The 70381-nt window shown below is 37.2% G+C and overlaps 8 protein-coding genes across 16 annotated transcripts; 4 read left to right on the top strand and 4 right to left on the bottom strand.

The window, feature by feature from the left end:
- The first annotated feature begins 12568 nt into the window (after positions 1-12568).
- LOC121791638 (rRNA 2'-O-methyltransferase fibrillarin-like) lies at positions 12569-12961 on the top strand. Its single transcript, XM_042189515.1, has one exon. The coding sequence runs from the start codon at positions 12569-12571 to the stop codon at positions 12959-12961; it is 393 nt and encodes a 130-aa protein (XP_042045449.1).
- An 18081-nt stretch (positions 12962-31042) lies between these two features.
- LOC121791634 (floricaula protein-like) lies at positions 31043-33163 on the bottom strand. The gene is made up of 3 exons (XM_042189505.1): positions 32715-33163; positions 32175-32470; positions 31043-31576 (listed from the first exon to the last, which is right to left on the bottom strand). Exons 1-3 carry the CDS (start codon positions 33061-33063, stop codon positions 31211-31213), a joined length of 1011 nt encoding a protein of 336 aa, XP_042045439.1. The 5' UTR covers positions 33064-33163; the 3' UTR covers positions 31043-31210.
- A 4467-nt stretch (positions 33164-37630) lies between these two features.
- Positions 37631-42341, top strand: LOC121791636 (pentatricopeptide repeat-containing protein At5g50990-like). Of its 8 annotated transcripts, XM_042189514.1 has the most exons (5): positions 37631-37825; positions 38626-40941; positions 41080-41107; positions 41190-41376; positions 41609-42341. In XM_042189514.1, exons 1-2 carry the CDS (start codon positions 37705-37707, stop codon positions 40140-40142), a joined length of 1638 nt encoding a protein of 545 aa, XP_042045448.1. In that variant the 5' UTR covers positions 37631-37704; the 3' UTR covers positions 40143-40941; positions 41080-41107; positions 41190-41376; positions 41609-42341. The 8 variants fall into 8 exon arrangements, with proteins under 8 accessions (XP_042045448.1, XP_042045442.1, XP_042045445.1 ...); XM_042189508.1 differs by having other exon boundaries at positions 41080-41376; XM_042189511.1 differs by having other exon boundaries at positions 38626-41107.
- LOC121791630 (phosphatidylinositol transfer protein 3-like) lies at positions 41177-44339 on the bottom strand. The gene is made up of 6 exons (XM_042189500.1): positions 44202-44339; positions 41937-42231; positions 41836-41872; positions 41592-41715; positions 41387-41497; positions 41177-41302 (listed from the first exon to the last, which is right to left on the bottom strand). The coding sequence occupies exons 1-6, from the start codon at positions 44337-44339 to the stop codon at positions 41186-41188; spliced, it is 822 nt and encodes a 273-aa protein (XP_042045434.1). The 3' UTR covers positions 41177-41185.
- Positions 44340-49650: 5311 nt separating this feature from the next.
- LOC121791635 (probable beta-1,4-xylosyltransferase IRX10L) lies at positions 49651-53377 on the top strand. The gene is made up of 4 exons (XM_042189506.1): positions 49651-49930; positions 51502-51890; positions 52037-52278; positions 52636-53377. Exons 1-4 carry the CDS (start codon positions 49825-49827, stop codon positions 53147-53149), a joined length of 1251 nt encoding a protein of 416 aa, XP_042045440.1. The 5' UTR covers positions 49651-49824; the 3' UTR covers positions 53150-53377.
- A 365-nt stretch (positions 53378-53742) lies between these two features.
- On the top strand, positions 53743-54702 carry LOC121791632. Its single transcript, XM_042189503.1, has 4 exons — positions 53743-54064; positions 54155-54213; positions 54335-54452; positions 54512-54702. The coding sequence occupies exons 1-4, from the start codon at positions 53745-53747 to the stop codon at positions 54588-54590; spliced, it is 576 nt and encodes a 191-aa protein (XP_042045437.1). The 5' UTR covers positions 53743-53744; the 3' UTR covers positions 54591-54702.
- Positions 54703-54871: 169 nt separating this feature from the next.
- LOC121791631 (chromophore lyase CRL, chloroplastic-like) lies at positions 54872-59329 on the bottom strand. Of its 2 annotated transcripts, none has more exons than XM_042189502.1 (9): positions 59052-59329; positions 58929-58963; positions 58558-58618; positions 58433-58468; positions 58178-58228; positions 57981-58073; positions 55442-55546; positions 55243-55335; positions 54872-55148 (listed from the first exon to the last, which is right to left on the bottom strand). In XM_042189502.1, the coding sequence occupies exons 1-9, from the start codon at positions 59274-59276 to the stop codon at positions 55011-55013; spliced, it is 837 nt and encodes a 278-aa protein (XP_042045436.1). In that variant the 5' UTR covers positions 59277-59329; the 3' UTR covers positions 54872-55010. The 2 variants fall into 2 exon arrangements, with proteins under 2 accessions (XP_042045436.1, XP_042045435.1); XM_042189501.1 differs by having other exon boundaries at positions 58929-58978; positions 59052-59328.
- Positions 59330-64132: 4803 nt separating this feature from the next.
- LOC121791633 (succinate dehydrogenase assembly factor 2, mitochondrial-like) lies at positions 64133-66711 on the bottom strand. The gene is made up of 5 exons (XM_042189504.1): positions 66565-66711; positions 66367-66468; positions 66126-66252; positions 64504-64572; positions 64133-64401 (listed from the first exon to the last, which is right to left on the bottom strand). The coding sequence occupies exons 1-5, from the start codon at positions 66651-66653 to the stop codon at positions 64255-64257; spliced, it is 534 nt and encodes a 177-aa protein (XP_042045438.1). The 5' UTR covers positions 66654-66711; the 3' UTR covers positions 64133-64254.
- Between the last annotated feature and the right edge of the window lie 3670 nt (positions 66712-70381).

Here is a 70381-nt window from a genome sequence, read left to right as displayed (position 1 = left end):
AGCGTCGATCTACATTTTACGTAGATAAATGTAGTATATTCACTTTCTCTAATCCGATTTTCGGTGAGTGAGAAATAGTGGATTAAAGTTGGGCATAATTAGCTTTTAATTAAAGCTTTAAGTTAGAGCTTAGGGAATAATTAACTAGTATTAATTATCCCACATTGGATAAGTAACACGTCTTTTAATGTGTTTAAATTAAGTGACTTTATGTTACTTGATAATTATAGTGGATCAAGATGGGTGAAAGAGCGCACACGCGCGCACACGCGCGCGCAGCCGCCGCCCGCCCGCCCAGGCCCGATCTCGATCTTGGACTTGGACTTGGACTTGGACTTGGACTTGGAAATTGGTCTTTGGGTGGTCTTTGGGCTTGGTTCTGGACCATTACTATTATTTTTAGACCACCGCCGAGTAAGCAATCCAAGTGGCTTGACACATTGTCAAGCGTGGCACAGTCAAAGCCTACACGGCTACCATGTGAGCAATCCAACCATGTTGTTGGCTCCTTCGGGGGCAACGGAATTGGTTCCTTCTATGGACCAAGTGGGGCACCCTTGGCACCAAGAATGATGCCACCTGCCGAGAAGCCACCAAAGTTTGGAGGATCTGACTTCAAGCGGTGGTACCAAAAGATGTTGTTCTACTTGACAACATTGGGCGTCGCCAACTTCCTCACGGAAAACGAGCCGCCCGCGCCAAGCGACCAAGAGGCTAGGCTCGAAGTTATGGCGGACTATGAAGCTTGGAGAAAAGGGGATTATCTATATAAAAATTTTATTTTAAGTGTATTAGATGATAGCCTCTACAATGTATACTCCAATGTAACCACATCTAAACAAATGTGGGAAAGCCTAGAAAATAAGTATAGCATAGATAATGTTGCAGGTACTGAACAAGTTGTAGCATCCAAGTTTATGGACTACAAGATGGTCGACTCTCGACCTATCATGGAGCAAGTCCAAGAGCTCCAAATGATCATCCACGCATTAGTGGCTGAAGGGATGACCTTGCCCGACAAATTCCTAAGGTGCACGATCATTGACAAGCTTCTTCCCAGTTGGAAGGACTTCAAGAGCTATCTCTAGCACAAGCGAAAGCAGATGACCCTTGAAGACTTGATTTTGAAATTGCGCATTGAGGTTTATGTGCGCAAAAGTGACCAAAAGGCTAACTGCTTCACCCCACTTGAAGCCAAAGCCAATCTGTTGGAGCGGGGCGGTCCCTCCAACAAACGCCCTCGCCCAAATCGTCCAAATGACAAAGGGAAGGGAAAGCAGCCTACGAAGAAGTTTGAAGGCGATTGCTACAAATGTGGCAAACCGGGCCACTTTGCAAAGGACTGCCGCAGCAAGAAAAAGAAGCCGGTTGCCCACGTCGTTGAGAAGGAGTTCAAGGACTGGGATGAAAACGACCTCCTTGTTGTGGTCACTAGAGAGGTTAACCTTGTTGATAACAAGGGTGGCTGGTACATCAACACTGGCGCTACTGCTCATGTCTGCTCAGATAGGAGCAAGTTTGTCTCCTACACTGCTGTTGAAGGGAGGAAGATCAACATGGGGAATCAAGCATCGTCTGAAATCCTCGGCGTTGGCAACGTGATTCTCATGATGACGTCTGGCGTCACTATCACTTTGAAGGATGTGCTGCATGTCCCAGACATCCGCAATAACTTAGTGTCAGGATCAATACTAGTTAATAAGGGGTTTAAACTTGTATTTGAGTCTGATAGGTTTGCATTGTACAAGTTTGGAAAATCCCTCGGAAAATGTTATGTTACCGATGGGCTTTTCAAGCTTAGTGTAGCAACTCGCAGTGTTGCAAAGCCATTGGCTAATAATAATAAAGCATCTACTTCCTCTTATTTGACTGAGTGTTCAAATTTATGGCATTGTAGATTGGGACATGTAAATTCAAAAGTCATCAAAATATTAGTAAATTTAGATTTACTAAAGGCTAATGAAGTGGATACTCAAGATAAATGTGAAATTTGTCTTGAAGCAAAAATGACTAAGTTTCCGTTTCACTCGGTGGAACGAAGCACAAAACCCCTTGAATTATTTCACACGGACGTATGTGATTTAAAGATGGTGCAAACTAGAGGTGGTAAAAAGTACTTTATCACTTTCATAGATGATTGCATAAGGTATTGCTACATTTACCTTTTAAGAAGTAAAGATGAAGCAATAGAAGCGTTCAAAAATTATAAGAACGAAGTTGAGAATCAACTTGGTTGTAAAATCAAAACGATTCGAAGCGATAGAGGAGACGAATATGTAGCCCCGTTTGAGGAATTATGCAACGCAAGTGGTATAATCCACCAAACGACTGCACTATATTCACTACAATCTAATGGTGTTGCAGAACGCAAGAATCGAACTCTAAAAGAGATGATGAATGCACTGCTTCTGACTTCAGGATTACTACATAACATGTGGGGGGAAGCTGTTTTGACAGCCAACTATATCTTGAATAAAATCCCTCTCAAAGGCAAGGATGTTACTCCTTATGAGTTGTGGAAGGGAAGGAAGCTATCCTACAAATACCTCAAAGTGTGGGGGTGTTTGGCAAAGGTGATGGTTCATCCGCCCAAAGAAGTTACAATCGGACCTAAAACAGTTGATTGTATCTTCATTGGATATGCACTTAACAGTAGTGCATATCGTTTTGTTGTTCACAAGTATGAAATATCGACTATAACAGTAGGGACAACAATTGAGTCAAGGAATGCCGTATTTCTCGAAAATACATTTCCTTACAAAGACAAAGAAAAAGTCGTAACCAATTCTGAGACATGAATTGAAGAAGAAGCCACTAGTTCTAAACTAGTGGAGATTGAAGCCACCAGTTCTAAATCAGCGGATGAGGAACCTGAATCGCGCAAGCGTGCAAGGCCCGATCCAAAAGATACAGTACTAAGACGTGGTAATAGAGTCAGAACACCAAAAACTTTTGATCCTGACTACATTGCTTTTATGTTAGATGAAGAACCGACATCTATAAAAGTAGCCTTCGATGGCCTAGACGGGTTGCATTGGAGAGAAGCTGTTCAAAGCGAAATTGATTCAATTTGGCTAAACCACACTTGGGTGTTGGTAGATCTACCTGAAGGTGCGAAACCTCTAGGTTGCAAATGGGTACTTAAAAGGAAATTTAAGGCCGATGGAACAGTGGATAAATATAAAGCCCGATTAGTAGTAAAGGGTTTTAAACAAAATGAAGGACATGACTTATTCGATACCTATTCACCTGTAACAAGGATTACATCAATCCGAGTGCTTCTCGCTATTGCTGCATTGCACAATCTTGAGATTCATCAAATGAATGTAAAGACCGCGTTTCTAAATGGTGAACTAGAAGATGAAATCTATATGGAACAACCCGAAGGGTTTGTAGTACCTGGACAAGAGAAAAAGGTATGCAAGCTCGTAAAGTCTCTATATGGATTGAAACAAGCGCCATTGCAATGACACTTGAAATTTGATAATGTGATGTTATCAAATGGGTTCAAGATCAACGAGTGCGACAAATGTATCTACATCAAGAGTACTAATAACGGTCATGTTATGGTGTGTCTATACGTTGATGATATGTTAATCTTGGGTAGCAACACGCAAGTAATTAACGATACAAAGGCCATGTTAAAGAGAAACTTTGACATGAAAGACATGGGTCTAGCCGATGTAATTTTTGGAATGAAGATTCTAAGTACGTCTGATGGAATCATCTTAACACAATCGCATTATGTTGAGAAGATATTGAATAAATTCAAAGCCTATGATGGCTGGCCGGTTAAGACTCCAATTGAACTCGACGTTCACTTGAGCAAGAACAAAGGCGAGCCCGTTGCACAAGAAGAGTATGCACGTGTCATCGGATGCATTATGTACTTAACTAATTGCACTCGACCTGACATTGCTTGTGCCGTGAACAAGTTGAGTCGTTACACGAGCAATCCAAGCAAAGAGCATTGGAGAGCTCTTGTGAGAGTTTTGAGATATTTAAAACATACTCAAAATCTTGGGTCACACTTCTCGAGATACCTCCGGTACTTGAAGGGTACTGTGATGCAAATTGGATATCCGACATTAGAGACTCACTTTAAACAAGTGGATACGTCTTTACTATTGGGGGTGGTGCTGTATCGTGGAAATCCACAAAATAGACATGTATAGCCTGATCAACCATGTAATCGGAGTTCATCGCCTTAGACAAGGCGGGTGAGGAACCCGAGTGTCTTAAGAACTTCCTTGAAGATATTCCATGTTGGTCTAAGCCAGTGCCACCAGTGCTGATTCACTGCGATAGCCAAGCAGCTATTGGAAGGGCAAACAATGGTTTCTATAATGGTAAGTCTCGACATATACGTCGACAACATAACATCGTGAGACATTTGATCACAACAGGAGTGATTACAATTGACTACGTGAAGTCAACAGATAATCTACCGGATTCGCTAACCAAAGGGTTAAACCGTGGTCAAATGAATAAGTTGCTAAAGGGAATGGGTTTGAAATCCACAAACTAAAGAATTATCATAGTGGTAACCCAACCATGATGACTGGAGATCCCAAGAACTTGGTTCAAAGGGACAACTAAGCTATGAGAGTTCATGAGAAACACTCAACTATATCCATTCCCTAGAAGAGCAATAGAGTGTTGGAGAACTTGCTTAGTGGTAAAGGCTAAGTCTATGGCTTTTAATGGTTCTTAAGGATCTCAAAGAGATGGAGTTCTCAAAGAGACCAAGTATGGCAAGGTACTTGACTAAGAATCACCTATGTAAGTGCGAAGTGTGGTCGCTTCATAAAATGCATTTATGAATCCAAAGTGGTGTCCAATACCGCAATGGACACAAAACGTGAGAACGGATGAGGTTGAGGTGTTTAAGCGTTAACACCATTGTCTCGGTGCACGCCGTGGGGATTAGTTCAAAGCATCGTGCTACTAAGCCGCCTGTGTATCCGATGGTGTTGACTATGGAGGGTTCAAAGCCAACAACTACCTATCCTTATGCTTACATACCTCTCGAGGGTTGAGCTTGTGTCTGCATGCATATGCATTTGGCTATTTTCACTCATGTGGGGGATTGTAAAAATCATGGATTAAATATGCCCGGTCAATAAATTTTGACCAAATAATAAATGTGACGAGACATTTAATTTTATGAAATTAAATGATATAGCGTCGATCTACATTTTACGTAGATAAATGTAGTATATTCACGTTCTCTAATCCGATTTCCGGTGAGTGAGAAATAGTGGATTAAAGTTGGGCATAATTAGCTTTTAAATAAAACTTTAAGTTAGAGCTTAGGGAATAATTAACTAGTGTTAATTATCACACATTGGAGAAGTAGCACATCTTTTAATGTGTTTAAATTAAGTGACTTTATTTTACTTGATAATTATAGTGGATCAAGATGGGTGAAAGAGCCCACACGCGCACACACGCGCGCGCCGCCACCCGCCCTCCCGAGCCCGAGCCCGTGCCCGTGCCCGTGCCCGTGGTCGTGGTCGTGGCCTCTGGCCCGGGCCCGATCTCGATCTCGATCGTGATCTTGGCAATTGGTCTTTGGGTGGTCTTTGGGCTTGGGTTTGGACCATTACTATTCTTTTTAGACCACCGCCGAGTCAGCAATCCAAGTGGCTTGACACATTGTCAAGCGTGGCACAGTCAAAGCCAACACGGCTGCCACGTGAGAAATCCACACGCGAAAGGCACACGCCTGCCACAAGCTCTTGTAACGGTCGGCAGTTACACTCTCGCAATGATGACGGCCATCATGGCTGTTGACCCCCCAGCAGTGGACTAAGCCTATAAATAGGCTAGCCATTCCATGCATCTCAAAAGAACATACACAAGCATTTGCATCATAAGCTCTCTCCCTCTCTGCATTGTCTTTCTGTCGAAGCTCTGCCCTCTCCTCTATCCTGTTCGTTGGAGCTCTGCTGATAGCGGTGCTGCTTCACCAGAGACGTAGCCGTTTTACCTTTGGGGACGACACGCCAAACCGAGAGCACTATCGGAGTGTATCTCGTCTTGCGTGAATAGGCCTCCTCGACTCGGCTATCAAACTTCACGGTTTAGTTGTTTCAATTTTTCAGTTTACCATTTGTATTCCTTCTTTTGGGTTGTATTACGTCCGGCTTTTATCTCTTGTACTCCAGAAACTAACAAAGTATTTTATAATTTTTTTTATTTTTAATGTTAATACCTCCAGTTAGAATATAATTATTTTTATTAATAATTTGGTTCTAAACGTGTTTTTATGATATACTATTGTCTTGGAACTTGGGAACATTTTAGTTTTTGGAGCATTTCTTAAGCGGCTCATATAAGTAATTTTTGTGTCTTATGATTCATTGTCTTGGAGCATTTTAGATTCTAATATATTGTTAATGACGTTTATGCCTAAACTCAAAGGTGTGATGCAGCCGCACAGATGCAACATATTAGTTGTACAGATCCTCATATGAATTTTGGAATTTTAGGAGTGGGCAAATCATATAAAATATATAAATAATAAAAAAGAAGATTTAAAAAAAAACATGTAGCGGGTCGGGGTACCGGCGGTGTCGGGTGCGGGATACCCGACTCGGGTATCGGGTTATACCCGACTTAGTGCGGGACGGGTATCGGGATTAACATTTTGGCCAAAATGTTACCCTATTAATTGGATTTTGGCAAATCATGTAACCTCCCGGTTGAGCTACAAACTAATCTTATTGGGCGGTGAGACAAATGAACATGAATTTTATAAAGGTCGGGAATGAGGGGATGCTTCACTTCAATTTACTAGAATTTAGGAATGAAGCTTATGCTAATTCCTCTATATACAAGGCTAGGATGAAGACTTACCATGATAAGAGGATTGAAAAAAGGAATTCTTCCGGATGATGCAATATTGCTCTTCAATCAAAAGTTGAGGTTTTTCACGGGAATACTCCAATCCAAATGGTCGGGTCCTTTCACTATAAAGAATGAGATGACCATTGGAACAATGAAGCTCATAGGACCCGATGGAAGCACGTTTACGGTTGATGGGAACAACATCAAGAGGTTCTTCACCAAGGATCAACAAGACGAGGTCTTTGCTGTGGCCTTAACCGAGTAAATTGAAGCTTGAGGAACGTCAGACAAACGACATTAAACATTTGCGCTTTGGGGGAAGCAATCCCTAATAGATACTTGTGTTATTTCATATTTAGTGTGAGTTAGAATGTGTTTTTCCTCAATTTTTTGAGTTTTGTTAGTGTTAATTGTGTTCATTTCGTTTGGCACTTGTTTGTTATGCCCAGCCGCTTTTGAGTTGGGTATGTTTTATTTTATGGTTGTTGAAACAGGAAAATAGGTCCGTGATAAGGCTCATTTAATGCATTGGCTTTTGGGTGGTTTTACACGCTTTTGGAGAGATAATGCACAAATTGTGAGTTTAAGTGTGCAGGATGGCTGTTGGATCAGTTAGACAGTGCAAACTAGCCAAGCAGATGCAGATGAGGCAAAATGGAGTGAAAATGCAGAAAAGTCGTTCAACTGATCAAGATGAGTTATTATAAGGAGCGGACATTGCAGGGAGTATGTGAGGAGAGAGAGAATTCGAAGATACCCTTTTGTTGTAAAGGTACAAATGTCAAATCATGAAAGGTATACCATAGGGATTGGAGCTTGGAGCCGTCCTATATAAAAGAATCAACATTGAAGAAGAGAAGTGGGTACACAGAGAGCTGAGTTCTTCTTTACACCGGAAAACCTTTTTCCTCACTCTATATTGCAGATATGCTCTCTGCCTCCTAGCTCGGAGGGGGGAGCACCGTAGTTCCTATTGATTTAACATCTCAGTTGTTGTTCCACCGCTCTACGGAGTGAAGATACAATCGTTTAATTTCTGTTTTGAATCACCTTAGTTTTATTTTTCCAAGTGTTTTGGTGGTTTGAACATCCTAGTTTAAGGAACTCTTCCGTATTTGCTGTTCTAGTTAAGAACTCGTTGTTCCGAAGTTGGATCTTGTTCTATTTTGAGATTACGAAAGATTTTGTTGGATTTTGTGATGTTTGGTTTCGTTTCTGTTTTGTGGGATGTTTAGTGCAATTGTTAGTTACTTGATTTCGTAAATCTAGTATATCAGCGTTTGATTTAGTAGATCTGGTTTACTCTATGTTGGAATATTAGTGCCCATTTCCTATTTTATTCATTGTCTAGTTAGTCAATTAGTTTAGATCCAGTAGTTTCCAGCTTTAATTTTGAGTTTACATTTGGTACGGAGCATGCTCTGTTTTCTTAAAGTTCGTTCATCAATGGTGTCTCAAATGCTTTGTTTTCTTAGTTACTTGAAGAAGATGAAATAGGAAATTAGTTAGAGAATCGGATCAGAGAGTTACTTTATGCTTTTGCTTTTTCAAATTTTTTTGTCCACTTAGCCAATTTAGAAAATATGGTCTTCATTTACTTTTTCACCTTGTCAGCCTATTTTAGGAAATTTACATTATGATTTGTTAGCTGCAGGTGCTCTTAGCTACTTTAGTTTAGATTTAAATTTAAATTTTCACACCCTTTTTCATACTTAGTCATTTATTCATGCTTCCGTACATTTCCAGTCTAACTGATCAATCTAGTTAGAATCTCATGTTCATCTTTCAAGTCAAGTAGATAACTCTCAACCCAATTTAGTTGTGTGGCAGCAACCAACCCTCCCAGAATGTCCCTCGCACATGCTTTAACACCTACATCATTGTGAGATTCGATACTTCCATGTGCTAATTTAGTATCTTGTGGATTAAGGTATTGAAAGTAGCCTCGGATTGCATGTCCGACGACACGTGAATAGGTCTAGAGAGTCTGCCTAGTCAATTCACGTATTTTCCATGCACATTAATGGACGTGGATTGGTCTGGCCGGTCTACTTGATCAGTCTGCGATATTATTTTAGCACGCGCATCAGAGATCACGTAACTTTCAGTCCGTTAGGGTGAAAAACTAAAGATGTGACGGAAACGACAGAAGTCTAGAGAGTTTGTCCGGGTCGGGATTTTTCAACATGGCAAAAATGCCCGACCGGGCATTCTGGCGGAAAAATTTTTGAAGATACAAAGAATTTGTCCGGGTCAAGCGTTTTGGTAGCATCACTTCAAAGACACAAAGAATTTGCCCGGGTTGAGCGTTTGTGTCGCTCGGCCGGGCATTTTGAGAGAAATTTGTTATTCTAAGACTTATCATTCTGAGCCAGAAATATTACTGTAACGCCCCAAAAATGGTCCTAGAAGAAATTTGCTATTCTAAATAAGTGATTGAAGAATCGGGGCTTGCGGTGAATGATACAATATCTAAAATAGTGATAATTAATAAATATGAATGATAATTTTCATATGTTTGTAATGATACAATATCTAAAATAGTGATAATTAATAAATATGAATGATAATTTTCATGTCTAGTGAGCAGCTTGAATTAAAGTTTATATATGAATTAGAATGAATAAAAAATTATTGTTTGAATTGTAAGTTATCGATATGACATTGTGGCAAGTTATTTCAAAGTTGTAATGAAATTATGTCCTATAGATGAAAGGAAAATGTTTACTTAGTATGTAGAAAGTTCTAGTGAAATCAAGACAAATGTGTCACATAAAATAGTGCCACTTGGCAAATGAAAATACCACATAATAATATGTGCTTTTAGGATTTATTAATTAAGATTAACAACCTTAATCCTAGTAATCCAGGTTGTTCGGTCAACTGCAAATTATTAGATGACTCGCCTTAGTAACTCTGAAGTTGTTGTTTGGATATCATACTTGTGTTTTGAATAAACTGAAGTAATGAAATCCTATCCCTGAAATTTCCTTGTTTTATCTGTTTTTTCAAATCAATTCATTCTCTACTTTAAATTGTTTTGTTTATTTAATTACTTTTCTTGTTTTAATTGTGTTTTCAAACCAAACTCAGTTTGTCCAAATAGTATTTGAACCTAAGTACTTGGTAGTCAGTCTATGAAACAATTTTACGTGTTCGATATCCGGTACTAACCTTTAGCTATATTATCTCTACATTGTATTGCAGTTTTAGTCCAATTAAAAGTGTATCAATAGGCAATAACTACAAAACATATCATCAACTATGATATGAAATGTTACCTTGCCAATAGAGAATAGTATAGGAAAGAAAAAGGAAGATGCGGATTTGATACATACATGTCAAATTTATTTTGCAGTTCATTGAAAGAACATAACAATCCATTATAGTATACAACATAAGCATTTTAGGTCGTTCATGTAGATAAACAATTGATGTACAATCAATTTAACTACTCCACAAAAGAATAATTTCAAATGCAAAAGAAATCATTTTCCATTTAAAAGTCACCCATTATAGGAGTAAAAATGCATATATACACTCTCAATCAGTCCAACCATACGGGTAAATCACAATCTCAATCTAGAAAAATAAAACCTAAAAATATCTACATACAATTGAAGAATTGATGTACAATCAATTTAACTACTCCACAAAAGAATAATTTCAAATGAAAAAGAAATCATTTTCCATTTAAAAATCAACAATTATAGGAGTAAAAATGCATACATACAATCTCAATCAGTCCAACTAGGGATGTCAATGTAACCCGAACCCGCGGGCCGACCCGAATAACCCGATAAAAATACAGGGTTAGGGTTGTAATTTCGCAGCCCGAATTTAAAATCTGGCCATTCGGGCTGACCCGTTCGGGTTGTCGGGTTAGGCGGGCTGACCCGTTTGGGTTACGGGTCGGCCCGTCGGGTTGAAGACTTCTGCATAGCGAGCAGTTTTTGTAACGGTCATAACTTTCTCTACAAAGCTCCGATTGAGGCATGCAATATATCCACGCGAAGCTCTTTCGAAGACGGAGATAATGATATGTATTAGAGGTTTATCAGACTTCAAAATCGCAAGAAACATTGACTCAAACAAGACTGCTGCACATCCACATATTTTGTATACATTTTCTAATCCATTTTCTATCATTTCTCAACAAAGATGTAAACATACCAAAATATAGAAATATAATCAAAATCATCCAAGACAACCCTCTAAAACCATGCAAAATCCAAATACGTAACCGACTATATAAGATCACGAAAAAAAATCACTATGTGGTTCATGATTCATAAATACTCGTATATAAAAGCTTTCTTTTAGTATATTTCCAATATAATAGTGCAAAGTGTTTTGACGTCGCTTCGTCATTGAATTATGCGTACTTTGATGATTCTTAAAACAAAGATAAATTATTATTTGACTTATTTACAGCTGGAATAAATTAAATTTGACCAATCATAATTCAAGAAAACTTAGAATTACTCCAATTAGCTAGCATCTTGATAATTCACTCTTTAACAATTCAAAATATTTTTGTTACATCTACGATGCACCTCTAACGTTATGAAAATTTTATTTAATTTTCTACGAATTGATTTATGTTTGAATTTTGAAACAAAGTGTTGATTTATGTTTTAAATACATAAACATAAACATACTATTGATAGATATTTTGTAAATAATTATGTAATGAATAAGTTATTTAAATTTAAATAACTTAATCTTTTTTAAAAATATTAAAGAAAATTAAAAATACGTATTTCATTGTTGAATGATTAATTAAAAATATGTATATAATTAAAGAAAATTTAAATACGTATTATTTTTTAAAAAATATTAAAAGAATTAAAAATACGCATTTGCCCGAATAACCCGGTGGGTTAGCCCGAAACCCGAAGGGTTAGGGTTAGGGTCGAACTTTTATAACCCGAAAAAATCATAACCCGAATAGCCCGACAACCCGAACGGGTTGGCCCGAACCCGAACGGGTTGGCCCGATTGACATCCCTAAGTCCAACCATACGGGTAAATCACAATCTCAATATACACAAATAAAATCTAAAAATATCTAATTTGGAGGAGTAAAAATGTAGCAACAAGGTAATAATAGGCATTTCATGAACAAGGTAATAATAGGCATTTCATGAACAAGGTAATAATAGGCATTTCATGAACATAGCCGCGCCTATAGGCGCGGCGACTATAGTGCGAACATCCGCCGCGGCGCATGCGGCGCGATTTTAAATTTTTTTTTTGTTTTTTTCCTTTATAAATACCACTCCCCACCACCTATTTTTCACCATTTTCACAAAATTCATCCACTCACTATCTACACAACCACTCTCTAAAAAATGCACCGAGGAGACGACGAATCACCCGACTCTCAGGAATCGGGATATGGCAACAATCCATCAAACCCCTCGGGCTATCCTTCGCAGCCATCGGGTTTTGGTGGATATGCTTCTCAGCCGTCGGGCTTTGGCGGATATGCGCCTCCGTCCCAGCCTTGGACTTGGAATCAATCTCCCCCACCGTGGGCATCGAGTCCACCCCTTCCTCCATCTCAGTCGTGGAGGTCTTCTCCAACTCCGCCACCTTTACAGCGAAATCTGAGTCGTTCCGCATTTGGAGATTACAGACCCAACCTAGACGCGCTTCACCAGCCAGCCAATCTCCGTTCACCGAAGCAGATCAAGACGCATTTGATACTATGATGGGTCTGCTCAGTTCTGGCATCCCAGATACGCCGGTAGCACGGGTGGAAACGCCAGTTCCGACCCGAGGAGGTAGCGGCAGTCGGGGCGGAGGCGGTAGGGGCGGAGGCGGCAGTCGTGGCACCGGCCACGTCGGTGGGCGCACTGGCAGCGGGGCTGGCATTCCGAGTGGCAAGGGCAGTGGCACTGGCGGTAGCGGTGGCTCTGGTTCTGGGTCCAACCGGGGCAAGCCATACACCAAAGACGAGAGCATTGCCGTGGCGAAGGCTTGGGATGCTATCACTTTGGACCCCGTGGTGGGCACAGATCAGGCCGTGGGGAGCTTTTGGAGGCGCGTCATGTTTGCATACGAGGAGTTCAAACCCGACGGCGCCGAGAGGCGCGACCCATAACAGCTCCGGAAAAAGTGGGGTAGGATTCTCCATGCGACCAAGCGGTTCGCGTCCATATACGAGAACAACCTTCGCCACGCTGAGAGTGGCCTCAGCACAGCAGATGTTAAGAACCTGTCTGAGGGCCAATACCACACGGAGGGCTGGCCGAAGTTCACCTTGTGGGAAGAGTATCTTGTCCTCGCGGATTGTCCGAAATTCAGGTCGATCGTGGCGCACGAGGTGGGAACAGCTCCTGGGCCAAAGCGTACAAGGCACAACCTTGCCGGCGACTACAGCAGTGGAAGCGGCTCGCAAGAGTTCGAGCAGTCCGACGAACAAGTCGAAGAGCCAGCCGATACTCACACTAGGCGACGACGGCCCATGGGACAACAGGTCTCTATCCGCAGCGCCAGAGGGGGTAGAAGTGTCTCCCGCCTATCGGCCGGCCCGTCCGGATCGCGCATCCACCAGCCCGCCCCAATCCCACAGCCCACGGTGCAACCCCACGAGGTATTGGCCAATACCATAGACGTGCAGTTGATGCAACAACTGCAAGACGTATGCAGGTCATACGCAGGGGAAACTGACCCGTACGTCAGGAACGTCTACAACAGGCTCATCACTCGGATTGAGAGTCGACTGGGGTTGGTTGATAATGCGCCTGGGGATACCGCGGCCGGCAGCAGCGAGAGAGGAGGAGGAGGAGAAGAAGAAGAGGGAGACGAGGAAGCCGACTCCGACACCGAGTAGACGGTGGCGGAGTTTTGTAGTTGTATTTTATTTTAATTATTCATTGTATAGTTTTACCGGTTTGCAATACAACGAATATTCGACCCTAATTACCTCGTTTTCTAGTTATTTACACTGCGATTATTTAAATTACATTTGATTGAAACTAAAAATATTTTAAAATGAAAATTGATTATAAAATTTGGGGGCTATTGGAGGTGTCCACTATAGTGACGGAAATAGAATTTTGGGGTTGTGGACAACAAAATTTGGGCTATGGACAAAAACTGGGGCGGGGCTATTGGGCGTGTCCGCCTTATTGTGGACACCCTAATGGCAGGAGGTTGCCCATTTAAAACTATGACAACAATTAAACAAACTCTAAAGTTCAAGGGCTGGGATCCCCTGTTGTGCATCCCTTCTGCAGGCACAGAAGGGATGCACATCAGGGGTGCACAGCAGGGGTGCCTGCTGTTTTATAAAAAAAATCATAAATCAACAAAGTCCACCTTATTTCCACTCAAAATAATACTCCACTGTCCCACAATAATTGTCATTCTTTTCCATTTCGGTCTGTCCCACAATAATTGTCACACTTCATTTTTTACCATAAATGGTAAATAGGTCTCACATTCCACTAACTCACTTCACTCACATTTTATTGTAAAAGCAATATAAAAAAATGGGTTTCATATTCCACTAACTTTTCTTTACATTTCTTAAAACTCGTGCCCACAATAAGAGTGACAATTATTATGGGACGGATGGAGTAGAAAACTAACTAAAAGAGATAAACTCGCGTAAATTGAGTGATTTTTAGCCGCGGTGACGGAACGACATTGTTGCGCGGTTGAGATGCGACGCCAGGGCTAGGGCGGCAGCATAAGGGTTAGATGGAATAGAGAAAGAACCAATTGTGTAATTGTATTTTTATTAATTTTGTAATTAAAAATTCTTAATCTATACCTATATAAAAGGGGAGTTTTGGAGATATTAACAAAAATGCCATTATGAATAATTTAATAATATTATAAATTGAACAGTTCATTTTATCGATTTTATGATAATTGAAGGGAGTATGGAAGAGGAAATATTTTAGAAAACTAATGCTAATTGCTAATACACATCTTTATATATTTGAGATGAATGTGATAACTATTAATGTAATATGAACATAGACGTGCAAAGCTATTTAAATAAAATTGTGGTTGATATATGCAATATGTGAGTGATTATCATCATCATACTTTAAAGGCTATGCTGCCGTTACTCTCACGAGGAGTATAATTCTTGAATTCTAAAAGCACTCAAAACGTTGGGCTACTAAATTGTTTAAAAGATTATTAATGGCATCTAATTATCTCACAAACCTTTCATACACATTTGCATCGTGGATCGTAACTTATGAGGTGAAAACTAAATATATACTTTTTTAAATTCAATATAATTTAAAAAAATAGAAGTGAAAAAGTTTTGGAAATGAAAAGGTTTTGTAAGCCAAATTAATTACTCATCTCAACAAAACTGACGTGAACTCACTCACTCACTCACTAAATCGAAAATAATGTACAGATTCCCTTTTACTCAAAAATAGTGAAAAAAATTCAAATTTTTGCCTATGTGCTTCGACATACATAGACAAGGCCAATGTTTCGCTTATGCATTAATCAGTCTCTTCACCTATATATATTTATTTTAGAGGTATGTTATCCTCCATTATTTTCAGATAGTGTTTCTTCTAACAAGTTAGAACTTCTTTTTTTGGAGAAAATAGTGACGGTACATTATTGGGATCCGTGAGATGTGTTCAGGGCGTGGCCATGCCATTTTAAATCAGATATTTTCCCTATTATAGGTCATTGTGGATGATTCATCTTTGGAAAATATCTTAGTCCAGGCAGAGTTTTTGGGGTATTTATAAAAATGCCATTTTAAATAAGATATTATTATTTACATAAAACTATTTTTTTGTTGGCTAAATTGTCGTAAATAGTAATCAGTTGTTTGTCTGGCCTCTGAATCGGTGGATCTATGGACTCTTCCTATAACGTTAACTGCTTCCACTACATTTCATCATATCCATCTCACATTGAATGTTATAAATGCTGCAAAACAGGGAGACTCACAATACAGATTAATTGTGAATTATTACAATTATTCACGTTAAATCACATTAAATTATGGTTAAGCAATGCAATGAATGATTTATTAGAGAGAGTCAAAGGTTATAAAACAGAGGAAATGAAGAGGTTCTAATGATGGTCATGACATTTTTGGTTGAACTATAAATATATGACATATGGGTACCAATACCATAATCCAAGTGGAGGCACATCCGAACCAAGAAATAGTCTTACTTGAAGTTCAGAAGCTTTTCGTGAAGCTGGTCTGAATGAATTTGCAAAACAGATCTTTGTCCACTTTTATAAGGTCTCAACTAAAAAGTTTGTCATCCATTTACTTGCACGGCCAATCATCCGACAGTTCGCAAAGACTCCTCCTAATTGATGTCCTAATTGATGTGCTTCGACGAGATAAATCCACGAGATGGCTTTCGAGAAGTACTAGGCCAGCCGTCGGTTCGTCGCCATATTGCTATCAAGTTTTGTCTTTAGAGAAAAGGGAAAGATAAGAAATATTTACCTTTGAATAAACGCGAAGAACTCTTTGCGCAGGGAAGAAAGAAGAGAAAGAATAAAGCGGCGCATTATTTTAGGGCATAATGAATATGTATATTTTCTTTTACAATCTACCCCGTATGTTTTATGATTAATAGGCGATCGTATATTTTCTTTTACTAAACTAATTTTTCTATGATAAATAAGCCATCGAACATTAGTTTCAATTGCTTAGTTCATTTCATTTTAATTGATTATTTTAATTATTTATTTGTTTAAAGTTATTGGATTTATCGAATAGTTAACTCATTTAATGATTTATTAACTTAATGTATTTGATTCATTTAAGTTTTTAGGTTCTTCACAATTTTATTAAATTATTTTTACCTCCAAGTAGAATAAATGATCAACAAAGTAAAATTGAACTGAGACGGATGGCGAATTTTATTGATGTTTGGCTCATTTGTTGGTCGTGATGAGTATATTTTAAAGTTAATGGTTTAGGATTTAGGTTTCAAGGTTTGGGTTTTTAGTGTATAGGGTCACTATATTGCAATGAAATGAAGCTCGACTAGGAAGTGTCTCACTAGTGCAATCTTAAATTATAGTAGCTTTTGATAAACAATATCTTAAATCTCATTAGGAGAAGTGGTAATTATACATTCTTTAGGTTTTTTTGTTTTGTGTGATGTAAATTTGCTTTATTTTTTAGTCTCACGGTCAGAGTCATTTTTCCATTTTGCAAAATTAATGTATAGCATTATTTTCCACGTATTTATATTATAGTTGAATCCTAACTTCCTTCGTTTGTTTTTACTAAGTGGGCCATATTAAAACTTAAACTAAAAACAACAATTTTTGTTGAAAAATGGAGTAATATATATAGAGAATTTAAATGATTCATTTTTCAATTTTAAATGCAAAACGGTTAATTCATATTTTCACAGAATTAAATATATCGGTTTCAAATTCGTTATTATGTATCAGTTTCAAATTGGTTATTCTTAATTATGAGTTAAATGCACATAAAAGGTTTCTATACATATATAAAGCGAGTTTTGGGCGCTTTTGAATAATTATTTTATGCCAGAGATGTAAATATAATTATATTTGTAACTCTTAGAATTGTAATATTTAATGCATTATACTAATTATCATATAATAACTATTATATATCCAATAACTAATTTAGAGGAAATAGTACTGTGCGTTAGTTGACATAGCATAATTAGCACTATTTAATTATAATTAACCATATGCATTAATTCTTTGGTTACGTTGAAATAAATATTGCATTAGAGATGAAAATAATTAGGTAGTGGAAAATGAAAAGATATAGGAAGAAGAATCTGAAAATATTATGAATAATTTTAATACTTTTTTTACCTATAAATACTACTTTCGCATTGGAATTGTACATCCAAGTTGATCATCCAATTTTCTAGAATAAACATCATCAAGACAATATTCCAGTTGCCTGAAAGAATATTTTATAGTTCAGTTGTTTAACATTTGATTTGTCTTCTCACTATTCTTATTGTAGATCAATGACGGACCAAGATGGAGTCAAAAAGCTTCATAATCTGTTGTAAACGGACGATATCTCTGTCTCTAGTCCTATTTTCTAGAATAAACAGGCAATATTCCACTTGCCTGGAAGAATATTTTATATTTTAGTTGTTTAACCTTTGATATTTTTCTTCGCTCTATTCTTATTGCAGATCAATGACGGACCAAGGTTGTGTAATATTAGGTTTTAATTTTGTAATATCATGTTCATGTCGTTATTGTGTCATGTCAAACTAAATTGAGTCATAAGGTACTTATGGTAAGTGAAGGGTTGAAAATTTTTGACATGACACGAACACCCACAAAGCTAATGCGTTAGCTTCCGGGTTGGGTTATGATTTGAGTTTAGGTTTTTTTCCTATGGTTTAGAGTTTAGAGTTATGGTTTAGGGTTTAGGGAGATATAATATAATTTTATTTTTATTTTTTAATTTAAATCGTGATAAAGCTTTAATATAAGCTTTTTCTATATTTATGCACATTTATCAATAATATCATTACATGATTATATTATTCTTATAGTATCAATTTTTTACCCAACTTATATTAAACTCACATATTCGTACTATATAACAACTTTGTTTTAATAAAATTAAAATTAAAACATTTTTATCAAATGTGATATATATTGTATATGTTTATTATTAAATACATTTACAATTTCAGACTTATATAATATAATTTTTATTTCAAGTAAGTATTTCATAATTTGATACAAATAAATTTGGCTGTTCATAATTTGATATAAATAAATTTGGCCGTGCATAGCACGGGTGTGATACTAGTTAGGGATAATATTTTAGAAGTTTTTTTAATTAATGGTGTCTTTATAATTAGAAACGCAGCCATTAATACGTTTTGGGTCTCCAATTTAAATGATTTGTTTAAACGTCAAACATCATTTTTGTCTAATACTAGTATACTACTCCTACCATATTTGTTTAAACAAATACTCCTACACTAAGTTTGGACGCGATTATATTTATGTAAAACTTAAGCCAGTTGCAAAGTTTATTTCTATTTTAGTTATCTACTAATCTCCAATAAATTGTTGATTATTCATAAAACATACTCCATTCATCCCAACTAAATTGAGTCGTATTTCTTTTCGAGTATTACTATCATCTAAAATATTCAATATAGCTATGATAATAGTAGTAAATTTTTTCGTCTAGTACCTACAATGTATAAAGGCATTAATTTGAAAACTTATTTGATTAAGTGTCTATGACACAGCATATGCGATGCAAATATACATTTAGATATACCATCTATTTAGGGCATCTACAGTGGTGCGGATGTCCCGGCGGACATCCCCGCGGACATCCCAAAAACACCTCCTGGCACGTCATAAGGACTTCCCACTGTACTGCCACGTCATAAGGACATCCAACTGCACAGTGACGGACATCCCCAAGGACATCCCGACGGACTTCCCACAATAATAAAAATTCACAAATTCACCAAATTAAACAATTTAAGGAATTAAAACATCGACACAAATACGGAGAAATTGCAACCACTTTATTTTAAAAAAACATACATAGTACAAAAAAACATACATAATTATTAAAAAAAATTACATAGTTAAAAAAAACCGTCTTCTCACTCCTCGGATTCCCCGCTGCCAGTACCCTCATCGTCCCCGCCGGTAGTCCCCTCGTCGCCACTCTCCGCCATGTCTCCCAACCCCAAATCGCGCCGCATACTGTTGATGATATCCTTCAGCGACGACCTGTAATAGCGATCGGTCGATGTCCGCCATTCAACCATTGCACGTAACAGGGTTTCATGTTGCGCGACGCAGGCGAGTGAGGGGAGCTCGGGATCGTTTTGGGTAGGAGCTGCCGATTGGGCCTCGGTGGAACCGCTGGCGCTTCCACTCGCCATCCGCGCCGCGGACTTTTGCCCCACCGGGTGACGGCGGCGGCCCGACGATGAAGGTGTCGGGAACTCTGCCTCGGCGGGGGAGAGTTCGTGGGAACCAGCATGCTACTGTACTCCCCGGAGGCGCTGATCTTCGTCCGCTTCGGCCAGCCAGATTCAACACCCACAGTAAACTTGGCCGAAGTCTGCACCACAAGATACGCCTCCCAATATTTGAATTCCCCGAAGCCCGCCGCAGCGTCTTTGAACTGATGGTGAGACAGAAGCTTCACATCCTTGGCAGACATGCCGCTGGTTGCCGAGCGGAGGTTGTTTGTGTAAATGCCGGCGAATCGGTTGAGCTGCCTCTTCAGTCGCTCCCACTGTTTCCGGCATTGCTCTCCGTTGTGAGGCTTCCCCTCTGGTGGTTTGAATTGGAGGTAGCTTTGGCTAATGCACCACCACATCCTGTCGATATACTGGTTAGCCCCGATATATGGATCCTCCACTATACTGATCCACGCCTTCGCTAGCGCGATGCACTCCTCCATGCTCCAGACGGTCCTCTTTTTCCCACTGGATCCCTCCCCCCCTCAGCGGCCCCCGCCTTACCATCGTACCCCGCCACAGGCGAGGTAGTGCCCCGTCCCATGCCCCTCCCTCTCCCTGTCCTCCCCCTTCTCTCTATCGCCGTTGGTGCGTCTGTGAGAGAATCCCGGATCGGAGATAGCCCCAACTTCTCCATCGAGAACGTCTCGATGCCAGTGAACTGTGTCTCGAGAGGAGTACTCGGGGGGTTGTCCGTCGACAGTAAATCCATATAGGGGCGATAGACATTGTCCACCGATGATTGGGGGACCCCCTACATACTCCCCCTGCAGCGACAGGCGAGCCCTGCAACATCCCCGATATCATCATCCCGGGCATCTGGGGTGGCATCATCCTCGGTATTCCGGGCATCATCCCCGGCATTTGGATCATTCCGACACTCACCCCGGGCATTTGGGGCATCATCTCATACCAAGGCGGGTACATGTTGTAGTACCCGGGCATCATCCCTGCCGTCATTTGGGGTTGGGGCATCATCCCCGCTATTCCGGACATTGTGGCGGACATTGGGGTACTTCTGCCAACTGGAAAGATCGGTCCCTGTGACTCGCTCGTGGCGGGGGAATCACTATCGTGGTGCTCCATTTATCTTCGAAAGAAAAGTGTTTAGAGAGAGAGAGATACTCGTTAATACAAGTGAGGCGAATGAAATAAAATTCAACAAGCCGTATTTATAGAATTTTTAAAAAAAATAATAAAATAATCGGGACGTCCGTGGGGTCAACGCAATGGTGGACGTCCGCAAGGACGTCGCCTCGGACGTCCCGGGAATGCCGCGGAACTCCGGTGTTCGCAGCGGATGTCCGTATCCGCGTCACCTTTGCACAATGGCGGACGTCCGCCGGGACGGGCACCATTGCGGATGCTCGTAAAGCGTCCTAAATTTAAACACTAAGAGATGCAATTAATTAATGCATGTTTAATTTAAGGATGTTTATCTCATCATCTTCAATGTTGGTTAGTTTTAAACAATTTCCAATGCAAGTGGTTGTGTCCTTATAAAATATAGTTCACCCATTTTTTAAAAATATAAACTTTTGAAACAACATAGATTTTATATTATTATAAAATTAGTAAAGTAAGAGAAAGACGCAAAGAAAAAGTATGTTAATGTAAAATGAAAGTAAGAGAAAGACGCAAAGAAAAAGTATGTTAATGAAAAATGAATCCTACCTCGTAGAGAGAGAAATTTTCTAACTAGAAAGTTCTATTTTTAAGTATATAGGCATGTAGTCGTTTACAAAATACTAATATTATTCCTTTGGATGATAATTGATTATACTAAAAATTAAACTAAAAAAATTTGTATATATATGATGCAGTCATTTTTTATAAGTAGAAAATTTACGCTATGTTATATATGGAAATGATTGCTAAATCGTTTCCAAATTGTGTAAATATTGATTATGGTAAGCTTAATTTTCCTAAATGAGCAAAGAAGGCTAATTATATAATACATTAAATTAAGTAATAATCATAAATTTATTATAAATATAAAGAGTAAAGATAAATTAACAAAAATTGTATATACAAAATGCCCTCAAATTTTAAACCGGTTTTTATTTAAACCGGTTATCCCATTAACTATTATTTCAATACTAAACTACCCTTTTATCAATTTTGTAAAGTCAAATCACAATTAAATTACAAGACTTATATGGTATGAAATTATAAACAATCATGGCAATTAAAACGTTCCATTATTTAGGCATTCATAAATAGAATTTCTTCACTTTGTAAAATTTTTATCTAACTAATATTATCATTTGAAATTTGGAAGTAATACCATTAAATTTCTTAAATTTATATCTAACTATTATGATTTTAATTTACAATATCATACTATCAAATTTCTTATACTATATCGTATCTAATTTTATTTCATAATTTTTGTGAGAAAATATAGAGGATCAAAAAGTGATTATACATCAATAAGTTATTCTATAGTAAAGAGAAATTAATAATGACGATGATGATAATAATAAATAACTGAACAAGAATAACTATTATTATTTTAAATTATGTTTATTATATACTGTAATACTAATTTCGTTTAAAGGTTTTGGGTGAAGATATAGAAATACAAGAAAATCGACTTAATTATCATCAGTTAGTTAGGTGATAATGCTAAAAAATAAGTATTATATATAAATGCATTTTCTAATTTACAATTCCAGAATTATTTGAAAATTAAATAAATGTACTCATACTATAATCATTTTATTGTTACTACTTATTATAAATCGTATCTAATTTTGTTTCATATTTTTTGCATGAAAATGTAGAATATAAAAAGATCAACTTAATGATCATTAATTAATTGGGTGGTATCACTAAGAAAATTTAAGTTTATGTACGTATAGTCATTTTTATAATTTAAATTAGAATAACTATTATCAATTTAATTGTTATAATTATTTATAATTAAACAATTAGACTCAAATAACTATTAATCAGTTCGTTTTATGAATTTTGTGTGAAGTTTTTGTGTGAAGTTGTAAAGTATACAAGGAAATCGACTTAATGAACAATAATTAGTTAGGTGATAACATTGAGAAATTAAGTATATATACATGTAGTTTATTATTTATAATTTTATGTAACACTCTCATGTTTTATTTAATATTCAATATTGAGAAATTAAGTATATATACATTGTAGTTTGTTATTTATAATTTTATGTAACACTCTCATGTTTTATTTAATATTCAATATATGGCTAAATATTGTGACAAATGGCATCCTATCAAAAATACTACATGTGAAACGTATCCCTGGATTATTCTACACATTATAAGTATATTTGTTGGAGATAAAATATATCTATTGGACTCTCCACATTTCTCGACACTTCTAGATTAGGAAATTGTTAACATATATGTAGAGGTAATCACTTTATTTAAATGGGACGGATGGAGTATAAAATATGAGAGTGTTTGAAAAGCTATTTGAGCAAGAGTGTATGTCAAGTGTATTGTGTTTACGCAAATTTTAGAAACACAGAGAATAGCACACACTGGTCAAGAAATGCTGATCAACGGATCAAGACAACTCCTAGCCAATCTAACTTGTCGCTGGATGCGCAGACAACACATAACTCGCTTCTCTTTTCAAGCCCTTAACCCACAATACTATGAACTAGTAAAGGGAAGTAAGGGTCGATCCCATAGAGATGAAGGTGTTTGACTGGGTTTGAGACATTTGTGGGCTGCTGCCACGCTTCACAGTGGGTTAAGTTACTCGATCTAAGCTGGACGACTCAACTTAAATTCTGTTGAACTGATCAACTTAAACTAAACTAGACTCAGGCTGATCAGCTAAACTCGACATCTTAACAGTACTCTGCATAAAGTAAATCGAGACCACTGACTTAGAGCGTTACACTAAATAAAGCTGAAAAGCATGAAAAGGTTGACATAGACTGCTACTCTAAAAAACCACGACCTTCTTCTTCTCCAAACAACCAAAATAAACTAGCTAAGCACCTGCGACAGATCTAAACAAAGCATCTAACGTAAAGCAGGACACAAAATAAATCTGAGCTAGATCCATGCGAACTGAACGGAAATTACAGTAAAACAAAAGTATCTATTCCAATTTTATGCAACTGATGTACGTAAAACTTATATCAACTTAAATCTAACTAAAAACTACTAAATTTGGAAAGTTAAACAATGATTAGAACATTATGACACTAGATCTAAGAAATTGGCGACAATTAAACGCAACCAAACATGATCAGAACAGTGTCCGATTCTAGAAACTTCAGATCCAACCCTAAACCCTAATCCAACCCAGCATTCACAACAAACTCCATTTAAACCACAAAAGCTCCAACAATCAAACTCAAACAGCAATCAAACTTCAGATGCGAAAGGTAAACCACAAACAAACTTGAAATATACGATCAAACTAAGAGGAAACTTAAACGTAGCAGTGGATTCAACAAAATATCTCAAAATAACCGGAAGAAAAACAGAGCAAACAAATGTATCAACCACTCGGAACTAAAACAAAACATGAGCGAACGAGTTTCTTCTTAAACTAAACTCTCTTATTCCCGGACGAGGAAAAAGCGAGTGATGCTGCGGTAGAACTTTAACTCCTGCTACTGCTTCATGCTCACTCCTAACGCTGAAGGTGATATGAAGTGATTGATGACGGATGGCGGACTGTAAGTGATAATTTCTTCCACATTTCTTCTTCTATTTATAGGACGGCTTAGGGCACCAATCCCTAGGGTAAAACCCTCATGATTTGGCATTAATGCCCTTGCGTAGGAATGCATTCTTCTTTCTCTCTCCTATGACTCATCCTTCGCTGCCTCCTGATTTCGACTTCTTTCGATCACTCGCATAGCTACCAGGTCCAGTCGCTCCGTCTGCCCTCGCCTGATCAGTTTGCTCCTGTTATGGGTAATTTCTCCGTTTTTGTCCCCACTTGATCAGGTCGCCTCATCATTTAGCCGCTTCGTTGCTTCTTAGTTCTTGCACACTTAAATATCCACTTTTTCGAACATTAACACCCTGATTAGTATAATAACCACCATAAAATCATGCTTGGAACGAGCCCTATCAGTGTTACATTTTAAAATTATTTAATAATAAATATTTGAATGAGAATGATTATTATCAATTTAATTTAATTTTTAATATTATTATATGTCATATCTAATTTCGTTTCAAGATTTTTACATGGAGATGTACAGTATACTAGGAAATTGACTTAATGATAGTTATTTAGTTAAATGATAATATTAAGTGAGTAAGTATACAATTCATGTAGTCATTTTTATAATTTATAATCAATAATTTATTAAAAAAAGTAATTGCAAGCGAATGAAAATTTTAAATTTTAATTTATTTTTTATTTGTACTATATATTGTATTTAATTTATTTTTAGATTTTGTGTGAAGATGTAGAGTATACAATGAAATCGGCTTAATAAGCATCAGTTATTTGAGTGATAGTACTAACAAATAAAGTACTCGTATATATACATGCAGTTAATTTTATAATTAACAATCTTAAGAATTAATTAAGAATAAAATAATTAGACATAGATGACTATTATCAATTTATTTTATTTTTCACTATATTATATATCATATCTAATTTTATTTCATGATTTTGGAATGAGGATGTAGAGTATAAAGTAAAATCAACTTAATGATCATTAGTTTTGGGTTATCATCGATTGACTTAATCGAATTGGCACTGAGAAATTAGGTACTACTAAATAATACATGTAGTCTTTCTTATAATTTACAATCATAAGATTTTTCAAAAAGAAAAAATAATTAGACACAATAATTATTATCAACTTATTTTATTGTATTACATATCATATCTAATTTCGTTTCACGATTTTTGCGTGAAGATGTAGAGTATACAATAAAAGCGACTTAATAATCATCAATTAGTTGGATGGTATTAGCAATGGGAAATTAAGAATATATACATTTAGTCATTTTTATAATTTACATTCTTAAGATTTATTTAAAAATAAAATAATTCGACACGAATGACTATTATCAAATTTTTTTTCACTATCATGGAGTATATCATGTTTAAGTTCATTTCATGGTTTTTGCGTGAAGAAGATGTAGAGTATACAATTAAATTGAATTAATGATCATCAATTAGTTGTATGATCACTGAGAAATTAAATATGTACGCATGTAGTCATTTTTATAATTTACAATCTTAAGATTTAATGAAAAATAAAATAATTGGACGCAAATGACTATTATCACTTTTTTCACTATTATATTTAATATTTAATTTTGTTTCATAATTTTTATGTGAAGATTATATGCAATGAAATCGACTTAATGATCATCAACTAATTAGATGACACTAATAATGAGAAATTAATTAGTAGTATATATACATGTATTCATTTTTATAATTTACAATCTTAAGGTTTATTTAAAATAAAATAACTGGACATGAATAATTATTACTCATTTTAAGTTATTTTTAACTATTATATACTCTCTATTTAGTTTTGTATCATAATTTTTTATTGAAGATATAGCGCATACAAGTAAATCGATTAATAATCATAATTAGTTAGTTGGGGATAGCACTGAGAAAAATATATATGCATGTAGTCAATTTTATAGTAATTATAATCGTAATAATTATTTAATAATAAAATAATTAATTTTTTACTAGTATTATGTAACATGTATTTAATTTTGTTTCATAAAATATATAGATAATGAGGAAACTGTTGTATAATGAATAACTAGTATCTCTCCCGTGCTATGCACGGCACATTATATTTTTTTCCAGAATATATATAATACCAAATAATTATGTAGCATAAATATTAAATGAAAAATAATTTATCATAATTAATCCATAAATAATAATGAAAATCTTTTACATATCTAATATAAAAATTGTGAACACACATCAAGAACATATAATTAAAAAATATATAATTCAATAATATAACACTATCACCAATAAATAAAAAAATACAATTAAAAACTTATGATGAAAAATTAAATGTTGAATAATATACTTTATATATATACACGACATACGCGTATACTGACATTACAAAACTAATTAATATAGCCATAAATTTAAAAACATTAATTACACTCTCAATCTACTAAATTTTGGAATATTTTCCTTATATATTTGTTAATTATATAAGTATATTATTTGATCACATTCTGAATAAGTGTTTTAATTAATTTTATACTTATTTACTAATACTACTATTAGTACAAAATATAAAGGATGAGATAAAATAAGATGAGTTCTCTTAGGATCTGAATATTTTAAATGTGATAAGATAAATTTGAAATGTATATATTCAATTCATTTATTATTTGATGCACAATTATTTTTCATATAAATAATTAATCATTTTACTGTATTTTTGCATGATATATCTTCAATTAACCTATTATTAGATGTTTTATTACTTTGAGTTATATATATATATATATTTTAACATTAGTATAGTAGTTATTAATAATATTAAACCAAAAAATAATTAATTTAAACAATCATCTTTGTCATTGTTTTTATACTGTAAAATAATTTTAAGCAATGATAAAAAAAATGTTATCGTATGAAATCTAAAATCATAAATGTATAAAAATAAAAAATGTATTATAGAAATATAAAATCAAACAACTTTCAAAATGAAAAAGATGTACAGAAATATAAGTACTAATTAACTTTATATTAAATATATAATTATTTCATTAAATTACATGACTTTTATATACTAAAATATACTACTCCATTAAACATACGATTTGGCGTATGATTTTTTATTTTTAGGATTTAAGTATGTATTATGTGTATCATTTTTATGATTTAAATTATTTCAATTAGTGTATTTATTAAATTTCATAATATAGTATGTAATTTATTTTAAGTTAAAGATGTTTAAATCAATTGGTCCATAGAATAAGTAAGATAATTTAATTAACTAACACAATTTAATAAATTAAAAAATAATTTATTTATTATCAATTTTATTTATTAACAAAATTAAAAGGTGATTGTCTAAACTATTCAATAAAATAACATAACTTAGAGTTTCCGCGGTATCGGCCTTCTTTCTCTTCCTCTTTCCGCCGGTGAGGTCGTCTTCTTGTTTTTCTTATGGAGTGGCGAGAAAAAGCCCTGGATTATCCTCCTCACTTTAGACCACAACCTCCTCACCACGTTAGGGATCTGCAGCGATCATGCCAGCGTCGAAGAGCTCCTCCACGGAGAGAGACGTCGTTTCTCAATTATCTTGACCGACAGTCAAACGCAAAATCGAGATCATTATCTCCTGCTCACCACTGATTTTGGCGTGCCCGGCTTTTGATCCCCCCATTGAAACAACACCGAGCATGGGTCGACGAATTTCAGAATTTTGATTGAAAAAATTGTCTCGTAAAGAGTATTTATAAACATTTTATTGTATACCAAGAGTCTTTTTGATTCAATGACTCTTTCACCTTCTTATTCCTATATTAATTTATATGTTATGAGTATTGATTGTAGAATAAAGATAAAATTAACGGCAGAATGAAGATGGATCGATCAAACAATATTTTTTCTATTATTGTTGTCTAGTTTATTTTACTTTATTATTCTAATGATATAAAAGAGGGAAATAAATATTCTAATGATATAAAAGAGGGAAATAAATATTCCGTAACCTTCACTTTTGAAACTGCCATAGTTAAGGCAAATGTAATTAAAAAATAGTTTTAATTATAGATTATAATTTTTAAATCTAAATTGCAGTTTTGTAAATATTCCCAAAACTCCCCTTTTATATATGTATAGATAGATAACACCATATATACTGAAAAATTGAAGCAGAGATTTAATTTCGTTGCCTACACCCTTCATGTAAATTAAGCAATTATATTAATCTCTAGATACAATGAGGAAGACATATTAATCTTTTCCTAAATCACTACATATTCAGTTTGGAAACTTATACAGTACTTTCTTAAATGGTCATGTAAGGATAAATATGTAATATATCAAATTCATAAATCATTATAAATTTATTACAATGTAAAATATCTAAAAAATATCATATTTTGTATATACAAATTTTGTTAATTTATCACTACTCAAATATAAAATACCTAAAATATTCAATTTTGTATATACAAATTTTGTTAATTTATCATGTACTCTTTTAATAAACGGAAGGAAGGAGTATTTATTGTAGTGTTAGTGGACTATATTTAAGGGATAAAGAGGGTATATTTTTGTGACAAGTATTCAGCTTTCCAGTCATTTAGAACATCCACAACGGCGGTCGTCCCGGCGGACGTCCGCCATTTGGCAACAGGGAGGCGGACGCGGACATGCGTTGCGGACACCGGAGTTCCGCGGCATTCCGGAGACGTCCGTCGTGACGTCCGCCATTGCGGTGACACGACGGATGTCTAGGCGGACGTCCCGATTTTTCATTTAAAAAAAACTCTATATATACGGCTCGTTGAACTTCATTTCATTCACACCACTTGTTTTAACAAGTTTCTCTCTCTCTACGTTTCTTTTATATATCCAGAATGGCTAGTGGTAGTGGTGTGGGTGGTAGTGGTAGAATTTCTGATGACATACGTCAGCAAATTAGAGAATAGTTACGGGCCGTTACGTCTAGGGAGATAAATCGCGCGATACAAGCGGCCTTGCAGCAGCAGCAGCCGGCGGTACCTCACCCATCCATCGTCGAACTATAGTACCCCTAGACCACATCACTGCACACTCTCGGCTATATGAGGACTACTTCACTCCGGAGCCGCAGTTTGGGGAGAACATGTTCCGGCGACGTTTTAGGATGCATCGTCCGCTATTTCTCTGTATCATGGGCGCTTTAGAGCGCCAATACTAGTATTTCAGGATGAGGGAGGATGCGGTTGGTAAACCCAGCCACACGCCCATACAGAAGTGCATTGCCGCAATCAGGCAGCAAACGGAGGTGCGGCCGACATGTTCGATGAGTACCTCCACATCGGCGAGACGACTGCCCGCGATTGTCTGAAGTATTTTTGTGAGGGCGTTAGGGAGATATTCGGGGATAGGTATCTTCGGAAGCCTACCCCCGAAGATTGTCAGGATCTGATGGATATGCACGGGAGTCAGCACGGGTTTCAGAGAATGTTGAGCAGCATAGATTGTATGCATTGGGAGTGGAAGAACTGCCCTGCCGCCTGGAAAGGGGTGTACACTACCTGTTTCAAGGGCAAGAATCCCACGATGATCCTTGAAGCGGTAGCTGACTACCGGCTGTGGATTTGACATGCGTATTTTGGAGTAGCCGGGTCGAACAACGACATCAATGTCCTCCAGTCATCGCCCCTTTTCAACGACCAGTGCATGGGTGTTGGTCCGACCGTTAGTTTCGTCGCCAACGACAACCAGCACAATATGGGCTATTATTTGGCGGATTAGACATACCCTATGTGGCCCGTCTTTGTGAAGACGATCAGATTCCCAACAGAAGAAAAGAAGATCTATTTTGCGGGTCGTCAGGAGGCAGCGCGCAAGGATGTGGAGCGGGCATTTGGTGTGCTCCAGGCTTGATGGGCGGTAGTGAAGGGTCCATCACGGCTGTGGTATATTGACAACATCGCTGATATCATGTACCCATGTATTATCATGCACAACATGATTGTCGAAGATGAAGGTCCAGCACTGACTGATTGGGCCAATGATGATGTTGATGTTGCCGGTCCAAGCCACGGCGTGGCCACCGCCAATGTACGTATGAGAATACCCCATGAAGAGGCCGATCGAGTCCATGCATTTGCCAACATGCGCCAACGACAAGCCCATATTCGACTCCAGAACGATATAATTGAAGAGCTATGGACGTGGAAGGGTCGTCGTTGATATTTATAATGTAATTTGTTTAGACTTTTTTTGTTGAAATGTACTTTTTTTATTTTTTATTTAATGAAATTATCATTGCACTTTCTCCATCCGTATTCGTGTCGAATTTTAATTCCGTAAATTGTTTAATTTGGTGAATTTGTGCATTTTTATTATTATGGATGTCCGTCGGGATATCCTTGGGGATGTCCGTCATTGTGCAGTGGGATGTCCTTATGACGTGGCAGGAGGTGTTTTTGGGAAGTCCATCTGGATGTCCGCCGAAACATCCATCCCACTGTAGATGCTCTTTGGGATATTTGTAAGTTGAATAATTAAGTGCGGCATTATAGGCATCACCGATTGCATACATATAACTGGAATGGGAGTTTGGGATTGGGAATAACTGATTAACTAATTTAAGTGGATTGCATTACTAATAATCTGCAATTTCGAAAATATGAAGCAAGCAAACCTCAGGCAGAAAATGTAGTAGTAATAAATACTACTACTAGCTAGAAGGGGAGATGATCGACTCCGGCGGCGGTGATGGAGCTGGATGCGGCGGCGCTGCTTCTCTCGGCGTGGCAGAGCTGGCGGAGCTTGGTGGGGACATACCAAATGGAGAGGCGAGGATGAGCATTGAAGATTGCGTCGATGTCCCATCCCTGCCTCGCTGCAACCGCAACCAACGGCTTGTAACACGCTTGCCTCCACGCCCCCACATTCTCCCCGCGCTCCTTGAATGCGCGACGCAGCGCATTCGACGTCTCCTCGTCCAGGCAGTGCAGCGCGTAGCAGTGGACGTAGTGCCGCATCTTCGGCTTGTTGATGTAGTTGGCTCCCGCCTTCTTCGCATACCGGAACACTTGATTTGTCACCTGCCAGTCATAAAGTTTATTTTTGTCATTTTAGTCTGTCCCTTGAAATTAGTCCACTTTTATTTATGAAACGTTTTTGACCACACATTATATTTATATTTTTATGATTTTTTTTTATGTTTAATCAGATTACATTTTCTATGTTTTCAATTATTATGACTGTATAACCCTAGGGGGGAATGGGAAGGGTTATGATTTTCAATGATAGAGAGAGAAACAGGTGTCAGTAATCTGCGTTTTATGGATTGATGTGCATTGAATTGATTCTTGTTTGGGCCCTTTTATTTTTGTTGCAGAGAGGCCCAGCAGTTTCGTACGCAACCTGTCGAGTTCTCATGTGGACACCTGCTTCTGCAACCTGACTTAATCAGCCCTTTTTCCCTAAGCCCAATCCTAAACTTATTTCTCACTTCCACAATATTATCAATTTTTTATTACTCCCAACCTTGTACTACTAATTCTTTTTCTCTAATTTAAAATACGACTCCATTCTACCTACATACCAACATTTTTAATCAAAAACCAGGCTTAATAAAATAGCAACAACAATGATAATTAATTGGAGCATGAATTGATTGAAAAGTTATTCATGAGTTACCTTGGTGGGACACTTTTCTCCTCCGTCCTTGGCTATGTTTTGGACTTGGATCAAGAAATCGCGGCATTGCTCATACAGATGGAATAAGTAATCGAGGCCGTTCTTTTTCCCACGCGCCACCTCCCCCGGCTCCGTCACGATAAAAGGGTGCTCCCTCTGCCGCTCATTCCCTCCATCGTCCCCGGTCTCATCCGCGTCGTCCTCATCCATCGACTCCATCCTCGACCTCCGCCTCTGCTTCGCCACCACCATCTCCCACACTCCGCTCCCTGCCGCCTCCTTCTCCTCCGATAAACCTACACCCCACCCAAAGCCACATATTATTTTCTTCATGCACATGCAACCATAGTCATAAAACAGATCATTATCAAGTTAAGACAAAAATGAGGGTTTTTGTTAAAACTCCTAAATATTTTCCTTTGATAATGATCCTAGCTCATCTATATAAGTATGGATAACTTTCCCCTTATAAGGCCTTTTAAGTGGCAAGTGACCCATTTCTAATATAGTTTTCAAAAAAAAAAAAAAAAAGGACCCGACCTTCTTGGGAAAGCGCGTCGAGAACGTGGGACGCGTCGGCGGAGAGGAGGTGGCGGCGGCGCTCGGCCCTGACGGCAGCACGGATGCCGTATCTCTCGCCGACGAGGAGGTCCCAGCGGAAAATTTGGCAGAGGCTGTTCATCATGTCGTCAAGCTCCTCGTCTCGCATGTCCAAGAGAGTGTTGACGGTGAAACCAAGCTCGGCTATCTTAGCAGCTGTGAAATAGCGTATCCCGTACGCTTGGAAAAGCTCCTCCAACCCGCCCAGCTCCCGCGGAGGAGGAGGAGGAGGAGGAGGGGTGAGACCGCCCCACTTGAACATACTCGCCGAGAAACCATCAGGGTCCATTTCTTGATGATATGGTGATAGCTATAGTTGGAGTTGGAGGTTTGTGGTTGGGGTGTAGGGAGAGGACACCCCTTTTAAACTTCTCTTCTTTACTTTCCCTTGAAAATCTTAGTACTACTTCATTTAAAGTGCTAACGAATGGGATTTTTTAAAAAAACTATATTAAAATATTAGAGAGCAAATTTGAGTGTGTTTTACTGACGCGCGCGGTCTTAAAATTTCGGTTAATTTATTATAACAAAAAAGCAAAGAACTAAACAACTGTTCAATATTGAGCTAAACAATTTATAATTAAAATTGAATATAATTGGACTTGTAACATTATTGGAAAAATCTGAGTTAAATTTGCAAGCATGCATTATAGTTTGGGAGCATTTGAGTTTTATTGTTTGTGGTAGTAGTAGGAATAAGTGAATAGGAAAGTGCTTTATTTCTGGGGTTTGCATGATCTGATGAAACACTGTACTGTAGCAGTGAGCACTGTTGTATTGGCTGGTTGAAAGGTGTGATTCAATGTGCATAGCCTACTGCATACTATAAGTGAAATTGTCCTTGCTGTAATTATTCTCTTCACACATAATGTACTTGATCACTCCATGCATCTTTTGTGTTGTCATTTATCTCTCTCTCTCTAGTCTCTACTAATCCTCATCGCTTTTTTTCTTGGATGCTTCCTTTAAATTTAAATCTTATATGCACGTGTAATTGATTGAAATATACATGTAACAAGTTGTTTTGCTATTGAGGATGGTCTCAACATTTCTAAATTTTACCAATGTACTATAAAGTTGCATAATATAAATCAGCAATATATGACCCCTTCACATTTAATCCACCCCCGCATTTCTTTTGTTCTAGTACGTCATAAATTGTTATCAAGACCATTAAATTTTACTAATTAATTACTAAGTACATAAAAATGAAAATAAAGATTCATTTCATAATTATATTCCTTTAACTTAATAGTAATTTGTAAATTTAATGATCTTGTTAATTAGTCGTTTAGGAGGCCTTATCCTAGAGAAAAAATATGTTGATAGCACTTGATAGTGGTGTGTGTGCTCATGCACAAAGGTTGAATATAGTAGGAGTATGTCATAAGCAGTGAAACCTAAACCCTAACATGTATAGCCAAGTACATGATTCTTTGTTAGTGGTGCAAAACACAAATCATTGGTAAAATAGACTAATCAAAATATTTCCGCAAATTAGAAGGCTTGATATATAAATAAGAAAAGTAATCAAAATATTTCGGCAAATTTACATAGATGTTTGAAAAACTTAATTACTACTCCAGTGTTCGATTTGAATTTAATAGTTTAGTTCATGCACTACACTAGGTAAGTTTTCAGTTTTCTCACAAGCACCGTTTTCACACCCATATTTCAAATGTGAATAAAAATGAAAAACAGTGAGATTGTGGCTGGCATATTGAAAGAGGAGGGATGTTAAATACAAAAGGCACATTTAAGAATTACTATTCCTTGGCAACGTGATAGCAGACAGAGTACAAAAGAAAGTCAGAATTGTTATCAGCCAACAAGACAGTGAAGAAGCCAACAACTGGCCCCCCTTCTTCTTATTCCTCCCTACAACCCATGCATCTTACCATTCTTTATTTCTTTCTATCACATATTCCTACTTCATATACTGCCGTCTCGTCTCGGATGGAAGAGATACGAGACACCCGCTTGACGCGTTGCGGGTGCTCTTATTACTCATTCTACACTACTACTATTACAAAAAATGAAAGTTATATTTGTAGTATTTAGTTTTATTTAGTTTTCATGAGAACCTACATATATCTATATTTAGTTTTCCTTTGCAGCCAATTCATAGGTAAAACATATACTCCTCCGTCCGTCCACAAAAAAATAGTCTTCGTTTGCCATTTTGAAGTGTCCACGAAAAATAGTCTTATTTTTCAACAATGAAAACTTTCTCTCATAATTTACCCAATGCTTTGCTCCTTCTCTCTTACTTTTTCTCATCCCTCTCCTATCTTATCTAATTTTTCTTCTGTTTGTCTTTCACTTTACAAATTTTTCATTAAAGCTCAGGTCATCCATAAATTGAACTATTTTTGTGTAGGGATGGAGTATATCTTTAAAGCTTGTACATGCACGATATGAATATACGTATATAAAACGCCAAAATAGATTTAACTTTTACATAAGTCTAGGCAGCAAATTTGAATCCAGCTTTTGCAGGGGAGATTATCCTTAAACAAGATGGGTCAAGCTAGGTAACATAGTTATGATAACGGTCTATTGCATCCTCTGTATTCAATTGCTGATATCTATTTTCTTCCACCTCGGACTTAACAAACGATCTGATATAGTAGTATCTAATTCAATTTTCTATTTTATCACTTATTTTAACTATTGAATTGTTGCCATCAAAATACATAGATCCTACGAATCACTACTTACGGAGTATAAATTTGTAATGAGGAGTACTATTCATTTTTGGAGAATTGGTCTCACCTTATTAAAATGAAAGAAATTTATAAAATTAGAAAATACATATTGTGGGACGTGCTAAAAAGAAAAGAGTGCATATTCTTGTAAGATAAAAGAGTACTAACTAAAGTTTTCAAATGACTATTTAGCGCAAACGGTTTGTAATATGACATGCAACCCACACTCGGCGCCTTCTTTTTCTACCATAGCTATTTATTTTATTACTTGGATTTCCATTTACTATGTTTTTCCATAACTAGTTAGATGCCTAGATAAATTCATTTGTTTATTAAACAATTTTTTCTGATTTTCATGTTTATTTTCCTATTTAGGTAAATATTTCTTTTCTTAGATTTCCATTTATGATTTTCCATCACTAGTTAGATGCTTAGTTAATTCATTTGTTTATTAATCAAATCAATTTTTTTTTCTGATTTTCATGTTTATTTTCCTATTAGGTAAATATTGTTTTTCTAGATTACAAAGGAATGTTTTTTATAAGCTAATAATAAAAAATTGAGTAATTCTTAGCCCCATAAATATGCATATACTCCCTCCGTCCCATTGAAGATGACCCACTTTTTTTTTGGTTTGTCCCAACCAAGATGACTCATTACTAAAAATGGAAATACTCTTTCTCTCTACTTTATTCCATCTCTCTTACTTTACTCTCTCCACTTAACACACAAAATAAAGTTGCATAAAATCTCGTGCCTCCCAAGGAAGGGGTCATCTTCCTTGGGACGGTTTCAGTTTGGGTAAATTCTCACGGTTTCGGTTCGAAACCGTAACCGGCGGTTACGGTTACGGTTTTAACCGACGGTTCGGTAAACCTTGGACAAGTCTACCGATACCTTACCTCATTTTCAGTAATACCGTATCGAAATTCGGTATACCGTACTTTTGCGGTATACCTAACTTTCAAAATCAATGAAAATAGAATATTTGACTTTTAGAATATTATTTATATTTTATAATTTAATAAATATATCAAACATAATTTATTTATAATTATATTTATATTTCACAATAGATTTTATAATTTAAAAATATATAAAATATATTTTATATATAATTATATTTATATTTTACCGTATATACCTTAATTTAGAGTATATATCGAATATCGGTATGTCGCGATATACCGCAGTATATGAAAATTCGTACCATTACCTTACCTAAATCTTTCGATAAAATATTATACTGTACCGAAAATTCGGTATTTTTTCAGTATGATAAGGGCGGTATTTTAGTATTTTTCCCAGTCTCTAATTTGGACCCCACTATTAAAATCATGCTTCCGTCATTTTGTTATTAAAGTTGGATATATGAACGAATAAAATTATGGTATTCAATCATATATGCCGTGGGGTGACTTTGTTCCTCTTTGCATAATAAATGCCGTTCTATTATTTACCGTACTTCATTCGTTCCAATTAAGTTGAGACATAATTTTTGGGCACAAAAATTAAAAAATTATATTAAAAGTAGGAGAGATAAATAAAGTACTCTATGAAAGATAAAGAGAGAGTAAAGTAGGTGTTAGAAGTAAGAGTAATTAAATATTTTGTTTTTAGTCAAAAAGGAAAATGACTCAACTTAGTTGGAATATCAAAAAAAACGAATACGACTAGTTCATTTTTTTGTTGAACATCAAGCTACAGGCTGCCAGCACACGAGTTTCCTGAAATTACAACATTACAATCAGATGAGTTTATTAGATTAGATCTAATTCATTTTGAGTGATTGAATGAGTTTGAGACAAGAGAAGTGGGAGCTTGGGAAGAAGAGCAACTAGTGGTGACAAATCATACGAATTGGGTTGTTATCGGTGAATCTGATAATAATAATTCAGTCCAATAAATTTTGATTGCTATAATATACTTATTTTTTGATTTCTCATTTAGGAAAAAGAAGTAGAAATTTCTAAAGTTTATGTTTTTTGTTAAAAATAAAATTTGATTGTAGAAAAAGAAAATAGCATGCTTATATTAGATGTGGGCTGGGCTTTGTTTACATATTTTGGGATCCAACTATTTCGATCCAGTAAAGAATAAAAGCTGTCTCTTCGTCTATTCGTAATTCTCTCTCCTCCAAATCTAAGTTTGAGCGTTCTTTTCTTTCTCCGATTTTCGGCGGGAAGCGGCAATCACGATTATGAATTAAATAATTCGGTAGAATGGAAGTTGTGAGGAGATCACATTCTCTAATGCGCCCATTCCGTCGGGGATATGCCGCCATTTTCAGCCCTAATTCTTACTCCATTTCCGCTTCTCCTCAAACCCTTTATCCATCCACAGGTTGTTCTCTTCCTACTTTTGTATTTCGCCTTTTGATTTTATTTTATTTTATTTTGAATTATACATACTACTTTTGCTTATTCTGATTATGTGAAAATGGTGGATATATTATTCAAATTTCATAAGTTGCATATACTAGTCGGTTGGGTGAGCCTATTCCGGATTTATCAGTAGTGAGCCTATTTGAATTGGCTAATTTCCTAGTAGAACAAAGATACTTGAACGAGACCTTTATTTTATTTTGTAGTAATTAGAATTATTGGCAGATAGCCTCTCTCTTTTTTGTTCATTTCTCCTTTTATCAAAGTAATTAAAGCTATGGACTTGAATACTAGTAATCATCCTGATTTGAGATGATCTAGCTATGTTGAAGTGGATATGCTGATCTGACTTATATACCCACCAGGAAATTTCGAGAAGTTACCTATGCAATCTTGTTGTGGTTTATGCTGAAATTTTTTAAAAACTTGAAATTTGGAAATCCGGTTTGATATTTTGTGTTTTGGTAGTGGCATGGATTTTGTAAGATGTGAACTGCAGCCCCTGTTAGTATTTGCCTACTTTAATTCACAAGAGTATAGTATTTCATTACATGTGTGTCCCATTTGGGTTGAGAGCTCAGTATAACATTCTTTGGTATGATAATAATATATATAGTGATTTTCGTTACTTATTGTAACTTGTTTCATGTATACTAGTTATCTATAATTCCATTTGCTCAACTTGAAAGAGCACAATACCTTGCAGCTTGTCTAAGCTCTGAAAGTGATTATTTTACTTTTTTCTTACAATTTCTTCAGATGATCAAACCCTTTTCTGCATTCTTGAATCATGCAAGCTTACATCCAGTATCAGAACTGCAACTACTGTGCACGGTAAAATCTTAAAACAAGGATATGAAATGTGCCCCTCACTTTTGTCCAGTTTGATTAAGGCATATGCAGCTTGTGACAAACCCAAATATGCTCACCAACTGATCACTGAAATATGTTCAAGGAGTTCTAATGTGAACGCTGCCAATCTGTTGATTGACAGTTTTGTGAAGAATGGGGAAATTGATACTGCCAAGAAAGTGTTTGACGTGTTACCCATTCGAGATGTGGTGACATGGAACTTAATAATTGGAGGTTACATAAGAAGCGGATTGTTTGTGGAAGCAATAGGTATGTTCGAAGAGATGCTTGTAGCAAATATTGACCCGGATGGATATACTTTTGCTTCTGTGTTAACTGCATGCTCAAAGCTTGGCGCTCTTAACCATGGAAAGTATGTGCATGGTCTAATGAGGGAGAGAAGGATTGAACTTAATTACATATTGTCATCTGCCCTGGTGGACTTGTATTCAAGATGTGGAAGAATTGAAACCGCAAAATCTATATTCGACACTGCTGATAAAACTGATGTTTCGATTTGGAATTCAATGATAAATGGATTAGCAATGCATGGTCTTGCTGCAGATGCAATTTCAGTGTTCTCGGCCATGAAAGGGGATAATATTACACCTGATCCTGTAACATTCATTGGAATCATCACAGCATGCAGCCACTGTGGTCTTGTTCAACAAGGTCGCAAGTATTTTGATATGATGAAGAAGGATTTCTCAATTCAACCACAACTTGAGCATTATGGAGCAATGGTTGACCTGTTTGGACGGGCTGGACTTCTAGAAGAAGCTAATACTATTATTAGTGAAATGCCAATGGAGCCTGATGTGGTTATATGGAGGACTCTGCTTAGTGCTTGTAGAACTCACAAGAACTCTGCGTGGGGTGAATTTGCTGTTGGCAAAATGAAGCATCTCTCTAGTGGAGATTATGTTCTGTTGTCGAATATTTATTGCTCGGCTAAGGAATGGGATAATGCGGAAACTGTAAGGTACTCCATGAATAAGAAGAGAGTTCATAAGAGTGTCGGAAAAAGTTGGGTTGAATTGCATGGTGCCATTCACTACTTCAAGGCAGGTGATAGGTCACACCCAGACACTGAACCAATATACAGAGTATTAGAAGCTTTATCCCATCGCTCTAGAATGGAAGGATATGTCCCTGCACCAGACTTAGTTTTGATGGATATATCAGAGGAAGAGAAAGAAGAAAACTTGAACTATCACAGTGAAAAACTAGCTTTGGCCTTTTCTATCCTAAAATCCAGTCCTGGAACTGAAATCTCAATTTCTAAAAACCTGCGTACCTGTCTCGATTGCCACTGTTGGATTAAAATTGTATCGAAGGTACTGCATAGAGTAATCACAGTGAGGGATAGAATTCGATTTCATCGGTTTGAAATGGGCTCCTGTTCCTGTGGAGACTATTGGTAGCTAATATTTAATGTTGTAAGTCAGCCCTGCTGTTTCCAATTATGCATATGAGGGAAAACGGAGACCACAGTGGTCATCAGATGTGGTACTCTAGTATAATTTGTAAACTATGTAGTTAAGGACCATTCGTTGGTTATGTGATGGCTGCTGCAACTAGGACCACCAACCATGGCAACAGTTGGAGAATCTATGATAAGCATGTCACTGTTGGAGCTCAATGAAATGTTTGTAGGTCTTGAGCATATATCAGAAAGAGCGGAATGAACTTCTCATAAGTAGGAAATGTGGTCGTCACTGAAGAAAATAAATTTACAGTAATTGCAAACTGTAGTACTTCATACTGTGACCAACAAGACTGATGAATAAATGAATGGTTACAATAAATTTGTTTATCCCCAGACCCATCCTGCTAATGCAGGATACAGGGTCTGCCATGAACAACATACTTCTGTCCGAAACTCTCCTTCTTGTGTAGTTTGAAGTTTATGAGTGAAGACTTTTCTGCCACCCTGGCACTTGTAACCTTATGGAATAGTCTTATTTCTGACAGAACAAGAAGAGATCTCTTACCAAATGCCATACTATTTTTGTGTCTGGCGGATCTTAATTGTTTAATAGGAATCTTAAATGTCGCTGAAGATGCAATCTGCATTTGTTTAGTATCGATCTAGATTGCTCTTTGTGGTTTTATGTTCCATGTAAGACTTCCGGACAGCCTTCTTCATTGTTTAAAAAAGCAATTAGCTTTTGTCTCACCTGTATTAATCCATACAACATCATACTTAGCATTTACTACAAGGTAAAGTCAGATTCCTGGTCTTATTTAAGTCAGTGTCCGGATGTCCAAGTAGATATGTAGTTGTGCATACAATGCCAATTACTCAGTTTACAATACCATTCTGACATATACTTGCTACTTTTTTTGTTTTTGGAGTAGCAAAGGAAGCTGGAAAACAACATCAAAGGTACTCTATCGATAGTCGATACAGCCATGTACCAAGTATGAATTACATAATTTGTGATCTGGGATGCATCGTGATCAACTAGGCATTTTGAATTGGAACTAGCTGCAGTTTGCCTCCATAGATCTCCGGCAGCTGGTTTTCGTCTATTTCCTCCAGCAGAGTCTCATGCAGTCTCTTATCATCAACAAACACGACCTTGTACAATGGGACACCAAATCAAATGACCGCACTATGCACTATGCAGTAGAAGAAGCTTTCAGTAAAAACAGGTACTCTCACCTTCTTCCTTGTTTTTTTGTCGATAAATGGGTAGACAAGCTTCCACATCGTCATAAATATATATGGTGCGTGAACAATGAAGAGTTTCCCTAGCCTTTCCGGGTAGTATTCCTGTGTTGAAAGATCAGTATTAGGAAGAATTATTCTTCTGTTTATCAACGGCTATGTATATCGGTTTGACATGTTAACTGGTAAACTCTCTAACCTGTAAAATGGTAATAGCTGCAAGGTTTGCACGCAAGTCGCTGTTACAGAATCCATATCCATGCAGGTCTCCGATGATCGTGAACTTCTCCACTCCATCAGGAATCCTGCTTTCAAGAAACAGACTTTAGCACTTGCGGTGTTGATTATTTTTCCACTACAAAAGAATTCATATGCCTATGTGTGATTTTGAAACTTGCACCATCAGTCAATCTAACTCATTGTGTGATGGAAAAATGCAGCACCTTTGACACAGCTTATCAAGGGAAAACACCAAGAAACCTAGAAATTGAACCACGGCATGTCAGAAACGAATAGTTGAAGAGTAAGAAGAAGCAAGACGCACGCTTGAATTCCTCAAGGCCTCCTTTCCTGGGAAGATGTCTAGAACCAAAGACCAGGGAAATCGGGCGGCCTTTCTTATCTGTTCCCTGCAGAAACATCTTGTTCTGAGCAAACTCATTTGGCACCTCCGATTCTGAAATGAAACCCTTTGGAACGAAGGATTGTCTCCAGCATAAGCACTTGATTAGCATTGCCGATCCCTTCTCCACGTCCAGATCGCGTGCGCGGAGAAACCTTCTCAGCGTTAGCTGGTCTACATCCTGCAGCTTATCACATTTACTGCTTGCATCTTGCAACTGCCATGATTTAATTGCATTACAAGCTCTATCGATCATAAATTAATTTGCATTTTTGTATCATCTATTCTGTCATTACAAGCTTATCACATGTGAAAGTCTTGATTACCTATTCATTTTGCAAGATCAATTGTTTTAACTTTTATTCACAAATTGTTTTTCTTTAATTACTTTAGGGGGAAAGTTAATTTCTAGTTGATCCCATATCTGTATATGACGTTCAAATTACCACCAAATGTATGTTTGTGATTAAATCGATCGAATTGGGCCGGCTCGGTCTGATTATAAAAATGTTAGCCAACATTCATTTCTATGTCAGTATATAAAGGGGGAAGCTAATAATTCATCTTAAGAGATCCAAAAATATATGTGCAGAAATTTTCAAGATTTAAGTGGAACTTATTAAAAGACATTTGGAAAAAACTATGAAATTCAAATATAAAATATCAGCGTATATGAACAATTTTGAAGGGCGTATACTATCCGCCACAGTGAATGAATGTTAAACTTTTTTATGATTGCGTTTCTTCATGTATACAATTATACGTTTTTGTTTTGATAATGCTTCTTCGTAAATCCTAATAATAGTTCTTTTATGATAGTAGCTGATCATAAAAGATCAATGATACAAATTTCTAGAAAATTTGGTTTATTGGTCAAAGAAATTCGCTCACAACAAATTCCTAAAAAATAAAAATTCATGTATTTATGAATAAAAGGCTATAAAAATCAAATTTTGGGTGTATTCCATATATTTATGGATAACTTAATTTTTCGATAATCTGAAACAATTACTTAGAAGTGACTAAAGGGTAAGCTAGCTAGCAAAACCCCAATGAAGAAATTTAGAAGACGATAGAGCAAAATAAATAGGTGATCCAATCCTCACAAGCTACTTCGAAACTGATATGTATAAGTTCATTTCAAATAGCTAGTTTTTATTTTTCATAATTTACAGGAACAGTTGTCATTTAAATAACAAAGTTTTATTATTTTCTTATCAATTCCATAACTTTTGAAACTAGATAACAAAATCATAATTTTTTTGTTTTTTCAATTGTACTACAATCAAAATTGAAACTAATATGATAAAATCAAATATGCTAGAAAACAAAATAGCGTTATATATATATATTGAATGTTAATTAAAAGGCGGCAATATATCTAAAATGATATTTTTGTGGTCATATAATATTTGATTTTGTCATATTAATTCAATTTTAATTATTATGAGATAATTGGAAATTAAAATTTATAATTTTATATTAATTTTAAAAGTTATGAAAATTGACAAAAAAAAACTAAAATATAGTACTAGTTTAAAAACATCAATTATTCTTAACTTTATCATATTAATTCGGTGGCCTCCACACAAGTGGCTAAAATGTGATATTGCTGCAACTAGTCATACATTGTACTAATATTGGTAGATCATTTTTATACTATATTTTTCTCTTTCCAAACATCTAGGAAATAAATACTACAAGTAAGCCTCTTGTTCGTCCTATATTATACCCATATTTCGTTTTGCACAATTAATTTTTTTTAATTACCAGGGGTATTCATTAGCAGACCTAGTAACTATTCTCCGTGCTAATTTGTAAGGACCTCAATAAGTGGGACAGATGACCAAAGGATTTAATGTTGATTCATACCCAAAGACATAGATCGATCCTCTAATCCCCTTTTGCACAAGTGTTTAGAGTGTAAAATAAATCTATAACATTTAATATCTTATTTGGTACTAATGAATTTTGCATACCACCTCTCCAGTGATATAAAAATCCTAACTATAATCAATATTAAGTATCTTTAATTTTAATTAATAATTCTGTCAAATAATTTATAATACGGAAAATATATTCAATACTTTTATCTTTACAATTGCCACTTAGAGCTCAAACCATATGCAACTAAAAAATCACATAATATTGTTCTTTTATATATGAACAAACATAAATCTAATGTACCTTGAAGGAGGGAATTTTCATTTGGAGAGCTGCTCGCATAAGCTCAAGCTTCTGCTTTTCGTCTTCATCATCAACCTTTTCATCTCTATCTTCCATTGTTTTTTCTGGAGAATGAAAAACATCCTTGTCTTCTTCCATCGCACATGCCATATAATTAATTTTTTAACCAAATTCTTGTCCAAAAGAAAAACTAATACTTCTCTGTGGAAATGTAGTTGCTATTGAATATATAGACCAAGATAGATGGATAGAAGTAGACATCACCAAACCGAACCGGCCCGGCTGAACCGGCCCGGAACCGTCACCGGCGGTTCCGAACCGGAACCGGAACCGTCGGCGGCGGTTCCGAACCGTGACCGGAACCGGCGGTTCCGACGGGCCGGTTCAGGTTCATGAAATTTGCGAACCGTAACCGGCGGTTCCGAACCGGCGGTTCGCCGGTTCCGACACCTTTTCAGGCTACCACCGGCCTAGACGTAGCCTTTTCAGAAACCGGGTCAGAAACCGCCGGTTTTTGTCAGAAAACCGTTGACGAAACCGGCGGTTTCTGACAAAAAACCGGCGGTTCAACGAGTAAACCGGCGGTTCCGGCGGTAAACCGGCGGTTCCGCCGGATTTCAAAAATTTGAAATTTTTTCTTTTTTTTTTTCTTTTTTTAATCACATTTTTCCCCTATAAATACCCCCCTCATCTTCATTTTCTACTTACCCCATTCTTGTGTTGATAAGAATTTCTCTCTCAATCTCAATTTCTCTATTCTCCATCCTCTTTCTCTCAAGTTGTTTACGTTATTTGCGCTCATAATTTACTCACGTTGTTCTTGTTTACGTTAATATCACATAAACACTACTCTTTATTCTCTACTTCCAATTTCCATAATATCATGTCTTCATCTCGTCGTGGTGGTGATCGGGGCAAGGGAATTGCCCAAGATCAAAGTGACTCTCGTCGTCGTCGTGCCCCTTCTAGAGCACAAGTTGCGGAGGAGGTGGGAAGGCGAGCCGCTCTTCGATTACAAGTAAGTTCTAAACTTCTAAATAAAATGTTTTACTATGTTAATATGTTATAATAAGTTTTAATATGTTAGTAGTTTTTTAATATGTTTTATTATGTTATATGATATAAGTTTTAATATGTTAGTAAGTTTTAATATGTTTTAATATGTTATATGATAAGTCTTTAATTTGAGAGCACTATTTGGTATACTTGCTCGGAAAAAGATTATGTGCGGACTACCGCCTTTTCTTATATCCTTGTGCAAGATGGCCTATTGTGGAATGCCTCAGCGTCGTCCTTCCTTTGATTTATATGTTATAAGTTTTAATATGTTTTAGTAAGTTTTAATATGTTAATATGTTTTAATATGTTTTAATATGTTTTAGTAAGTTTTATATGTTTTAATATGTTTTAGTAAGTTTTAATATGTTTTAATATGTTATATGATAAGTCTTTAATTTGAGAGCACCATTTGGTATACTTGCTCGGAAAAAGATTATGTGCGGACTACCGCCTTTTCTTATATCCTTGTGCAAGATGGCCTATTGTGGAATGCCTCAGCGTGGTCCTTCCTTTGATTTATATGTTATAAGTTTTAATATGTTTTAGTAAGTTTTAATATGTTAATATGTTTTAATATGTTTTAATATGTTTTAGTAAGTTTTAATATGTTTTAGTAAGTTTTATATGTTTTAATATGTTTTAGTAAGTTTTAATATGTTTTAATATGTTATATGATATGTTTTAATGTGTATAATTCTCGTAGGAGGAAGAAGATCGAAATGCGGTCTTGTCATTTTATAGACAATAGTTGGTCTTTAAATAAACGTTTGATTGGTTTTAGACAATTTCCTTCCCCACACACCGCACAAGCAATTGCTTCTTTAATTATTCAAGTTTTGAATGAGTATGAGTTATGCAACAAGATATTTTCGGTTGGTTTTGATAACGCAACCGCCAACACCGCAAGGCGTGGAAGAAGTATTGCCACTCGAAGAAAATAAGGTACACAAAGTTTACTTTAGACGTTTCTACTAGATGGAACTCTACATATGACATGTTGCAATCTACAATGGAGCATATAGACTATTTAGTTGATTTTTATAGAACTTACCCTGTTGATGATTTATATCTAACATCTTCTTGTTGGGAACAAAGCCTGAGTTTATTTAAATTATTCAAAAATTTTCGAAGTGCCACTATGGAGTTATCGGGTGTGTATTATTGCACATCCTATTACTACAGCTGTATCCTTGATCCACTGGAAGCCTCAAATTGGCAAGGCGTGGAAGAAGTATTGCCACTCGAAGAAAATAAGGTACACAAAGTTTACTTTAGACGTTTCTACTAGATGGAACTCTACATATGACATGTTGCAATCTACAATGGAGCATATAGACTATTTAGTTGATTTTTATAGAACTTACCCTGTTGATGATTTATATCTAACATCTTCTTGTTGGGAACAAAGCCTGAGTTTATTTAAATTATTCAAAAATTTTCGAAGTGCCACTATGGAGTTATCGGGTGTGTATTATTGCACATCCGTTCGTGTTTTAGAACATTGCATGATCATATCACTTGGTTTTAAAACTGCAATGAAAAATTCCGCAAACAATCTTGAGCTTATGTGTGTTTTATATTACATGGTTGAAAAATGGCTCAAGTATTTCAATGAGATCCCAACAGTGTTTTTGCTTGCCAAAGTTTTGGATCCAAAGTGGAAACTAGTTGGTACTTTCAAAATTTTAGAATTTTATTACAACAGTTTAGCTTCTATTGATCTTGAACCACTCTGAGCTTTGCAAACTGACGACGACGACAACTACATAAACCTTGCCCAAACATTCCAAATAAACCTCCCCCACCTCCCAAGCCTCCAAAGAAATTTTGAGTTCGACTTGCGGTCTCTCTTTCACGATTACGAAGTCAAGTACAACACTACCCACCAAGTTCGACCTAGACCCCCCCGTCAAACACAGAACTTTGGCTTCTTCCAAGTTGATGACCCCGACACCCAATCCCAATTGGCGGACCTATACGCCTTCAGCAGCGGAGGAAGGACGGCACATTCGGTAAGTTAGTTAGATTTATATTTAGACTCACACTTTTCATTCAATGAGGAAGAAGGAGGTCCCGTTCCCCAACAAATCGACGTCCTAGATTGGTGGTCTTCACACGAGAAAGATTTTCCCATCCTTGCATCAATGGCCAAGGAGATCTTTTCGGTTCCGGCTTCCACTGTCGCCGTCGAGTCCGCCTTTAGTGTTGGAGGCAACGTCTTGGACGACCGAAGAAGTAGGCTCACCGGACAAAACATGGAAGCCACCATGTTACTTGATGATTGGTGCTCCGCCGAAATTAGAGACCAAGAACCGGATTGGGACAAACTAGTAGTACAACCCGACCAAGACTACTTCCCCGACGAAGAAGAGTAGGCGCCAATACTTCCGATCAAGCCAAATAGGTAAGCAAGGTAAGAGAACTACGTGGACTTTGATTCCAAAATGCAATTGAGCATTGAGGATACGTAGGCATCTCAACTTATATTTCAACTTAAATTTTAAATTTAAGTTTAAATTTAAGTTGAGCTCAAGTCCTTTTCCTTTATTTCTTTTTTCTCCCCTTTATTTCGAATATGTAATTTTGTAAATTGTAATGAAGACTTTAAGTCTTTTGTAATTTATAATTTTGAAGTTGTAATTTCTAATTTTTATGTTGTAATTTGTAAATTTTAACTTGTAATTTGTAATTTTAAAGTTGTAATTTGTAATTTTGAAGTTGTAATTTGTATCAATAAAATTACATTTGTACATCGCTTCATTCTAATGTTATTTACGCAAGTTTTTTTACATTTTAAACTTGAATTACAATTTACAAAATGCAAAAAAAAAAAAAAAAAAAAAAAAATCAAAACGAACCGCCGAACCCGCCGAACCGGCCCGGAACCGGCCCGGAACCGGCCAATCACCGGCGGTTCCACGGTTCACTTGAACCGGCGGTTCCACGGTTCACGAACCGGAACCGCCACACCTTGGCCGGGCCGGTTCAGGTTCATCAATTTATTGAACCGGAACCGGCGGTTCCGAACCGTGAACCGCCGGTTCCGGAACCGTGGTGACGTCTAGATAGAAGATTGTGCAGTTGACGAATTTAATGGCTTTGTCATTATTATATATAATTATAATAATAATAATTCAATATATATTAGTACTTTTTTCCAATCGGATGTCAGTCAAGATCTGATCTACTCATCTAATTCAAAGCATGTAATGTGGTATTCATTTTAGAAAATATTGATCACTTAAATTGAATACGGAGTACTAATTAAATGGAAAAATCTAGAATTATTAGTTGGCCCAATTTACTCAGCCTGCCGGTATCTGGTTCGAGCTAATTAAGTAGTCCACTACAATATCTTTAAGGGATATCCACGTCTAATATTATGAAACTTTCAAAAGGTTGTGTTTTTTCCCACTGACTTTGAAATTGTCAAATAATATCACGAACTTTATCTCAAGTTTGTTATTTCACACCAATAAAAAAATTACTGCAAATAATATCACAATAAAGATTTTTTTTTTGTAATTTCTCGACAACAACTTCAAGATTTTCAATCTTTGAGAATAGTTTTTCTTAAAGCACATCCTCCAAATTTGTTCTTCAATCTATTAATATAGCCGGAATTTTTTCAATGATGAGGAATAACAAACTCGGGATAAAGTTCGTGATATTATTTGTCAATTTCAAAGTTCATGGAAAAAATCCAACTTTTTTAAAGTTTCATGATATTGGGTGCCAAAATCCCTGTCTTTGAATACTAGTATTAAAATTTGAATCTTAACCTCTTTTTCTTGAATTGACGTCTAAAAACCAACGCATTTGATTGGGACACACTGACTGATAAAATTAGAATGACATCTCAAAAAGAAAAAGGATGAAATTTGAAACTTACATGTCCAAATATTGTAGACTAGCAATATTATGACAACTTCATGTCTTTTTTTTATTGAATTTGATATCAATACATGATTTTACTTTTGGGACAAGTTTTACACAACCAAAAAAAATTTAATGATGGAAAAATCATCATTTAATAAAAAACAAACGTTCGGTTTCCTTAATTTCTGATAGACGATATGTCCATTGTTTTACAGATGGTGTCTAGACTTGCTTAATTTTAACTGGATCCATGGTATACAGTCGATTCTGAAATCTACCGCTTGCAGTTTAATGGTAATCGCATTTTTTTATTCTCTCTCATTTACATATAAAATTCTGCTATATCTTAATAGAATATATGTTGTTCAATGAATTAAAGAAATATACAGAATAAAATTAATAAAGTAATTTTTTTTTAAATTTTTTTGAAATATGTTATTTTGAATGAGATATCTAAAATATGTGCAATGAGACAGCAGTCAGCAGCTCATTGGCAAAATAAATTGAAGTGTTTTACGGTAATTTACAGATTAGTTACAGAGTGGTAACAGCAGTGGAGCTGCGGATATGTTTGAGTTCCACAAATCGGAGTTTTGAGTTCTCTTTTATTTGTTCATCGACGCAGTCTTCTGCTTCTTTGGAGGCAGAAGGGCATTGATTCGTTCAAGACAGGGGAGATTTAAAAATGAGGAAACGGAGATTGGTATTTGCTTTGCTTCTTTGTTTTTCAACCTTTTGGAGGATTGGAGCTTTCAAGTTTCACAGAGCCCAGAAAACTGAGAGAATCTCCGGTAAGGATCTCTTTCTGTATCTCCACTGCTGCATAATCGATCGCTTCACCTCAAACCCTATTTGCAATTTTGTGTTGAGATATGATGCTGAATCTTTACCCTAATTCTGGTGTTTGCCTTTGAATGGTAGGTCGGTTTCCGCTCTGATGTGGTCTATGTGATGTGATGTGATGCGATTGGATTGAAATCAATTAATAAAACATCCTAGTACCAAAAAAGTTATGCAGATTCTTCATATCAAGAAGCTTTTATGTTTGTTGCTTAATGAAGATGTAATTTCCTTTTCGCATTGGACAATCAATTAGAGCTTGCAGTGTTTTACTCTACTTAGTTAGAGGCTTAGCTAGTTGTGGAGTTTCAGTTATGTTGCATCTTCTTCAATAAAATGACAACAAGTTACTTAGTAATGTAATTAAAGCTTTGCATCTTCTTCAATAAGTTGAAAATGATACAGTTCAAATCATGCTCCATCACAGCACTAGTTTTGTTTTCCAATGACGGTTTGTGCTGAAAGATAACAAGATCAGGTTGCAAGCTTATCTTTTTTAGCTATCAGGGTTACTGCGGAAGTTTTTTGTTTTCCTAGGTAGCTTGACGGATGGTGCTATCTCAAGTAGAAGCATGATTTAGCTTATCCTCCCACTCTGTAATTAGTAAATGTTTAATGAGATTGATATTGACTCACTATATGGTCATATAAAATTATAAATCCTCTTCAACGTGGTTCAATAAAGATATTTTTAGGGGAACTCGACATGGGACAGCTCGCTTAAGCTGAAATTTAAGATGTATCTTAAACTTTGACAAATGCATGTTTCAGGAGTAACTTAAATTATTACTTTGGTTGTCCTACTACTGAAATATATGTATAAAATGATCCTCTCTCAAATTTGGTAATAGCTATTATGGAGCCTTAAATTTTATCTCTTTTATATGCTATATCCGGCCGTGGTACCTTTTATAAGTGCATATATATGATTTCCTTCCATCACTCTTAATAGTGTGATGCATGTGTGAACCTCTTAGACATTGTGCATTGTTTGCCTTCTTGAGTTTATCATCTATCTAGATGCTTACACTCAGTCTGTTTAATTTTCCCTGGAAAGACAAAAAGAAAAACAAAGTTACAAAACAAAATAAAACTTTTTCCTTGTTCTGTTCACACTAACTACTTCCTTGTGCGTGGTTTGTTAGTTGAATCTCACAGGGCTAATAATTTAGATGGACGAAACATGAAGTTAAAGAAATGCTAATATCTTAATGTCTCTACACCTCATGCCCTTGGCTTCATCTGGTGCAAAACAGTCAAAGTGCTTATTGCTTGGCAACCATAGGCGTCAAGGAAGATTTTAACTTTTAAGCACTTGATTTTATATAACTTTCACTAAGTTTTCTACTACTACATTACTATTCCTTGGAAAAGGGAAACTAGGTGGAAAATCCAATCATTATCTTGTTTCAGCAGATAGGTTAGAATATAAGGATGATGTAGGAATGTCAAGCAATCTGGTTTTGCTGCAAGATTTAAATTATGCAACTCATGCATTTTTTGTTGCATTTTCATATTTTAGGGAGTGCCGGTGATGTACTGGAAGATGATCCTGTTGGAAGATTAAAAGTTTTTGTTTATGAGCTTCCTAGCAAATACAACAAAAAGATTTTACTGAAAGACCCAAGATGCCTCACCCATATGTTTGCAGCAGAGATTTTTATGCACCGTTTTCTCTTGTCGAGTCCAGTTCGTACTCTTAATCCTGACGAAGCAGACTGGTTCTACACTCCTGTGTATGCAACTTGTGACCTGACACCAAATGGCCTCCCACTACCATTCAAATCACCTCGTATGATGAGAAGTGCTATACAGCTGATCTCTTCTAACTGGCCATATTGGAACGCAACTGAAGGAGCCGATCACTTCTTTATTGTGCCTCATGATTTTGCGGCGTGCTTTCACTATCTAGTAAGTCGCATGGTCTCTGGATCAATTAAAATCACAGAGTTCTCACTCATTGTCAATTTACATGCATGGATGATACAAAATCTTTTACAGATAACGCTCTTTGGAATTCAGATATTTTCTGATTGAATGTACTATATGTTCTGTAGGAAGAGAAAGCTATTGAGAGAGGAATCCTTCCGTTGCTCCAACGTGCTACCTTGGTTCAGACGTTTGGACAGCGTAACCATGTTTGCTTAAAGGATGGATCAATCATAATCCCCCCATATGCCCCTCCACAGAAAATGCAGGCTCATCTAATTTCTCCTAGCACTCCTAGATCCATCTTTGTTTACTTCCGAGGTTTGTTTTATGATGTTGGGAATGACCCAGAAGGTGGTTATTATGCAAGGTATGTTTCATTAACCTGCATAGTTGATGTAATATGCTGTTCGTTCTCATATTATACTGGTACTGTTCTTGTACTCGATGCTTAAAAAACTCACTTGTTGTTTGATTTATATAATGTACTTTACGAAAGAGGAAAGATCTTATTTAGTAGATTATTATAGCCCAATGAGCACCATAAATAAACCCTGAAGCAGAGTAGAGACACACAATATCTGATTACTGAAGTCTCTTTTACATAGTCGAGTATCTAGTCCGTTTGAGTGATGGCACACATCTACACTCTCGCATTCCCAAATTTCGGAAATAATGGATAGCCCAAAAACTGACATGTTAACTAAATTTGCTTTGGATATTGCAGAGGTGCGCGAGCATCAGTGTGGGAGAACTTTAAGGACAATCCCCTCTTTGATATCTCCACGGAACACCCAACTACATATTACGAAGACATGCAGAGAGCTATCTTCTGTCTTTGCCCGCTCGGATGGGCCCCATGGAGTCCTAGACTGGTTGAAGCAGTTGTGTTTGGCTGCATCCCTGTTATCATAGCTGATGACATTGTCTTACCTTTTGCTGATGCAATTCCATGGGAAGATATTGGTATTTTTGTAGCAGAGAAGGATGTCCCTAAGCTGGATACAATACTAACCTCGATTCCAATTGAAGAGATACTAAGGAAGCAAAGAGTACTAGCCAATCCATCTATGAAACAGGCGATGTTGTTTCCACATCCTGCTCAGGCACGGGATGCCTTCCATCAGATATTGAACGGGCTCGCTCGTAAGTTGCCTCATGACAGGAGTATTTACTTGAGAAGTGGTGAGAGCATATTAAACTGGACTGCAGGACCTGTGGGTGACCTTAAACCTTGGTAGCTAGTCTTCTTGTCATATGTTCAAACTCACCTGTATCAAATCCATTTCCCATCAAATGTATTGATTAATGTAAATTTCCCATTCAAGTTCAAATCTTGATGTAGCTGTTGTTGGTTTGTTTTAGAGACTGCAGCTTTTGATGTACAATTAGTTTTTACTTCAAACTGGTGTTAGGGCACTGAAGATTTTCATCTGGTATGGAGGCAGCTGGCATTATCAGTTGTAACTTGTAAGCTGTTTGACTTTTCTTCAACTTTTAACTGTTTGAGCTATGATATATTACATCATGAGATTAATTTTCAGTAGAATTCTGGGATCTAATCAAAATTACTAAATGTTATACAACTTTCCTAACAAGCTATGATACCTTCTCAGGTGCAGAATCCAATTCTTTAATGGCTTTTGTACTAAATAATAACAGCCACATGTTTGTAAACACAAGTTGAATTTAGGAAGGGCATTTGGGTATGAGAAAACAAATGAAAAAAGAGCAATAAAAACAAATAAAGTGGGCTTAAGAAAGTTCTTGAAAGAAAAGAAAAAAAGGTCCTAAATTGGAGTTATGTGGGCAGTTTTGTGGGGGAGTATGACAGCCATGCTTCCACACAATATTACTCCACATAACTTACTTTTCTTATCACCTCATATCATCATCAATATCCATCACACTCTCTATTCATTATTCACACACAGACATCAGTTAGAAATGGCCACAAGTCTTCATGGAGCCAAGTCCATGGCGCCACTATCTCTGCCGCCGGGAGCTACCACCGGCCGCTTTGCGCTGAAATCACCCTTCTTCTCTCCATCTGTTCACCTATTCATGCCATCTCAACTCTCAACTCTCCCAACTACTGCGCCTAAATTCTCGATGCGTGTTGCTTCCAAGCAAGCCTACATCTGCCGCGATTGCGGGTCATCTTTCTTTTATTTCCCTTTTTGTCATTTATTGTATAAATGTTCTTGGATATAGTATGATTAGACTTGGGACTTATCTTAATGCAGGTATATCTACAATGACAGAACACCTTTTGAGAAACTGGCTGATAACTATTTCTGCCCTGGTATACTTTTACTTGTCTTAGATTGCCTTGATGAAATTATTGGAAGAGTCAATTTCCCGATTATGATTATTATTATTATTATGTAGGAGCATTTATATAAGCATGGATGTGTTGGTTGCAGTATGTGGTGCCCCAAAAAGGAGATTCAGGCCATATGCGCCAGATGTTTCTAAAAATGCAAACAGCACAGATGTTCGAAAAGCCAGGAAAGAACAGATTAAGAGAGACGAAGCTATCGGGTATGTATGTGTCTCTGTTTTTTCTAACATAAGGATCCAAATATATTTGCATTTTGCAGGCAGGCATTGCCCTTCGCAATAGCACTTGGAGCGGCAGCATTGATTGCCCTATATTTCTACCTCAACACCACCATCTAAGATTAATAGGATAACTCATTGTACTACATTTTTGTTACACTTGTGCATTCCTCTATTTCAATTCATCTTTCAATTTCTTTTTCAATGAAAAATAGGTAGTAATACTACTAAAGTTTACTATCCCACAAAATTCCCAATGGAAAAAAGGTCCTCAAGTCCAGGCTGCACACAATAACATATGTACTGTACTACAAAATTAATCTACTAATGTATGTTCATATCTGCGCAACGCCAAGAGACATTATGCAACATAGTTCACAAATGATAAGAAGAGTCTGTTGTTAATTGTAAAATTTTAGATGGATCTTCTATAAGCTAGATGGAGTCGAACATTTCTGTACATATATTGAAAACAAATAAAAGGTGGGAGAAAAGAATATGTATACTAGGGTACATTGTGTGGTTCTATGACAAAAGGTGTCAATTTTGGAGGACAAATGAGCCCTCGATCCGTTTCTCTGTGAATTGGGGAGGGATAGTTAAAGAGGAGAATGGGTCACTAAAACTTGATGCCGGAGCAGGTTTAAACTCGTATGGACTACCCTTTACGCCCCAAACCTGGAAATGAAATGAAAGAGGGGATCCAGGTGAAACAAATGTATAATATATGTCGAAAAGATAATTTCAAAGAAACGATATAGCTGAAACTCACCTGATTTCCCTCATAATCATAGCCTATGTCGGACGTGTGTATTTCACTGTTTTTCAATACTGTAAGTTCTGAGGTACAATATGATGCTCCATTCTGCAGTATATAAAACACATGCTCAGAAAGGAATTACTAAATTAACTTTCAGGGAATGGAGGGTGATGTTGATGTGAGGTAGTGAAGAATCAAAAGGTGGGCATACCCATGTATTAGGAAACCCATCTGCAGGAGTTGAGCCTTCGTATAAACAACGCTTCCCTCTATCACAGCGCTTGAGATATATGGTAGTCAAATGCTCTGCAATATCCTGCATTGAAGTTTGAATATTTGATGCTTTAAAGCTCGTCAATCCATAGCACAGATGACCAAATGTCTAATGCCTGAATCAGTAACTGAGAAACCAGAAAAATAAAATAACATAACTGATGCACAAACAGTACCTTCTAGTTCTAACTACTAAAGCTCACCAGACACCAGCATTCTAGGATTGAGTTGTGAGATTATTTTAGTCACCCGGGTTAGCTATGACTAATCATCCCATGATTATCCATCTAGGATTGAGTTGTGGGATTGAATCTCATGAACCAAACACACTACATATTTAATCCCATGATACAATCTTATAAACCGAACACCCCCATAAAGGAATGCTTCCCTAGACACACCGGGACAGGCACCACCATGTGCACATAGTGTAGAGTAGTGATTAAAATGTCATCAATGCACTAAGAGCTCACAAGCTTCCCACACTGCGTCTGTAGGCTAACATTACACTGACGCACACACAGTCACACACACAAACACATGAATTTATATACACAACTAATTAGATATATATGAATGACCTTCAAGAGCAGTTAAAAGCAGAAAAATACAGATAATAAGAGTGTATGCGACATAATAATTTTTACATGTAAAAGGACAATTTAGGCTTTACAATTCTACTCTGTGAAAGGGAAGATTCAAAGTGCTAAAACAAAATATGCTTAAAAGTGGAGCTTGAAAGTGTTGTAATGAAGTTGTATTAATTTCCCAAAAAAGAAAAGCAGAAAAGAACATCCCCTTGCTGCCTTTAGATTTTTACCTTTCTTCTGATCTGGTCTATACAAGCTAATCTAAAATTTGAAAATACTCAAAACTGTTGAATGCAAGAAAAAAATTCAAAATTTCAGCTTCTTTAAGCTTGAGTATGCACTCACTTACTTAATGACAATAGATTAAAGTTCTTCACTTAGCCTTGATATCTTAACCCACGTTTACCTTGAAAGCTAGGATTGATAAATGAAAATAGTCCAAGCTAATCCATTGTTTGGTTTTAAGGATTTATTAATTTTGCATTTGTTTGACCATCTTATCGTTCAACTAGTCAGTCTTATGCTTTATCAATCTTTCCAATCTCTCAAAGTAAACACACTTTAGGGGTAGGATTAGAGAAATCCTTGTGAAGAGGATAAAAATACTCAATCATGTATATCAATCTTGAATAGTAAATACGCCCTAAGGAGTTATTCCAATGCAGCATGAAAACTACAACAAGAGTCTTACAATTAAAAGAGCCTAAGCCTCAGGGTCTTGAAGCAAAAGATGTTCACATGTTGAAAATAAGAAGGTCCTCATTACACTTTTCCAATAGGGTTTTTAAAAGAAAGTGTTACTTAAATTCTTATTATTATTTTCAAGCCTTTGCTCCAGATATCTAACCTGCACATTAGGAGGATAAGTGACTGCATAACTTCATCCACTATATCAAGAACTCAGGAGCTTGTGTTGCTTAACCACTAGTTCTAGAACTCTGAAGCTTGTGTTGTTTTACTTGACTAGGAAGCTTGTGTTGCTTATCCAAAACGGCATGCATGCTACCTAACACAATACTTGCTCTTTCCCACAACACAATGAGGCAGCTCTTGGATGGACCAAAGGGAATCAAATATGAACCGAGAATATTGCAGCAGATGACTGAAGTTGTAAGAATATTGGAGTATGGTTTTCCATAGGGTGTACCTAGTATGTTGTTATCTTATGTTTGATTGTATATACTCCTTGTCCACCAAAAAAGGAAACTGGTTATATTCTCCTAACAAAGACAAATATTGAGAGGTACATACAATAATATTTTGCAATCTTTGACGCCACCTACAATTTCTCTCTAAACTGCATGTGTCCCAAAAGTTATAGTTTCCTCTAACAAAGTAGCAGTTACCACAATTTGCAACTAGCAACTATTGAGACAAAAGTCAAACCCATCTATCAGTACGTGGTGATTTAACTACCCTACAGTGCCATTTCAGCTATAAAATGCCATTCTCTAATTGCAGGATTGCACTAAGTTGTACTTGGTCCTTCAATAAATTTGCAACTCTGTTTATTCAATTAAAAGCATCTCTATCTCCTCTGGCGGAAAGGAAGATTTATGTCCGGCATATTCTTATTAAATGACGAAAATATAATAAGACTGCTTTTCTCTCTCATTATACAAGTTATTCCATATGAGACCTTTCGAACCTGATGAGCTAAAATTAGATCCACCTAATTGTGAAGAATGATTTTACATCAAAGAAACAAGTAAATATATGAATTTGTGTAGATTGTATAATGATTTTACACTATCGAACATAACACACAAGCCAGCAAAGATGGTCACTAAGACTAACAGAGGGGCACTGTAAAAATTCATATGAATATGGTACAATTTGTCAGATCTAGATATAGGTTCAATCAATCTAATATGTAATCGCACTTACACCAATTACTTCTTCAGGCTGTGGCCTTTGATCCCTCGACCGATCACAAAAATTCTTGTACTCCTCTGAGTCCCGGATAGCGTAAGTACTCATCTATCCAAAGGGAAGGGGTAATTTAATGAACATCAAATAAGTAATACTCAGTAGCAGCTTATAAAAGCAGATAGATGAAAATAAAATTAAGCACTAGGCCTAACCTCAACATCACATTTCATCTCCTTTGAGCAAGGCTTTACCATGAAAAATCTCTGCATCGAGATTTCTGTTAGAATAATTAATTAGTAGAAACATATGCAACATATCCAACTGACAAGACATTCATATTTCATCAGTGAGAATGTTCATTTCTATATGGGATGACTTCCCAGTATGATCGCCAAACAAAATGCTGCCAAAACATAGACATCAACAATATCTAAGGTTCAAACTCTCGAAGTAGTTCGATCAAGTACCTGTCGAAAAGGTTTGTGAGGAGTTCTCCAGAATGCCTGTCACGAAGTAATCTATTGAAAATCTTGAAGATAAAGAAACCTTGCAAAGTTAAACACATCCAAGACAATATTTTGGCATATTCTACCTGTTCAAAGTACAAAACTCTTGAACCATCAACCATTTCTGCTGCTGGACATGAGAGCCATCTAGAAATAACACAGAAAAAGTGTAAAATCATTCTACAATAGACACAAATTCATCTATTTAAACAACAAAATAAAGGAACACTTATGCTCAGTATAATCAACAAACCAATAATTCAGTACAGGCAAAGAATCCTCAGAAACACGCGATACTGACATACACTCCTCCGCAGCTCGAAATTAGACTCTATAATTTACCCTAATTTCTTACACCAACAATCCTAAGACATTATATTCCATACACTAATCATCACCTCGTGCAATCAATCACATTCCAAAGCAGATAACCGAAGACGAAGCAACAGAAAATTACCTCAAATTAAAATAGTTGTCCGGGTCCCTCGAAGCCTGCTCCCTTGAAAACTAGCAAATCCAAAATAAAAATAAAAAATCGAAACACACAAGTTGAATTCGGTAAATTGAATAGGAAAGTAACCTTCTCGCCGGCGAGTGAGTCGGCGACGATGCGCGCATGGTCCCAACGGGTGGTGGACTTAGTGAGGCGCTTCAGCAACAGTGCTCCGCCCATTAAGACCAGAGTCTTGAGCACTACTCCGCGGGCTTTGGTCCATCCGTTGGAGCCCGAGCCCGAGCCGGAGCCCGAGTCCGAGCTGGTGCACATGCTGGGTGTCGCTCGCTCTGCACTATCTGAATCAATCATTGATTTTTCTTTTGGGGGATTTTTTAATTGATTTTGCTACATGTTGTGGCTGGCGTTGCTTATCATAACTATTTATTTTTTCAATATATAATTAGATAAAATTATTTTGGGGCTTATAAAACATACTGTCATCCATTTTTTTTTTGTTGGGTTTTGATTAGATCCTAAAATAAAATTGATGAATAAGAAGCTTGAGCAAATTTTGAAATATTACAAGTCATCTGTTACCATAACTAAAACCTCCTTTTAATCTGGTATGTATGATTATATGTTGTCCCTGTTAAAATGTCTCTAGTTTCATTATATATCTAGGATCATAAATATCAAAATGAGGAATAGTTTGTTAGTATTCATTAACACAAATACATTCACCGTTATGCCATATCAATTGGATCTCCGTGATAATAAAATTCATAATTTTCATGATTTTTTTATTATATAAACTTTCATTTGCTACTAAATTAAATTGTTGATGTGTAATTTGAGCTTATAAAATAGTACTATTAATGTATATTGAGTAATCAAGTGTAATTAAAATGTTAAGTTGCAAGAACTTAGCTGTAAGAAAACAATGTCAAGGGTATGTTTGGTTTTCTAGATAGCACAAGATAGTGACATATATCTGGAAATTATTGATGTTTGGTTTGCCATTAACCTTTTTACAATGGCCCTTCAAATGGGACTAAGAGCATCATTAACCCATCCCCATTTCAGGCCCCAAGTCCCCTCCACGTCATCATTTCCCTACAGTTGCGGCCCATACCCCAACAGCTCTAACCCTGCAGGCCTCAACTTGGGCCGCAACTAATAAATGACAGTATTCACAACTTCAACTTATTTTACTCGTAAATGCGAAAAAAAATTACAAATCCTAGAAAAAAAAATTATTAAGCCCTAAAAAATAAAAATTACAAGTCCTAGAAAACATATTGAAATAATTTAGAGGATAGAAATTGAGAAATTGGTGAAAGAATGTTGAAGAAATGAGTATAAATGGACAAAAAAATAATAAAAAAAGAAAAATAAATAAATTTTGGTGGTTTGCTGCCCGTCCAACGCTAGCCCGAACCGGACCCCGGGACCGGCCCAGCCGCAACTTCCGCTCGTCCAACGCAATGCCTGGGCCGGGATTCACTTTTTGCAGCCCGGCCCCTAGCGTTATTGATGCCCTAAGGCCCAAGCAAAGTTTGTGAATCTACACTTGCTGGGCCAATCTTCATATCCAACAGGGTAGTCACGGCCAGTGAAAATACGACCGTCTGCTCTCAAACCCCACAGGCTTTGCACATCCTGTAAGGTTACGGTAACTTCACCAACTGGAAGGTGGAAACAGTGTGTCTTAGGCCTCCAGCGCTCGATCAAGGCAGTTATAAGCTCATTGTCCATCCTCATCGGCCTTCCACATTCAACCACGCCTCTGAACCCTCATACATCAAGCCAATACATCACATTTTCATGTATTGGCACTGCCCAAACCTTACTCTCCGTCCTACGAACTCTCAACACATTTAATGTGTCATTTGCCAACAATAAGGCTGAAATGTGTTTGTTTTGATGAAATAGTAATGATGGATCCTCAGCTCCATAACATAACTGTTGTTCGGAACTTGCAGATGCCATCTACTTCAAAACATTCACCCAATATTCAATTTTTTCATAAAAACTCAATAATCTAACTAAATTGCAACTTCAATTGACAACGACAATCTATATTCCAATTTGGAGACATCATCAAGATTCAAATTAGGCAACAAAAGGGGCGCAATTACAAAAACTGAATCAATTACTTCTACCCATTTAATTATATGCATATGAAATACACAAATTACGGAAAATCGACCAAAAAATCCATCAATTTCATCATAAACTCTAATTTTGCTAAATACTATGCATATGAAATACACAAATTATGGAAAATCGACCAAAAATTTGCATCAATTTCATCATAACCCCTAATTTCATCATAATCCCTAAGTATAGGCAACAAAACAACAAAAATCGACCAAAAATCCATCAATTTCATCATAAACCCAAATTTTGCTAAATTACGGAAAACCTGCACAAATTAAGCCATAAATGATGTATTTAGCCAAATATAAGAACAATTACCGGAATATGGTTGCAAAATGGTGGAAATTCGCCGGAAATGGCTGGGAATCATCGGAATTTGCTGGGAATCGTCGCTTGGGTCGCGGCTTTCTGTCTGTGATGCGTTCTGCCTTCTCTGCCTGTTTTAAAAACCCACCGGAAGACGCATAAGCTTTATGCTTCACTACCCAAAGATGCATAAGTGTTATGCGTCGCTAAAGAAAGACGCATAATGCTTATGTGTCACTATTTAAAGACGCATAATGCTTATGCGGTACTAAACAACGACGCATGATGGTTATGCGTCACTAAACAACGACGCATGATGGTTCGTCTCTCCTAGAACGACGCATAACGGTTTTGCGTCACTCCCTGAGTCGGAATACAACTAAAACTCTTCATTAAAATGAAATTCCATTAACATGCATTACCAAAAAAAGAATTTTTCCGTTTCCCCACCTGAAAATGCATGATTTTGCACTCCTTGTTGCCGTCCAGTGTGTAGTAGAAGGACGTGCCGTTGTTCCACTCCAAATCGTAGATCTTCTTCTCGAGCTGGTGTTGGATGATGTTGAAGTTGCGGCCGTTAGGCCAGTCGTACCAGAGGTCTGTCACTTGCAGCCCGCTGCTGCTGTCGATAAACAGGATTGAGTGGAATTGGAGCGGCCATGGCGATGGCGATGGCGATGGTGATAGTGGCGGCGACGCGGCAGCACGAGTTGACAAGAGAGAGAGAAGGGAGAGGGAGAGAAAGAGTGAGAGATTGGGATAAATGCGGATTTTCTCAGCCATTTTCGACTGTGGGTGTGAGATTTCATGGTGACCGAATAAATATTCGTTATTGCAGTCCCCACACTTTTTTCACAGTGCTATTCTACTCCTATATTTTATTAATATTTTAATAATTTCTACTCCATAAACTCAAAATAGTTAAATGGTGAACTGAGGGAGTATTAACCTTCTTACAAAATGAGTGTAGTGGGCAAATAGATTTAGTCCCTTGGACGACCTAGTATTTGGCGTTTTTGTTAGACATGCCCATGGTTCGTAAACTGGCGGTTCCGTTGAGAAATGTGGAACCGGAATCGAACCGTGAGGCTATTTCACGTTTCCGGTTTCAAACCGCCGGTTTATCGGCAATTTTTTATGGTTTTTCACGGTTCCGAACCACCGGTTTCCGGCGATTTTTCGCTGTTCCGGCTAGATTTCACGGTTTTCCGACGGTTTTTCACTGTTCCGGTTTGGAACCGTCCAGAACCGGCAGTTTCGGTTCGTAAAATTTGGAACCGAAACTGGCCCGCGGTTCAAAATATTGTTGTTTCGGTTCAAGAAAAAAGTCACGGTTCCGGTTCGGAATCGGAACCGGCGGTTACGGTTCCGCGGTTAACCGCCGGAACCGAAAACCTTGGGCATCTCTAGTTTTTGTGAAGCCAAATACCAGAAATTTGATTATCACTAACAAGATATATACATAATTAATTCTTAATCTAAGGACATGTTCAGTGTTCATTAAATGACCACAAATGGAGTTAAATCATGGCAAAAAAGCTGGTTCGGTGTTCCATAGATGAATCTGCATGGCCCTCAATTTCCACTCCGGCCCGCACTGCTACGTTTGACTTTCGGAAGAGATGAATCATGCTGCCCACTTGATATTGGAAAACTCGTCCGCTACAACCTACAAGAATTGGTGTGGAGATTACCAAAGTGTCCCTCAAATTTTTGGGTTTCCCCCCATTAACACATGCGTCTGCATTTTTGAGTTGTGCATTTGGGGATACTTTCTCTCACTACATTGCACTCCTTGGAAGCTGTTGAAGAGTTCTGGCACTTCCAAACCGTCAACGCGTTCAAAAGTTGATCGGTATCGTTGTGTCTAACGTATACCCCTTCCAACGTTCGTCAAATCTATTTTGTTAGATCTAAATGAGTTTTGTGTGCAGTTTCAGATCCGTTTGCTAAGTGGAGGGGCCATACTCCAACGAGGACAACATCTTGGGTAGGTGACTTTTTTTTGTGAGGTATGTCAGTGTAACTCGTTTATCACACATTTCCCCTCTGTAGCGTTGATAAATATGTTACAAATGTCACTACTGTTTACCACTTAAATTGACGGGAGGGGTACCAGAGGGATTACGAAGAAGTGATAGACATATTCGTCAAACGCCATTGACTTTGCTTGCGTGTTGTCAACCAAATATGAATCACCAAACACCTAAAACTATTTCCTGCTTGGTGGGACTAGCCTGTTTTAATTAAGTCAACATTCATTTCTTACTTTTTCAAATAGGAAGAAGCGAACGAGCAAAGTCACTATAGATTTCAAACTATAGATTACAAACTAAAATGGAGTAGTTCGTTATTAGACAAAGCATAGTTCATTTTAAGATCATTTTAGTTCAGTCTTTCTACAATGAAGTAAAACGATCAAATAATGAAGTTCATATAAAATAAAGTAAAATAATCTAAAAATGAAATAAATCATTTGCTTGATTTGTTTTATCCACTATATTAGGAAAATGGATGACTAGAATTTAGTCTCTAGTTCGGTCTTTAAAATTAGTTTAATATTGAATACATATTTAGAATACATTAATCACAGAATAGAAATAAACCGATAAACTTAAATCATACACTCTTCAATCATTATATTGACAGAAAGGATGGTGCGGCGGGATAATCCCACCCTTCGATTATTTAATTTTTTTTCATTCCCTATTTTATTTATAGGAGTATATAAGAAGAAAGACTCAAGTAGCTGCTAAGTCTAATAGTTCAATTCAATTTTTTTTCCTTATTCTTCTCAAATGAAATTTTATGTAATGAGATTTCCTCACACAATATATATAGAGTTTCTATCTGCTGCTCAAGACACCTTGAGCTTGTGAAGCTACTGGTTTCCAGAAATAGGGCCGTCTCGACCCTTCTTGAAGTCATCCCAGCCTCTCACCCAAGACTGACCAGGCATAGCACGAGTTCCTGGTGCAGCATGATTTTCAAGATTGCTAGTCACCTTTTGCCACACAGCAATGAATATCTAACACAGATAACGAATTTGGTAAATGAACTATCTATTGAAAAGCATGCAGAAAAAAAGAAAAGAAAAACAGTTAGCTCGGCCTAAACTTCCTCATCTTACAGGATTTACTTTCACTGCCTCAGGGGGTTCCTCCTGGCTGGTCAGCCACTTCCACAGATCGGGATTTTCCTGTAGAGGATAAAGAACAGATATGATTAAGCACAAAGAGAAGTGCTAGCTACCACAAGTAATCTTCACAAGGCCAAATGCGCACTTTTGAGCAAGTTGGGGCAAGTTTTCTAAAACATGAAACACATTTTTGTACCTTTCATAAGACCAAACAGTTACAAACATGGACAGATAAATCTACATCCCTGAAATGAAATCTATAGTGGCTTTCAGCCTTGGGAGACATTTCTTGGAACTTAACAAATTACAGATGGCATTCAGTTGATGGGGTTGTTAGCAGATGTTAAAAGGGGAGACATGGTCTTCGAATGACAAGCAAATCAATTGTCTATTCTTATATTCTCAGCAAGTCAGATGGGAAGAAGGTAGAAAGGAGGATGAGGTTCAAGCGAGCATCACTGTGACTTCTGACTACCATTGAAGGAGTCTTCTTCTCATGTCATAACTTGCAGCAAGAGAAGCTTTGGCTAGAGTTAGAGCAGTTATTGAGAGACTTTGCTGATATCTTTGAAGAGCCAAAATCTTTTCTACCTCAGAGACTACATGACCATAGGATCACCTTGATAGAATGAAGGATCTGAGCCAGTATATATACGGCCATATACGTATGCTGCCCCACAAAAAAATGCAATTGAAGGAATGATCAAAGAGATGCTAGAAGCTGGAGTGATCAGGCATAGCTATAGCCATTATGAATGTCCTACTGTGCTAGTTAAGATGATGAATCTGACCTAGAGGATGTGTGTGTGGATTACAGAGCCCTATTACTCACTGTTCAGGATAAAATATCCTATTTCTGTTATAGAAGATCTACTGGAAGAGGTGGGGAGTGCTACAAGGTTTTCAAAGATAGGTCTTAGATCTGGGTATTGGCAGGTGAGAATGGCCCCTGAAGATAAACCCAAAACCACTTTTAAATCTCATAAAAGTCATTATGAATTCATGGTGATTCCCTTTGTACTTACAAATGCCCCTGCAACCTTCCAGAATTTGATGAACTCCATATTCAGATCATTTTTGAGGAAATTCTTCTTTGATGACTTTCTATAATATATAGTGGTAGCAAGGCGAGAATATTCAACACCTCAAAATTTTCTCACAACTAATGAGGGATAATAAGCTTTTGGGCTAAGAAGTCAATTTGTAACTTTGGCAGCTGCTTATATAAGCCAAGAGATGGGCTGCAGAACGGCATTCATTTTCATGTTTATTGTGTGAGCTTAGATCATTGTGAAAGTCTGGAGATTATCCATTGAATGTATTGAGGGTTATCGTTCCTATTGTTTTCAATTATCGTTGTTATTAAGTTCTATCAATTTAGGTCCTATTTTTTGCTGCTGATTTTGTGTGAAAGAGTGATCACGAGAGTATCATATCATATCATAAATTCATAATCCATAATGAAAAGTGTAACTGAAAGAAATTTTGGAACATGATACCCAAGTAAATCACATTAGGGGAAAACTCAGAATATAGCAGGCTAACATTTTCCTTTATGATCAGAGCTGCAACAAATCAAGAAAGTAAGTAAAGTAGAGAATCAATTGGTTTACCAGGTCAAGGAGATGAACTAGGGATTTAATTCCATTTTCATCAAGAGAAAGAATGTGAGCTTCCACCCATTTCCCCAGAATCAAGTCCAGCTCAAGGTACCCCCTTTGTTTACTCCTATACAGCAACCTAAACATATATGCAGAAAATTACTTCACAAAGAAAAAGACAAAAAAAAACTAAAGTTGAAGAAAGAAGAGAAGTTGGAATATGATCGCAAGCGAAAAACAAAAATGAAGAAACCTGTTAAACAAGCGCCTTTTGCTTTCTTCATCGGAAAGATCGATATTAAGGGAATTGGCGCTTCCATCTGAGTAGAAACGGGCGAAGGAACCCAAAATAGGCCTAAAAGCATTCCAAAAGTGAAATAATTAAAAAAATATAAAAAATCAAAGAAAAGAGTTGAATAATAAGAAGAAGATGAAAGGAAATTGCAGTTACCTGTGAAGAGTTTGGGGGTTGGGGAGCCGCGAATTGGAGGTGAGGATGCGAGGGATGGTGGAGGACAGGGCTCTTCTCAAACTCCCCATTATCGGTCACTGAAATCTATGAAGCTTCGACGTATGAGGCTTGCTGCCCTCTAATCGATTGGGCTCATATAGAATTGATGGGCTGGTCCGATGAATTAGCCATTGATTATTTGTCATTTAACCACTTTACCTATTTTTAGATTGATACTTCTATCATAATTTTGATTATGAGTGAACTTAAAATATGGTAACTGATGAAGCTGAAAAAAAATAGTACCTAATCTTTGCGTTTTGCATAAAAATGGTCTCTGCTTTTTTTATATCGTTTTTAGTATCTCATCACTAAAATATCCCTTGATGAATTTCCGAATGACCTCCAAGTTCCATGAGAGTAATTTTGGAATTACAGGTACTGTCATTATTGTTGGTACAGCGATGCCCCTTCCTTCTTTCTTAGCAATATATTCTATATTTGCAAGATAGAGTTTTGTATCATGTGCCAACAGTGTAATTTTAGGTGCTTGATCTACAAGTTAAATGCCGGAGAAATGACCATGGCCTGTTGCATCGGCGTTCATCTCTCACCTCTACACTCCGTTCACCACCCCATCTCGTGCAATGGATTCTGGTGATGGGAGTGGCTTCCACGGCCACGGTAACTCTGTAAAAATCATGGATTAAATATGCCCGGTCAATGGTTTTGACCAAAGAATAAATGTGACGAGACATTTAATTTTGTGAAATTAAATGATATAGCGTCGATCTACATTTTACGTAGATAAATGTAGTATATTCACTTTCTCTAATCCGATTTCCGGTGAGTGAGAAATAGTGGATTAAAGTTGGGCATAATTAGCTTTTAATTAAAGCTTTAAGTGTGAGCTTAGGGAATAATTAACTAAGTGTTAATTATCCCACATTGGAGAAGTAACACATCTTTTAATGTGTTTAAATTAAGTGACTTTATGTTACTTAATAATTATAGTGGATTAAGATGGGTGAAAAAGCCCACACGCGCGCGCCGCCGCCGCCCGCCCCGCCCGAGCCCGTGCGCGTGGGCGCGGGCGCAGGCCGCGGGCCGCGGGCCCGAGCCCGAGGTCGATCTCGATCTTGGACTTGGACTTGGACTTGGACTTGGATCTTGGCAATTGGTCTTTGGGTGGTCTTTGGGCTTGGGGCTTGGCCCAAACTATGACACGTCGTCAAGTGAGGCACAGTCACGGGTGCCACGTGAGAAATCCACACGCTCCACACACGAATGGCACACTCCTGCCACACGCCTGTAACCGACGTCGGTTACGAATTGGCCATGATGAGCCTTCAATGGCTGGTTGACCCTGCATGGTGGCTTGGCCTATAAATAGGCTAGCCATACCACTGCATTAGGATACACACATACAAGCATTCTCTGCATAAGCTCTCTCCCTCTCTCTGCATTGTCCTTCTGTCGAAGCTCTGCTCTCTCCTCCATCCCGTTCGCCGGAGCTCTACTGATTGCGGTGCTGCATCAATAGAGACGTAGCCGTTTTACCTTTGGGGACGACACGCCAAACCGAAGAGCACTACCGGGGCGTATCTCGTCTTGCGGGAAGAGGCCTCCTCGACTCGGCTAAACTTAGTTCACGGTTCTTTGTTTCGAATTCTTACGTTGTAATTTCATTTAGTTCAGTTTCTCCTTTTCTTTCTTTGGGTTATGTTACGCCCGGTTTTGTTATCTTGTAATCAGTAGAACCAACAATCGCAAGACGAGATAACTTGCTTTTGAAGGGATTTTTGACCTCTAAACTGAACTTAAAATTTCGAAACTTAATACACCTTTGCTGGAGATGTCGACGGAATCCAACACCACCGCTGCCGCCACCACCGCCGCCATTCCTTCAACCATGGCGACCACTGGACCTGTCAACACGTCGTCGATTCCGATGATGATGCCCACTCCCGGGCGCTATCCTTCTTCCTCAACAACCCCTTGGGAGTTCGTTAACCCCCTTGGGCTCACTGGTGGATCCACTTCGAGTGGGTCGGTTGGTTCCACTTTGAGTGGTTCCTTCGGGTCCTTTAATGGATCGAGTGCTGGGGCCTTCGGGTCTCACACGGGTGTTGGGGCCTTCGGGTCTCACACGAATGCTGGGGCCTTCGGGTCTCATGCGGGTGCTAGTCCCTTCGGGGCTGGTACGACCATGGCGGGCTCTATGCCCAACATGAATGGTGGGGGCTCTATGCCCAACCATGTTGTTGGCTCCTTCGGGGGCAACGGAATTGGTTCATTCCAAGGACCAAGTGCGGCACCTATGGCACCAAGAATGATGCCACCTGCCGAGAAGCCACCAAAGTTTGGAGGATCTGACTTCAAGCGGTGGTACCCAGAAGATGTTGTTCTACTTGACAACATTGGGCGTCGCCAACTTCCTCACGGAGAACGAGCCGCCCGCGCCAAGCGACCAAGAGACTAGGCTCGAAGTCATGGCGGACTATGAGGCTTGGAGAAAAGGGGATTATCTATGTAAAAACTTTATTTTAAGTGCATTAGATGATAGCCTCTATAATGTATACTCCAATGTAACCACATCTAAACAAATGTGGGAAAGCCTAGAGAAGAAATATAGCATAGACAATGCTGCAGGGACTGAACAGGTTGTAGCATCCAAGTTTATGGACTACAAGATGGTCGACTCTCGACCCATCATGGAGCAAGTCCAAGAGCTCCAAATGATCATCCACTCCTTAGTGGCTGAAGGGATGACCTTGCCCGATAAGTTCCTAAGGTGCACGATCATTGACAAACTCCCTCCAAGTTGGAAGGACTTCAAGAGTTATCTCAAGCACAAGCGAAAACAGATGACCCTTGAAGACTTGATCGTGAAGTTGCGCATTGAGGCCGACGTGCGCAAAAGTGATCAAAAGGCTAAGGGCTTCACCCCAAATGAAGCCAAAGCCAACCTGTTGGAGCGGGGCGGTCCCTCCAACAAACGCCCTCGCCCAAACCGTCCAAACGACAAAGGGAAGGGAAAGCAGCCTTCAAAGAAGTTTGAAGGCGACTGCTACAAATGTGGCAAACCGGGCCACTTTGCCAAAGACTGCCGTAGCAAGAAGAAGAAGCCGGCAGCCCACGTCGTTGAGAAGGAGTTCAAGGACTGGGATGAGAACGACCTCATTGCAGTGGTCACTGAAGAGGTTAACCTTGTTGATAACAAGGGAGGCTGGTACATCGACACCGGCGCTACTGCTCATGTTTGCTCCGACAGGAGCAAGTTTGCCTCCTACACGGCTGTTGAAGGAAGGAAAATCAACATGGGGAATCAAGCATCGTCTGAAATCCTCGGCGTTGGCAACGTGATTCTCATGATGACGTCTGGCGTCACAATCACTTTGAAGGATGTGCTGCATGTCCCGGACATCCGCAAGAACCTAGTGTCAGGATCAATACTAGTTAATAAGGGGTTTAAACTTGTATTTGAGTCTGATAGGTTTGTCTTGTATAAGTTTGGAAAATCCCTCGGAAAAGGTTATGTAACCGATGGGCTTTTCAAGCTTAGTGTAGCAACTCGCAGTGTTGCAAAGCCATTGGCTAATAATAATAAAGCATCTACTTCCTCTTATTTGACCGAGTCTTCAAATTTGTGGCATTGTAGATTGGGACATGTAAATTCAAAAGCCATTAAAAGATTAGTAAATTTAGACTTACTAAAGGCTAATGAATTGGATATCCAAGATAAATGTGAAATTTGTCTTGAAGCAAAAATGACTAAGTTGCCGTTTCACCCGGTTGAACGAAGCACAAAACCCCT

The sequence above is a fragment of the Salvia splendens genome, unplaced genomic scaffold, assembly GCF_004379255.2.
Source record: "Salvia splendens isolate huo1 unplaced genomic scaffold, SspV2 ctg86, whole genome shotgun sequence".
Classification (NCBI taxonomy): Eukaryota; Viridiplantae; Streptophyta; class Magnoliopsida; order Lamiales; family Lamiaceae; genus Salvia; species Salvia splendens.
This window is presented reverse-complemented; position numbering and strand designations above follow the sequence as displayed.

Excerpts from the sequence above, each read along its gene's own strand:
- LOC121791638 (XM_042189515.1), top strand. The coding sequence starts at position 12,569 with ATGGGTCTGCTCAGTTCTGGCATCCCAGATACGCCGGTAGCACGGGTG.
- LOC121791636 (XM_042189514.1), top strand. The coding sequence starts at position 37,705 with ATGGAAGTTGTGAGGAGATCACATTCTCTAATGCGCCCATTCCGTCGG. Across the intron at positions 37,826-38,625 it reads AACCCTTTATCCATCCACAG|ATGATCAAACCCTTTTCTGC; the intron begins GTTGTTCTCTTC and ends CAATTTCTTCAG.
- LOC121791632 (XM_042189503.1), top strand. The coding sequence starts at position 53,745 with ATGCTTCCACACAATATTACTCCACATAACTTACTTTTCTTATCACCT. Across the intron at positions 54,214-54,334 it reads TGATAACTATTTCTGCCCTG|TATGTGGTGCCCCAAAAAGG; the intron begins GTATACTTTTAC and ends TGTTGGTTGCAG. Across the intron at positions 54,453-54,511 it reads AAGAGAGACGAAGCTATCGG|GCAGGCATTGCCCTTCGCAA; the intron begins GTATGTATGTGT and ends TGCATTTTGCAG.
- LOC121791633 (XM_042189504.1), bottom strand. The coding sequence starts at position 66,653 with ATGGGGAGTTTGAGAAGAGCCCTGTCCTCCACCATCCCTCGCATCCTC. Across the intron at positions 64,573-66,125 it reads TAGTTCATCTCCTTGACCTG|GAAAATCCCGATCTGTGGAA; the intron begins GTAAACCAATTG and ends TATCCTCTACAG. Across the intron at positions 64,402-64,503 it reads AGGCAGTGAAAGTAAATCCT|ATATTCATTGCTGTGTGGCA; the intron begins GTAAGATGAGGA and ends TATCTGTGTTAG.
- LOC121791631 (XM_042189501.1), bottom strand. The coding sequence starts at position 59,276 with ATGATTGATTCAGATAGTGCAGAGCGAGCGACACCCAGCATGTGCACC. Across the intron at positions 58,619-58,928 it reads GACAACTATTTTAATTTGAG|ATGGCTCTCATGTCCAGCAG; the intron begins GTAATTTTCTGT and ends TGTTATTTCTAG. Across the intron at positions 55,336-55,441 it reads ATGGGTTTCCTAATACATGG|AATGGAGCATCATATTGTAC; the intron begins GTATGCCCACCT and ends TATATACTGCAG.
- LOC121791634 (XM_042189505.1), bottom strand. The coding sequence starts at position 33,063 with ATGGACCCTGATGGTTTCTCGGCGAGTATGTTCAAGTGGGGCGGTCTC. Across the intron at positions 32,471-32,714 it reads CGACGCGCTTTCCCAAGAAG|GTTTATCGGAGGAGAAGGAG; the intron begins GTCGGGTCCTTT and ends GGTGGGGTGTAG. Across the intron at positions 31,577-32,174 it reads GAGAAAAGTGTCCCACCAAG|GTGACAAATCAAGTGTTCCG; the intron begins GTAACTCATGAA and ends TATGACTGGCAG.
- LOC121791630 (XM_042189500.1), bottom strand. The coding sequence starts at position 44,339 with ATGGAAGAAGACAAGGATGTTTTTCATTCTCCAGAAAAAACAATGGAA. Across the intron at positions 41,873-41,936 it reads AGGCCTTGAGGAATTCAAGC|GTTTCTTGGTGTTTTCCCTT; the intron begins GTGCGTCTTGCT and ends TTCAATTTCTAG. Across the intron at positions 41,498-41,591 it reads CAGCTATTACCATTTTACAG|GAATACTACCCGGAAAGGCT; the intron begins GTTAGAGAGTTT and ends CTTTCAACACAG.
- LOC121791635 (XM_042189506.1), top strand. The coding sequence starts at position 49,825 with ATGAGGAAACGGAGATTGGTATTTGCTTTGCTTCTTTGTTTTTCAACC. Across the intron at positions 49,931-51,501 it reads GAAAACTGAGAGAATCTCCG|GGAGTGCCGGTGATGTACTG; the intron begins GTAAGGATCTCT and ends TTCATATTTTAG. Across the intron at positions 51,891-52,036 it reads CGGCGTGCTTTCACTATCTA|GAAGAGAAAGCTATTGAGAG; the intron begins GTAAGTCGCATG and ends TATGTTCTGTAG.